The sequence below is a fragment of the Kryptolebias marmoratus genome, linkage group LG4, assembly GCF_001649575.2.
Source record: "Kryptolebias marmoratus isolate JLee-2015 linkage group LG4, ASM164957v2, whole genome shotgun sequence".
Lineage (NCBI taxonomy): Eukaryota > Metazoa > Chordata > Actinopteri > Cyprinodontiformes > Rivulidae > Kryptolebias > Kryptolebias marmoratus.
In genome coordinates, this window is record NC_051433.1 from 2371647 (window position 1) to 2443735 (window position 72089).

At 39.1% G+C, this 72089-nt stretch overlaps 3 protein-coding genes across 3 annotated transcripts in view; 2 read left to right on the forward strand and 1 right to left on the reverse strand.

Annotated features, from left to right (window-relative positions):
- Positions 1-1164: 1164 nt before the first annotated feature.
- Positions 1165-6471, forward strand: abraa (actin binding Rho activating protein a). The gene is made up of 2 exons (XM_017429211.3): positions 1165-2203; positions 4368-6471. The coding sequence occupies exons 1-2, from the start codon at positions 1571-1573 to the stop codon at positions 4803-4805; spliced, it is 1071 nt and encodes a 356-aa protein (XP_017284700.1). The 5' UTR covers positions 1165-1570; the 3' UTR covers positions 4806-6471.
- Positions 6472-8989: 2518 nt separating this feature from the next.
- rims4 (regulating synaptic membrane exocytosis 4) lies at positions 8990-50056 on the reverse strand. The gene is made up of 6 exons (XM_017429216.3): positions 48832-50056; positions 28420-28564; positions 22279-22391; positions 20494-20595; positions 18593-18732; positions 8990-15984 (listed from the first exon to the last, which is right to left on the reverse strand). Exons 1-6 carry the CDS (start codon positions 48926-48928, stop codon positions 15766-15768), a joined length of 816 nt encoding a protein of 271 aa, XP_017284705.1. The 5' UTR covers positions 48929-50056; the 3' UTR covers positions 8990-15765.
- Positions 50057-71480: 21424 nt separating this feature from the next.
- The window catches only part of ywhaba (tyrosine 3-monooxygenase/tryptophan 5-monooxygenase activation protein, beta polypeptide a), a 14131-nt gene continuing 13522 nt past the window's right edge, over positions 71481-72089 (forward strand). The window contains exon 1 of the mRNA XM_017429228.3: positions 71481-71621. The gene's annotated coding sequence lies outside the window, so the exon portion shown is untranslated. The remainder of the gene's footprint in view (positions 71622-72089) is intronic.

The following is a 72089-nucleotide window of genomic DNA, read 5'->3' on the forward strand; positions in this document are numbered from 1 at the left end:
TTACTGTTTTCATAAAGCAGAAAATGGTAAGTAAGTCAAATCTGAGAGTGCTGACACCTCTGAAACTAAAAACATGTTTGAAGGGGTCTTACAGTAAAATATCACGTCACCACGTCTGAATCTTTGTGAGAGCAAAGTTTCCCAAAACGTCCTTTAAAACAACCCAGACTCTGTAACATCCTCCCACTCCAGCTCTGAACTTAAACTTAAACAGTTTCCCCACTGAGATCATCAAACTCCATCTCCTCATTATTCAGCCGCTGACGCACGGTCAAACAGAAAAAGATTTTCCTCTGATTAAGTCAAGTATAAATTCTCAAACCGTTACGCTTTGTTCTCACACCTTTCTTATTGCTTCCCAGTGCCAACCGTTTCTATTTCCGTGCGAGCCCGCAGTGCACAGCAGGCAGCAGGAGCGTGCAAGTGAAACAGCAGGCTGGAAAGTTGAGGAATACTTGCACTTGTGTACACATGTACTCACGTACACTAATATCCATGCACATGTCAGAAACCTGAGCGGACACGGCTTGGCCCCTCTCAGGAGACACGTTCAGATTCATCTCGCTCTATTTCGAGTAAATACAGTTAAACAAGTTAGACTTTTAATTCTAAAAAAATCATTTTTTTAATTTGCTAACACATCCATACCAGACATGAAGAAAGCACCAAAGAAACATTTGCTGTATTCCTGGTAATCACACCGTTATGGCTGATTAGTAAACCTGTACGTTCGCTGAAATAGCTTCTGCCACACTTGTGCAGACATGTCGACAAACATTCATGTTGCTTTCTGTGTATGTGACCCTCACTTTAGGAATTCCCACTCATGCAGAACATCTGATCTAATGATGGAAAGGACCACTGTGTGTTTGTATGAAAACACATCCCTAAATATAAACAACAAACTCATCGCCACTTACATCACTCCCTGAGTTTAGCAGCCTAACTCAGAGCAGAAACCTGTTAGGGATTCGTCTCGTTTGTGTACAAGGACGAAAACTTTAGGAAACCTGTTCCCTGGACCCCACTCGGAGAGATTCCAGTCCTCAGTGTGTGTGTGTGTGTGTGTCGGTAACAGGAATGTTGAAACTGAGCTTTCCCGTCTCACGTGGACGTTGTGTGGCATCACTTCCTCTACAACCCATTCCCTATTTAAAGGCCGGTGTGGAGCCAGGGAGGCTTCAGGTTGGGATTAAAAGCAAAGCCGGCGCACTCGTCACACCAGCCGCTCACCCGCTGACCTGTCGGATGATCTGGAAGTCTCCGGATGTTTCTGTGATGATCTATCCAGGTTTTTAAAGCTGAGGTGCTTGGGCGATTGTTGGGAAAGATTCAGCTGGCACATGGAAAAATCTTCAGTGACATCTTTATCAAGAAAGAGAAACCAGGACTTTTTTTACTTTGGCTTTTTTTTTTTTTATATAAAAAAGACCATCAACAACTCAAGAAACAACCACATCATCTGCATATAGAGGACTTTCAAGAGTAGTTTAATTTTAATTAGTATTTGAAAGGAATTACGCACAGGAAAGAACTTTTTAGAAACCAACCCAGCTGGTAACCTGTCACCATGAGTAGTGTGGTTTCACAACAGGAGCCGCAGGCTTTCAAACGCGCCGTGCGTAAAATAAAATGCGCTGCCATGGTGGCTAATTTGGCCAAGAGTTGGCAGGGATGGGCCACGGAACATGCAGGCAAGCAAGATGCTATCCCTAGTGGCTGGATGCCTTCATCCGTTGAGGAGGAAGACAGGAAAGAGCGAGAGCACGTGGTCAAACTGAGCGTTACTCCACGAGTAATCGCAGCAGATCCCAGCGACACCAAAGAAAACAAAATCCGAACTTGCTCTGTGACCAAGACTGTGCAACTGAAACGCAGCGAGTGCAGCAGCGGCGATCTGATAAGCACCATCCGAGACAAGATGGAGTCCGGTCCGGAGGAGAGCAAGCCATTTTTAGGCAACGAGTCGCCAACAAGGCGCCGTCACATGAGGGTGCTGCAGAGCACAGGAGGAGGAGGAGGAGGAGGGGGGATTGTTCAGGACAAGAAGATGAAGCTCCAGGAGAAGAAGCTGGGTTCGAGGAGCAGCAGCCTGGATGCGGAGGACAGCGGGATTGGAGAGGATGGAGGACTCAGTGACAACAGTGATACAAAAACTGAACAAAGTGACACCGAGTCCAAAACTAAGACCAGCCGGCCCAAGGTAGAGTGGCGAATCCGAGCCAGGAACAATTAACCCTTTAGATCATTTCTCATGACTTTAATCTACAGATAACTCTCACTGAGGTTTACTTCCACTGACATTAATCCTAAATGTTCAACTTTTTTAACAATTTCATCCCAGTTTAAGTCAACGTTTCAGTTTTAGTTCTCTTAGTTGTGGAGATTGTAGCTATGAAAGAAAAACTAAAAGAAAACTGAATAATATAACTACTGTTACATGAGAAACACATTCTAAAAACCTAAAATGCCAATTTTGTTGTGTGACAGCTGGATATAAAACGATTAAAACAAACAAGTTTAAACTCTTGACCTTAATGAAGAAATCCGACTCCTTCGTGGACGCCAGCTGCGAAACTCGAACACTAACACGTCTGCCATAAAAACGAGGTTGCTGCGGCCGCATCGCCACGTCGGCGAGAAAGTCCCGCTCATAAAAACACACACTGGTCTTCTGCGCAATGGAATATATGTCAATAAATATAGTCACACTCTGCAACGTGGTCTCAAACCTGACCTTCAGGTGGAACAGCCAGCAAAACAGAAACAGGCTGAAGAGCGACAGAGCTCAGAGAAATAAACGGGAAATAAGACAGAAATTCACATTTCTGAAATTAATTTTATTGATATGCATTCAATTGACTTTGGCCAATATAAAATAACAAGACAATAATAATTGAAACTGAGCGATACTTTTACAGTCTCCAAGAACATTTTTCTCTCTACTGTTTGGTTCTGAGTCATTTTTTTAAACCTTTTCTTTTGTGAAATCAAATCCCTGCTGTGATGGGGAGTGTTGTGTATGACAGCAGCCTTAATCATATAATTAAAGGAGGTAACATCAGATTTAAAAGGCAGGAATGACTGAAGTTGCAGAAACCAAACAACTGAGCAAGTTAACCTGCTCCGAGTGAGAATTATTTCCAGGATAATTACCATTTTAATGTGCAAATGATCAAAGAAAGGATAGCTTTGGTGGTTGGAATGATAAAGCATGTGCACCTTTAAAAGAAGGGCTTTGCAGACAAATAAAACTAGAAGATTTTAGTTTATTTAAACAGGATTTTTTTTTTATGGGTAATAGAAATGTAAGGGACGAAGCAACAACATGTGCTTAGATCCAAGCAGCACAGAAAACACAGGCTCAGTCACATTATCACCTAAAACACTGGTAGAGTTTCAGGGAAAACACTTGGCAAGGAGCACGTCTTGACTTTTTCCAGAACAAATACCAAAGACATCTGATGACACTGATCTGAAGGCCTGGCGAGCCGACGGAAACTCTAATCCAGGAGGAAGGAAAGAGGGAGAACTCATGGAAAAATAAGTTTTTATTCATAGTATTACACTTCACATTATGGCATGTTTTAAAGTTGGCTGGTGAGTATTTTGTGCAAAAAAGAAGAAGATGGGAGCATCACAGCAGGCGCTGCAAACGTCAACAGCAACGATGGCTGAACTGCTCCATAAAACCTATTTCTGGAAGGTTGCAAAATGCACTTTTGAGCTGGTTTATTAAAAGAACATCTTTAAATCGTTATTCAGTAAGGCTCAGTGTGCAACACAAGGACCAAGCTGGAGATCTATTTTAACAAGTGGCATGGAGTTTATTTAAAGACTGAGGGTCATTAATCTGAAAATATATGCCGCTATAGGCAGAGAGCTGGGATACATGCTTCACGTCAAGGGATGGGAGAAAAACACAGCTGTGGAAAAAACAATTTAGATTAGAAACTGTTTGGAACTATTGTGAGCTTGTAAGAGATTAAAAACTCAAGAGATCCTCTACCTGCAACAGCAGAAATGAAATTTATACGACGGGAAATCATAGTTTTTAAAGAAAAAGGTGACATGATCAGATAATTCGTACCAACCACAAACAGTTCTCAGTGACTTGAAACTAAATTTCTTTACAAATCTTAACAAAAAGTCCCCCAACTTTCACCAAAGGGGCTTCTGCTGGATAAATACAGTTACAAATAAACCATTATGTTTAAAGTAAAAGTCCCATTCTTTGTAAGTTTGCAACTATTCCACTGCCATTCTTAAATGCAACCCGTTACTTCTGTCGGGTTTTTTTTTTTAAATTGCTGAAACTGTAATTGTTTGAGTAGATTTGTTTTGTAACAAATATTATTTTTCTGCAGATTAAAATTGCCAGCATGACTGACATCAAAACCCGCTGGCAGCAATGGTCTGAGCTGCACGTCGAAGGGCAGAAACTCAACCCCTTCAGCGAGGACTTCGACTACGAGTACGCCATGTCCCAGCGTCTCCGCAAAGGGGACTCCGGCTACGGTCGACCCAAAGACGGCTCCAAGACAGCTGAGAGGGGAGACAGGGCCCAGAAACACATCCACAGGGAGATGGAGGAGATGGTGTGGATTATCAAGGACATGGGCGCGAAAAATAGAGAGGGACAGATCTTTATTAGCTTTGGCCGGCTCTTTGATCGTTATGTAAAAATCTCAGACAAAGTGGTGGGCATTCTGCTGCGCTGCCGCAAACACAAGATGGTGGACTTTGAGGGGGAGATGCTGTGGAAAGGACGAGATGATGACGTTAATATTACCGTGAGGGACTGAGAACAGCTGTATCACATCGCACGACAAATCAAATATTTGGATTAATAGGCCGGCTTCTTTAACTGAAATCAGAATTAAAAGAACTGCGTTCAGACTTTTAAATATAACGACCTTTGCACCAGTGACATTTACAGTGCGTGCACACACAAACACCCTCTTCACGAGCGGCCTCATTAGTTCCTCTCATGTACCGGACAGATCGTGTGATGAGAGGTCACTATCTTTAGCATGCTAACCATGCTTGCCTTGCTCACTATGCCACAAGAAAATTCACTAAAATGCCAATCACGCTGCAAGGAGTCACTCTGCCTGCAGCCGAAGAGACGGCACTTTATTATTTTATTTTATAAATTTATTCATAAACTCAAGGTTTTTAACCTTTAGGCAAAGTTTGGCAGAAACAAGTTATTTGCTCTTATACTACAGTTATGTCCCAGAGAAAAACAGCAAATCCATCAGAAAAATCTGTTATTTAGCTGCTTTAATAAAGAAAACTGAGTTCCTGAAGTGAGCAGATCAAATGGAAACAAAGAGGCTAAATGAGCATTTTTAATTAAAGGATGTGTGTCTTAAAAACAGATTGTTTCCCTGATATAATGTCTATAATGACAAGCATTTTTACATTTTATAACTGCGAACATTCAAGTTGAAGTTTTTCTTTTGATTTACGAAACAAAAATGAAATGAAGCATAAAAACTGTTTTTTAAAGGAATGTTGCAAAATATAAAAGATGCTCAGGGACAGGAATAAAAATCTTAACAGTTTTGTGTGAATGTGTAATGTTATATAGTTTAGAATTAAATCTGACGTTTACTCTTAGAATGGTTTAAAACTAAAAAATGTTTGAATTTTTCTTTCTTTCAAAGTGAAAGTGTGCGTCTTCTTACAGAAGGACATTTTTATTATTGTATTACAAAAACTGTAACTGTAAAATGTATCTTTTAGTTTGTTTGTTTTAATATTTGTTTGGTGCTTTCTGTCTGCTGTATGATGTCCACACCTCTTCAATATACCTGTTTTTAATTATTTTTTTTTAATAATCTAACCTCTGTGTTTGGTTGCTTTGCACTTTCAACTGTTTTGAAGTTCCTGCCATGGCAGAAATGTTTGTTTTATTTGATTAAATCGTAATATTTTCCATCAGGTCTGCATTTGGAGCCATTAAATGTTCTCCAGAAACCACCCCCTCCTGACCACACTATAACTATTCTTTGTTAACTTACATAATTGTTTAGAAGGTAATATGGCAACCATAAAAAATTATTTATTTTAAAAATATGACTCCATTACATCTGAATCACTGTGAAACTGAACCATGAAATAATGAATGTGCTGCAGCAACTAATTATCAAGGTTTTGTGACATAAATTATCTAAGTAATAGGCTTTACCTATTAAATAGAAAAAGAAATGTTTTTTTTTTTAAACACAAAGCCAGTCTGCACACTGTTACTGAGTTTCCTTCAACATTTTCTGCCTCTGGAAACATTTTCCTTCCTTCTTTATCAAAAAAATACAGAAAAAAATCAAGGAAATAACGCTAAATGTCCCCTATGAAGGACGTTTATTAAATTCTGAGGTCAAATATTGTGATATCAACATCTAAAATGAAGCCCATCCTGTCTGAAAGGAGTTCTGACCCAGTAATAAATGCTGTTTTAACGTCTCGGCTTGATTTTTGGAGTCAGTCCGGCTTCTGATGCTTGCAGAAAGGAGACATATTTCCCTGGTTCTGGCTTACCTTCGCCGGCTTCCAGTCCACCTATGAACTCATTTTAAAATTTGTGTGTTTTTAAGTCTGTGAAGAGTTCTGGCTCCTGTTATCTGAAGTCTTGTAGCCATATGATCAGCAGATGCTTTTAATGATCCTAAGGAGGCGATTTAAGCTCATAGCTGATCGAGCTTTTTCTGCTGCAGGTCCAAGACTGGAAGGATTTACTTCTGTTTATTAGACAGATTCCCTCCCTTCCTGTTTGAAAATCCTCTTTAAAAATGTACTTTCACTCCCTGGCCTTGCTGACTTTGACCTTATTGTGCTTTCAGCTTTTATTTGTTTCTTACTTCTGCAGATTTATGTATTTTATTGTTTGATTGTAGAGTCAGTTCAAGACAGAAATTGCTTAATAAAACATTTTGCACTTAATTCTCCCGTTTCTGTAAAAGCTTCTTGTGATGATGGACATTGTTTTCTTTGAAGAAAAAGAGGAAGATCTTTTGAAAGTGCTTCATGGAGGACAGGAGGAGTTTACTCGTTGCAGGGGCTGGGAGATGTCACCACAGAGGACAAATATGAACTACGGGTAGTTAGGAGGATAAAAAAGTGACATGGAACATGAGTAATGTGTGACTTTGTTGTATGAGCTGAAAGTGAGAAAAGCTGAAGAGTCAGACAAGATGTTGTAGAAGAGTAATTGCTGGTATTTGGGCAGAGGAGCAAATATAAGAATAATGAAGAAGCTAATGAAAGCGAAAGGAGGAGGGAGGAAAGATGCAGCCGAAGATAGCTGAGAGAAATGGTGGAGGATGAAGCAATAAAAGGTCAAGATAAGAAAAAATGGTGAAGAAGCAGAGTCAGAAGAAAAGAAAAATGCTGCGTGTGGGCAAATTCCTTCAGTTAACGTGCAGCTGCTTCGTTTAAATTTATTGTAGTATCCACAGATCACAGAAGGCTGCATGAAAACGTGACATAAAAGCAGCGACGCATCAGAGGAAGACAGATTGAGGCAGAGGAGAATCTAAGTCATAGCGCCGCTCCTTCCTCTGTGCTGTCAGTACTATATAACCGAGTGGATGAGGTGTTGTTTAGAAATGTAATTTCTCCTGTGGAGGAAATGATTTATGTCCCAATTTGCCTTTGCTCCATTAGAGGGCCTCCTGCTGCTTCGTCCAATTTCACAGTGTGAATTTGCCTTTCTGTCTTTTGTGCATGCAAGTCACGCTCGCACTTGTTCGTTCTGTGTGTGTTCTCTGTCTGTCAGTCTGCGCATGTCCATTCAAGTCATGCCTTTTTGCCTCTGTGTGTGTGTGTGTCTGTGTGTGTGACCTGGCTTCCTGTCACGCTACTGCTTTGTGTGCGCGTGACAAGAGAGAAAGAGAGAGACCTTAATACAAGCTGATCGGTTTGGTCACCGGGGAGTCCAAACATCTGCCACAGAGACAGATTGAATCAGGGAAAAAGAGATATTTTGGCATGCAAAGATTTGGACACCCTTGAACTGTATTTCTCATGCAGCAAACGGTTACCTGGGCAGATCAGATCCACCTTTTTCATATTTATTTATAGCGTTAAAGCTTCAAATGGGCGGAGCTAAAGGATGGCAAAATCAAAACCAAAATAAAAATATTAAAAATGCTGCAGCTACTGGTGACTGTAAAAGGAGGCTACAAGGAGCCTGTTTCCTGATTGAATAATGTCATCACACAGTGAGATAACAGGAACACTGAAAATTGATTTAACCCAAATCCTCGATTTAAAAAAAATATCTAAAAGTCTGTTCTACTGTGTGGGCACATTTCTGCTCAGAATAAAAACCAACTTTTGTGGATTTTAAAGGTACTCTTTAGTGTTTGGGAACAAGAAGTCTGATCATTTTTATGTGTTTGGAGTAAAATATGTTGAAACAGTAAACCACCTCCCTGATTTTTACTCCTGACAGTCGTTTTACTCGATCTTTCTCGTTTCTTTCTTGTTTAGCTGCAGATCCGATCATATTTCCACCTAAACGTCTTCTCCAGAATTCACTGATTATCCGATTCTGCCACAGTTGTTCAGCCGAATGTAGGTCAGTTACACATCTCAGGCTTCTTCATGGTTTTCTGCTGATTCTGCTGTTTGCTTTATTGACACGGAGTGTGGACCCACAGTCCTCCTTTAGTCCTCCTATTGTCTGTCCTCATATCATTAACATCTTTCTGAATAACCAATCTGTGATGAGGTTAAATTTGTTTACTAGCTTCTTTTGGCATGCAAAGGGTAATGTTTGCCGTTTATTAGGAAGTCTGTATTTTATTCTGATGTGTGGAATAAAGTGACAATAACTCTTTTTTTACATTAAAGAACACTTCCCAAAAGTAAAATCAAGACAAATGATGCAGTTAATCTATTTTATTGACAGCTGGAATAGAATAACAACACACCAAATTGTGCATTTATTCAACAACAGAACAGTTTCCCAAAGATTTTGCAAATATAATCGTAATTTAAACGCAGTGAACAAAACTAAAGTCACATTGTTTACTCACTCGTCTGATAAGAATTATGTCTTCGAGGTGAGCAGCAAATAAAAGCAATGCAGACATGCTGTTGTTGCTTCGAGCTTTGCTAACATGGGTTTCTGTAAAAAGCAAGCGGACTCGACTAATAAAGGAGATTTGCAAATGGAAATCTTTTCTTTTTGCTCAAATGCAAAAAGTTACTTCCTTCCAGTGAAGCTACTCAACACTTAACATTAAAAAGCTCTACAGTGTGGTGTTTTAACTGAATAATGGTGTACTTTAAAACACTAATTCATACTTGGAAAAGTGGTTCTGGGTTTGTGAAATACTCACGTCAGGGGAAAACAATCAACATTGCTTCAAACGTTGCCCGTTACATATGTTCCTGGCAACACTCATATTCTCCCCAAACTAAAACATCACCTTCCTGTGGTAAATAAGAAGGGAATAAAAAAGATATCATGCTTCAGAAAATTCAAAAATGAGAATTTAAGGCTGTGAATGTTATAAATATTATGGCTTTTTTCTCATTAGGACAATAAAAAAGACGTGTCTGGGCTGAATGACAAATGTTTTTTTTGACACCAGTGGTAAAATGTGAAACACAAACTCAGAAATTAAAGTCTGAAAACACAATGGCACTTTAAACTCGACTGGGGTCACACAACTTGTGCTGACGAGGAACGTTTTGGGGATTAGATGAGGAGAATCTTAAAAAAATAAAAGTCTGATAACGGTTGTGTCTGGATCACAGAAGAGTCGAGGAAATGTTGTGTTTTTCTACTCCTTCATCCTCCCGCTCATCTTCTTCAGAGTAAAACGTGAAGAATGGGTTAAAAATGGACACACTGTCACTCTGAAGGTGCGACTTAGTTTCTGCTGTTTAGAGTCAAACTCGTCTGCTTGCAAGAAAACTAAATGGAAACTCACTTTTAGGTTGATTTTCTGCACAAACAAACTTAAAATGTTATATTTGTTGAGTTTCTGTGCACAAATTGGAAAAGTGATTGGACATTTCGTTTTATTTCTATTTGTTTTTGAATAAAAGGAGCAGTTTGTTTTAATTGCTCTGGCAAAGTGGTGGTTCTGTTTGATTGTTCTTTATTAAAAAAAATAACTAAAACTCAGTCCAAGAGAGCAATCCGGAGACAAAAAGTCAAAATAAAAAATGTCTTTTGACTTTGTTTCAATGAGCCAATGTGCAAAAAAAAAACAATTTTAATAAAAGAAAAAAAAGATTCCTAACAAGGCTATATTTTAGTGTTTTTATTAAATCATTTTATTGGCATTTATGAAGCTTTTCTTGATCATTTAAACCTGAAGTTTTACTTGAAGAACTCATCTTATTGTCCACAGAACAAATTGAGAACACTAATAAGATGGTTAATAGAAGTCATTTTAAACAGGAAATAGCTTTGTTTTGCAGAAATGCAACCTAAAAGGAGTAAAAGTACATTTAGTTTCTAGTAATTTTGCTACATTACAAAATGATTTGTTTGTTTTACTCTATTGATTTCAAACCACAAGGCGCCGTGATGAACATCTGAAAACAACAGAACTAGAAATATTATTCTCCTGAAACAGGCAGTGTTTGAAAATCCAGACTGCAAAAAATACTTTCTTTTATCAGTTTATAGTCGTAAAAGGTATGGGAGACAAAAATATACAGTTGAGAAATTCAAATATAATCCGTTTCTTAAATTATGTCAGTCATGGGTTGAAATGGTGACACTAAAACTTTTTTTTTTTTTTTTTGCATTGTTCTCATAAAATAACGAGACAATTCATTGTCCTTAGCCCTGACAAGATGTATGTTTTAAGGCCTCTACTTACATTACAATTGATAGAAATACACATTTAAACATTCAAGTGACAGACACAATCAAAAGGAATCCAAAAACGTACAATTTTTGGTGCTGAATATGTCAACTATAGCATTTACAGTTCAGTAGCTCATTCATTTGACTTTAAAAGATACAAAACATCACAAATAAAAGGGTGGACAGTCACTTCCTGCAAATAAATAATGACTTTTATTCCTGGTAACACTGGACATATAAATTCTGTTTCTTTAAGTTATTAGAGAAGGAAGATTTCTGCAGACTTTAGTGTTCCCACTGATGCTAAAGTCAACTTTAACGTGTGCATGCATGTCATACAGAAGAGGAACTGTTAGAGAAGCTGTTTAGGGTTAATTACCTCATATTCAAAACTTTTCATGTCCGTATTTAATGATCTCTGGTGCTCTGCTGCAAGATAAGATGTGATTAAAAAGAAAGCTTCTATTGTTGTAACCAATGGCACTTTAAATGTCTGCATCTCAATATGCTTTAACCGAACTAAAACCAGTTATTTATTACGTAATGTGACATTTATTTAGCTACAGACCAGCTAATCTTGAAGGTAAAAGTCCGACATCCTTATCTTGCCTCTTGCAAGAATTAAAATCTGAGTCGGGGTAAGTTTAGGGGTTTAGTTTTTAAAATTTGTGACCATTTTGGCACCAAAAAGAAGTAAACAAATATGAAAAAAGCACATTCTATGGATCACAATAAAAAGGTGTTTTATATAGATTTGCATATGAATATATTTGATCCCTACAGCTTTTCTAACATTACCTCAAACTGAAAAAGATATTATTTTTCTCACAACCTGACAGTTATAATCCCTCTCATTACTGGTATAATTACAGTTATGCTACTTAATGTAATTTCTGGTCATAAAATAAAATAAGAAATGCTCATGCTGTATGTGTTATTATCTCAGCTTGTGAGTTTTACAACAGACGACACGGTTTTTGGGAAATGTTACAGAAAAAGATGCGCGCTACCCACCACACCGGTGGCCCAGAAATATAAATCACTCACATTATCTGAAAATAATAAATGTTTCGACAAATGAAATATTTTTTTGTGAACTTCATGGCTTCCAATGCAACCTTAATATTATTATTTTTTAATCACAATGGCTGAAAGAGCTGACCAATCAGAGCTAACTATTCTTTTTTAGATCATGTGTAAATATACGAAGGGGAAATACTCCTTTCATGGCAAATTCCAACTTTTTTGATATTATTATTATTATAAATGAGATTACTTGAAGTTATTTTCTCAGTCCTGATGGATGCACAGTTTATGCCACAGGATGTCAAATTCAGGAACTGATAAAATCGACTTTTTCCAAAAATCACGTGTGTTAAGTGAAAAGAACTACGATGAGTGGATGTTTTATTGCTTTGAAGAAAAATGTAGGTAATTTGTTTGGAAACAAACAAATTAAAATCCCTGCAATACTTCTACTGGCAAAAATGAGGCCACTGTTGTAAAATAATAAAATAAAAAATCAATACTGTGTGGTTTTATCAGTAGAAGGGTAGAATTTGTTTTAAAATTTGACCTTAAAAATAGAAAAAATGACTATTTAACTTTTTTGTCATTGTGTCTTATTGAAAATAAAGTCTAAAGTCATTTTAATACAAAACTGAAATAATTTGCTACACAGATATGTTTCTCAACCCTAATCCTGAAAAAACTGGGATGTTGTGTAAACGGTAAATAAAAACAATGCCATGATTTGCAAATCTCAGATATCTATATTTTATTCACAGTGGAACATAGAAACTAACAAATTGTTGGGAATAAATAAGGTAACTTTTGAGTTTAATGGAAGCAACACATCTCATAAAAGTTGGTCTAGGAGCAACAAAGAGCTGGTAAGAAACTGATGGAGGATTTTGTAACTAATTAAGTTAATTGGCAGCAGGTCAGTCAGAGGACTGGGTGTAAATTGAGCATTTTGGAGCAAATTTGAAGTTTGTTTTAGAAACCACAGCCTCCGTACTAAAGAGGAGAGGAACCATCCAGGCTGTTGTCAGCGCTCAGTTCAAAAGCCTGCCTCTCTGATGGTATGGGGGTGCATTAATGCCTCTGCCATGGGCAGCTGAGACATCTGGAAAGGCAGTATGTACAGGTTTTAGAACAACATCTGCTCCCATCCAGGAAACATTTCACTGTTGGTGAACACAGACCTGGAACAAGTTCAAATTACTCTCTTTTTGTCTTAGTTTCGTCTTTCGATATGTTTAATTTGTTCCACTGGAAATAAAATATGGGTTTATGAGATTTGCAAATCGTTGCATTCAGTTTTTGTTTAAAGTTTTTCAGAATCGGGGTTGCATCTGAGCTCGTTCTCACCCTCCTATGTAGCTTTCAACTCGTGCTTAATCTTATCAAGATGTGCGCTAATTATTAAGTTTTAATCAGTCATGCAGATGCTACCAGCTAATGCTACAATCTTACAACAACTAGCAAGAATATCACTTCCTTCTCATTGAGTTTTAACAATAAACTAAGTCATTACAGATTTACTTTGGCTCACTCCAAAAGACACAAACAATGGTAATATTTACATGTAAAAAGACATTGTGGATTCTAAAGTGCCCAAATAAAAGATCTGTTCATCAATAAGATGTCTCTACAGTGTGCACATTGTGTTCCCTTTAAATTCATCCTATTTCTGTCCTTTTTTTTGAAGTCCTGACGTCAATAGACACATCCTTTGTTTGCTTGATCCAAAATGCATTTCATGCTCTTTTTCTCTCTTCTCTTCTCCTCCCTCCAATTTGAGTTGGAGCATGGTTAAACACCAGGTGGCTTTGCATTCACTGGATCAGGGCTTTAATTTTGAATAAAGGGGACGCTTTTCTGCACAGCCTGAATACTGCTGTTAGATGTTGTGAGTGGTGGTTTCTGCTCCTCCCTCACAATGACACATGCCACGAGATAATTGAGGAAGAGGAAGGAGAAGACACTTGCTGGTAGAAATTGGCAGAGTAGAAACTGTTATTAGACAACTGGTGGCCAAAGCATAAAAAAGGAGAACGGGGAATATTAGAAACCTGCCTTTTTAAAATATCAGCTAAAAGCATTCCCAACTAGGATTAAACCAGGATACACAGCAAGCTGTTGGTCCCATACAACAAGCAAAGCTTCAATCCTCATTTTCTTTGTTGCTGTTGGTGATATCACTCATTTGCAGCAAAGGTTGCTGCATTTCGTGTGACCTGCACAAGGACTGTGAGTGTGAAAAGACCAACACACAACAGAAGTGTTAAATGAAGACAAAACCAGACCTTCCTTTTTTACGCCTGGCTGTTTCATGCTGAGCACCTGTGATTTCTTGTCAGGGTTTAGCAAGATTTAAACATGCTAATCTCATGCATTTACCATTAGCTGCTTTAAATTCAAATTCAATAGAACATTTTGCATGCATAGAGTCTAATTTAGTTCAGCTGTGATGGAACCTTTATCTGCCATTGTCATAATATTATGCAAGAAGGATCCTTAACCCTCTCAGGCTCAAATTAAGTTTTAGTAACAGGAAAAATCAGATATTTGGGGGAATTATCATCTGAGTGAAATAAGGCTCATAAAATATGAATGTGGAGTAATTAGGTACCGGTATATGCAATTCGCTGTTGCAAATCTACAACATCTGCCTTGAGAGGGTTAAGGACAAGTTATTTAGAAGAACTTGTGCATTTTATACGCAGACCAAAAAATCTTTCAGGTAATTAATTGAATTTAAAACTTTTTTGGTTGCAACTGCACCTAGTTTACATAAGTGAGAAATTTGTAATTAGAACTAAAGTCCCATCAATTCAGAAGTAGCCATTTTTGGTTACTGTTTTAAAATCTGCAGAAAAGCACGTAATTCATCCCAACATTACCTGACCAAACTGAGAAGCACCCGACAGTAATAGTAGCAGTCAACTCACCTAACCTTGGGCCATGATGACACATGAGTTTTGGGGAATAAAGATTTAGTTCTGGTTCAAAGGTAAATCCAGTCATTTATATCCGACGCTGCTTGTAGATGCAATAACCTGCAGTCATAGCTTTGGTTCTGAGGTCTGGATCAAGATCTGGATCTGTCCAGAAGTGAAAGGGGGGGGCTTCAAATCATGTCTGCTGAACTTACATCGTTAACCCAACGAGTTGATTAATGTCAAACACACAGACAAAATGAAAACATAATCAGTTAGACTATTTAAAACCAAATTGTCTTAGTATGTTACAGCAAATAACATATTTTATTCTCTTTGAAAGTCATCTTAAGTCCTGCTGTGCACACATATCCATTTACAGCCTGGTTTCTCAGTTTAACTTTCTCTCCGATTGGGTGAATAAACAGATCGCACTCCGGAGCCGTCCAGCCGCTAACGAGGATGCAGAAAGACAACAAGCTGTCCCGGGAATGAAAATTGAATGAAGGCATGAAGCAGAAGCAAAGCTGAACCCGCTGTGTACTCTGGTCCCAATAGGATGTGATCGATGTTGGCAACCGAGCCCTGCTTTGAAGTATCCTCATTAAATAGTTTTATTTTTTTCCATCAAAGACATCTGAAGACAGCAAAAAATTTCCCTTTGAGTCCCAGGGATGGTCTGTTACAACAACAAAAGAGATGTGCTTCCTGTTAGACTCAGGAAACAATCTGATATCATTTCAAAAATTTTAATACAAGTTGGCCTGCAGGTCAGTTCAGTCATATTCCAATCAGAGATAATCCTCGATGTGGCTGAATCTGTCAAAGTCTTCTTGGGAGAATTATTTAACGACTACCTGCAACAAGAACGCTCGGCTGATCCGTCTGCAGAGCCGCAGAGTTTATAAAAAACATGTCCTCTGGGTTAGCTTAGCATTAGCATCTGAGCAACAGCATCAAAGCTACAGTTCTGTCCGAGTATTATGATCTGTCACAACATGGCCCGATGGTGCTCTCCAGAGACATCTGAGACGAGTGGCGAATGAGTGGCGCCATTGTTGGGTCCACCATCGAGGATGTAGGGAACAGCTTGTACCAACCAATCACCATCGTGCTGAGGTCGAGCTCCTCCAACAGGATTCGAGCTACGCCCATGAAACATTTGCGGTCCATTCGTCCATAGTTCCCCCAAACAATCACCTGGAAAAGAGGTAAAGCTTTTTAAAAAAAAATCACTTAAACCACAGCTGAGTCTGACAGATTCAGTATCCACCAATAAACAAGGAAAATCTGGCATATGTTGGTATTTTACCATAAATGAAACATTATTTTCTGTACTGTCACACATTGGCGTTGCGTTGAAGTTCTGGCAGTCACACATTTCACCACAACTTTCACTGTTTTACAATGTTTTTGTAGTTTTTACGGCAAAATTCAACAGCAGCTGTTGATATTTTACCATCGACTAAATCATTTTTACCACCTTGTCATACATTGTTACTATTTATTACAGTGAAGTCCTATGTTTTACAGTTGCATTGTGCTATTTTTAATGAAAGACTCTTTTTTTCATAATAATTTACTATTTCAAACAGCTTTAGTGCACTGTGTCAACCAATGTCATCATACCGTTTTAATTCTGGAAGCCACATTGATGCTGTTTTACCATATATTTGATTTTTATTTTCAGTGCAGACCTTTTTGTATTTAAATTTAGGAACACAGTAAGGACGCGGGGGACGTTTTCTCTCTCCGGTAGTGAGCACATTGATGTTTTAGACTAAATGAGGATGGTTCTGTGTGTGTGTGATTGTAAAAGTGAGAGATCTGCACGTTTATTTGTCCACGTAGTGTCTTCTGTCCCCCGACATCCTGATAAAATCAGGACTCAGCTCAGACAGCCCTCACATCTTGTCAGGCGGTGGACAAATTAATCAATATCCCTCAGCACACGTGTCCTCTCATGCAGAGGTCGTGTGTCTCTGTGCGTGCTAGAATATCAAGTGTTTCCATCGAGACTCGGCGTCCAAATCTGCTTCACTCAGTTCTTCGGTTCTTGAAGAATGCATCTGGGATTTTTCTTTTTTAAAGAATCCCAACAATCATTTCTGACTTCATCTACTGCAAATTAGAAAGAATGCACGGTGTAGCAAAGAGAAATGAGTGAAAGAACCTTTTTAAGCATCAAAACTTAACCCTTTGAGACAGAAAAAAGTGGTCTTTTCGGTTCTATCACACAGGTGTGTGCGGCCTGAAACGTCTCTGATCAAACCTTTTTAAAAGGTGCTCACATTTGGGGGACAAGGGGACATAAGCATCTTTTAAAATAATTCACAGAATATGCATAAAACTTCAAGGTAGCTTGTCAAAGCTGAACAATTGACTCGGTTATGGAAGCAATTAAAACAGGGTTTTGAATAGATTTTCAGTGTCAACTTAAGCAGCTTCATGATTTGCTAAATTGGGAAATGACAAATTGAAAAGTGCTGCTGATTTCAGCGGTTTTCATTATCCGGTGTGAATGAGTCTGATGAAACTCGGAGGACAGCGCCACAGACAGCAGTAATTAAGAGGGTGGCGTTTAGTGGCTAATTACACGGTGACAGGAGCAGGAAAGCAGCTGGAGGGAGAGCTGAAGGCCTTTAACACGTCACCGTTTCCATCAGCTTGTTACCAAAGAACCCCGACACTTTGACAAACAGGTCGTGTACTTAAGCACAACAGTCGGATTTCATGTCTTCATAATGGTTATGAAGACATGATGAAATGTGACAGTAATGGATTGTGGCTGGAAATATGAAACTGAAATCTGCATGAAAGAAAATGAAAAGAAACGTAAAAGTAAAAAGGTGAAAAGAATGTCAGTAAAGGAATACAATTTGGGTAAATGAACAAGCTCAGTTAATAACAATCCACCTCTGAAAGAGTCCTTTGTGACATTTTCGATTGTAGCAGCTGAAGCTCGAAGAAATGAAGGAATAAAGTTCACTCCCAGCCTGTGGTTCATTGGGTCAGACTCTTTTAGGAAACGTGAAGCTCCGGTTTTCAGTTTCCTCCACTGTGTGTTCTCTGAACCTTTTCTACAGGCAGCATACTTCCTGTTTTATGTCCACCGGTTTAAGAATGTGGTAGAACTCTTAATATTTTATGGAGACACTTTGAGGACGAAGAGACGCTGAGTCTGAGGGACTGAAGTCAGTTTTATGCATCCTGCTGGCAGCAATCTTAGTCTGTCTGGGTTGTTTTTTGTTTTTTCTTTCAGACCAAATCTTTGGTCCAGTTTATCTCAGCTTCATTGATATTATTACCAAAAGATTTAGTTGAAACTGGATGCTTCAAGATGAATAATTAAGTTGTTGTAATTGTTTCTTATCATTTTATATTGACAAGGAATATGCCAAGAATGTTGTTAGAGGGGTTCATTACTCAATATGTGTAAAAAAAGAAGAAGAAGACAATGTTTTATATGACATTATGTCCTGTTATTTAATTCTTTCAAAGGCGATGTTTGCTATTTGCTCCCCTTCACGCTGGATGATGATCCTGCTTGGACATAAAATGTCAACCAGAAGGTGGATGGTCTTTGCAGGTTCTTTCTGAAGCTCTCAGGTTTATATTTACTGAAGCAGAACTGGCCTCATGCCTAAACTACAGTTATATTTGTGACCTGGGTCATGAAAACAACCTAGCACAGAGAAGATACCATGAAGGTAACGTTCCAGGGAGGACATGAGGACACAGGAAGACATCTCAGAGACATGGAAAATAACCCAGTTTTTCGGTTTTATGCCACAGCATTGTGTCTTACCTGCACCACCTTCCCCTGTGGGCTTTCAGAGAAGACCAGGACCTGGTTGTAGAGAGGATCCAGAGACTTCCTGACTGCCTTGGTCTTTTTCTTGGACACACACACCCCGTTTTCCAGGAGGTAAACTTTGATGTACGCAGCTGGAATAATCAGAGACAGGAAAGTTAAAAGTAACTCTTTTTAATTAAACTTCTAACATTTAAACTAACACAAAGCAGTTATTTCGAACTGATAGGTTGAATGAAATACATAAATTATAGCAGAAGAATGAGAAGAAACAATGACTAATTTAATTCAGTTTGTTTATATAGCACCAATTCACAATAAAAGTAATCTCAAGGCAAAAACATTAAGATACATTTTAAAATGCAGATGAATAAAGTCATCTATCTGAGGACGCCAGCAGACTGCAGCATGTCTTTATTTGCTGCAGTTTATATCCTCAGCAGCAGATTGTCAGCTTTTTATTTTAATAAAGTTTAGTTTCTACTTCATGGCTGCAGTCTGGGTCCTCCTCACCCTCCTCACCCTCCTCACCCTGATACAATAAAATCACATGTAACCTGTTTTAAAACCACATATTATTTATTAGTTCTCTTTGCAGGGGTCTCCATCCTCCTCCATCTACCTCTGTCCTCTGTCCTCCTCTCTAACTGCATCCATATCTGTCCTCTTTGTCTCTAACATCCTTCTGTCCCTCCTCTGGACATGTCCAAACCGTCTCTAACTTTGTCTCCCAGTCCTGGACCTCTGATGACCTCATCCCTGATCCTGTCCATCCTCATCCCTCCCAAGGAGAAGCTCAACATCTTCAGCTCTGACACTTCCTGTTCTGTCTCCAAACCAGACAACATGGCTGCTCTCACCACTGTCTGCAAACCTTTCCTTTGACCTTTGACCTTTTGTCACACATCCCTCTTCTTTTAAGTGCACACCGAATGCTTACTAAGAATGCAAAAGACTTAAAACAGTAGAGAGAGCTAAATCCTCAACAGATTCGACTGACACTTATTCATCAATCCCCATATATACAGATTTCTTACGTTTGACCTTTAACTTTAAGTCTCTCAACGTAATTTCTAAAATCTTTTTGATGCTGTAAGCTGAGCTGTTTTACTTGTATCACTTCAGACAAATCAACTGTCAGCCTGAAATGTTTCTTCTCAGTTTTACACAACAGCTGGAACAAATAAACAGTCTGATTTAAAAACATCTGCCTGTTCATGGGTTTTATAACCTGGAGTCAAACACTAACTTTAGACATTTTTACACTCTGAATCTTAGCCCACATATTGTTTCATTTAGTATGTTGGATCAGAGATTGATGATTAGATTTCTGCACGTGGAAACACAAAACAGGAAGAGATTTTTCTTGTTCTTGCAGGATTTATGGAGTTTATTTTTTGTCATTCATGTTTGTTTTTCTTTCATCTACTCTAAATTGCACTTTACTTATTCTGGAGAAGGTAGAGAAGTAGGTAGTTAAAGAGAAACAATGAAACAATGCTCTGTTTCCTAAAATATAAACTGTAAGAAACTAAAACAGGGTATGAGAGAAAACACATTAATGCAGCAGGATCTAATGAGCCCACAGTGGACATGAGCTTTATTCTCCTGGGTGAAAAACCCATGTGAGTCACGCTGCTGTTAGGTTGTTTTTTTTTTTTTTTTGGTACATCACCTCCTTCTGTTCTTTGTGCCAACTCCCTATAAAGTGTGAAAAACTGGTTCCCCTTCTGGCTCACCCTGCAGGCTTGCTGTGTGTGCAGCTGGTCCTGTTACAGAACCGTCCTTGTCCCAAACAAAACGCTCAATTCTATTTAATGGGAAAATATTCAGCTCATAAGCTGACGTGCTTGATGCAAACCCAGAGGGATGATGGTACTGAGGTATGGACTTACCTGGAGGTCCTTTTGAACCCGGTTTCATGGTGAGTCCTCTGGCCTGGACAACCTCCACCTCCAGACTCCCATTCCTCTCCATCAGACCGATTTCTACATCACCTGGATGGATGTGTGAGAACACAATCAGTTTGAACCATCAAGATAAATGAAGTGCATTCATTCCTTTTCATGCCTGGTTATAATATGGCTCGTTTTATTCAGTTTAATTTAATTAGTTGTTAATTCTCTGTCTTCTTGCTGGTTTGGTTCAACCTGTCGGCTGCTTAAATCAAAGCAAATAGAAAAAAGATTCTGATAAACCCTACACATCAAATGGCCAAATATTATCTTAAAGATAATACAATTAATACAAGTTAAAAGCTGTTTGCAGACAGGATCTTCCGTTCTAGTTTTCTGTTGAACGCGGTTTTAGCTCAAACTAAATATTTCCTTGATTTCCCACATGAGAATTGATTATTAGATAATCACTGTAGCCACCAGTGTGACAAATATTGTTTTGTAAGTGGCTGAGCGCAGATGACAGCCAAGTTATTCTGGGTTGTCTGACATTATATAATGTTGGATTGGACAGAAGGTCTGGAGTGAAACTGGTCCAGCGACAGGAACTGTTGTCGGTCCAAGGACACGGTGAGGAAACTGACCCACTTACTGCTGCCGAAGACAGGCTGCATAAAATATTTCCGGTATATAACAATCTGAACATAAATAAATGGAGCGGATGATGAAAGTTATACTGCAGTAAGACCCAGCTCTGATTTATGAAGCAGCTTAGAGCCGAAACGGAAGTGGTTTTAGCTGCCGTTTCATTTCGTTTCATGGCTAAATAAGCTTTTGCCTTTTTAATTTTCAGATTTATTTTTTATGGAATTTTTTTTTTAATTACTGTGTGACAGTTTTGACCCTTAAATATTCCTTTTACACAAAGATATTTAAAAAATAAATGCTTTTTGCTTTATCTGCGTCCATCTCACCCTGTCCCAGCATCCTCCTCTGTCACACTAACCCTCTCCTTCACCGTGGTCTTCCTCTTTTTCTTCTCCAAAGCAGCTCTGTATTTAACACCCTTTGTCCAATTTATCTACTCTCCCTCCCCTGCACATGTTCAAACCATCTCATCCTCACCTCTTCACCTTCTTGTTAACCTTCTTTCACTCTTGGAGACATCCTTCTGTGACAAATCACCCGGACATTTGTCTCCACCCTCTGCTTGGATGGTCGACCCCAGGTGCTTCAACTCATCCTCCTTCAGTACTTCTACTTCTCGCAGCTTCACTGCTCCACCTGTCTCCTTCTCACCTCCACCTCGTCAGCTTCTCTTCCACCTGCTCCCTACCCTCACTACAATCCATGGGGACTGTCGCCAGATCTCATCTGTCATCCTGTCCATCACCACTGCTTAAAAGAATCTGACCACATCTCCATCTTGAATCCATCAGTCACTCCTACTGCACACCTCACCGCTGTCTTATCGTTTAAATCTGCCAACCAGAACATTACTTCTGGTTCATTAGTTCATTTTATTAGTTCATCCTGTAGATATGTTTAAAATCAGACCACTTCAAAGGTTAGAACAGTTAATTGTTGGTTCATCATGCTAATTTTCGTGCCTTAAAATAACAAAGATAAATAGATATCCCATCAAATATTGTCTCTAACTGGTTGAAATGGCAACCTAAGAACAGTTGGACTGAATTCTGCAAAGCTTGACTGGTTTACTTGTTTTATTCAACGGTTGGTGTGGAAAATGGTTTAGCTTAAAAGCTTAAATGTGTCTTCTCTCACCCATGGATGTCATCGCAAGCGTCTGGCGCCCAACAAACTGGGCCGGTCCCATTCCGTCCAGGAAGTCGCTGAACTGGGCGTCCGAAGCGAGACACATGCCGCTGTAGTTAAGGCTGAAAGGAGACGGAAGGAGGCAGACAAAGAGATGGTTAAACACGACTGGACGGCTCTGAATGTGGTTTAATTAGGAAAAGAATTGACTGAAAAGAAAAGACACGAAGCTTGAGATGAGAAACCAAAAAGGCACGAGAATAAAAAAGATAAAAAAGCAGGTTTCTACTTAGCTAAAAAGTTTTCTACTTTTAAAAAGTGAAAAGATGCTAAAACAGAATCAGACGGTTCATTCAAGAGTTGAGACCATGTTTTTTATTTTATGTGTGTATTCAAATCAGATCAGAGTGCTTTAGTGTCCGCCTGCCAGCTCCTATAACTGTGTGTGTGTGAGGGTGTGTGTGTGTGTGTGTGTGGGCTACAGGCAGAGCTTCTGCCCCAGGTATAAAGATAAATCTCTTTTTTATCTTTACACCTGAAACTGACTGGATGTGTTAATGAAACCAAGCAGCCTGGTCCCGTTTCAGCTTCCAGGTCCATCACAACGCAGCCTTTGGTCCCAGAGGCTTGCATGTGCTAACTTTAAGAAGCACTTTTAGGCCTTAATTTGCATTTAGCTAACTATCAGTCAGTCGAACTGGAATTAGCTGTAATGCAATTTTTCTTTTCGTTAATTGCAGCCTAGCTAGAGGACTTCCAGTCAGCCTGCTGCAGCAGGGAGACAATAAGATAATAATGATTTATTTATTTATTTTTCACCATTTATTACAAAAAATGTCAAGCAGAATACCCCAGGGATGAGACGGATCCGAGCAGCATAATCTGTCTGAACTAAAATTGCCAGAGAGAGCTCATTTGGACAAAACGTATCAGTAAGTTAAAGAGCAGCATGAGCTAAGATTAAACTGCAAACATTTCTGTTACTCCTAATGAAGACATCTCAGAGGGCCTATCGGTGAATCTTATTTTATTTACAATCAGAAACAAAGTGTGTTGTGGGCTCTGGACCTTTTAGACTGATTACTAGCTGTGTGGATGACTAACGTTTCCGTTTCCGGCTGCAGAAGAGAGGGCGACTTTCTGTGGACTCGTGTCGTGGACGTGGTAAACATGACCCCGTTTCCAGGCACCAGTCGCCACAGCCATGTTCAGAGCCGTGCATCGATTTTACTCTTGCGAGTTTGTCATCATGGCAGCCAAGTGGCTTCAGACCGCTGCTGATCTTGTTGACCATGTGCTTCAGAATAGAGCGAGACCAAACACGGACAGGCTTAATTAACCACAAGAGTTCACCTTTCTTTGGTATTTATCTTCCTTTCACCTCTTCTCTCCGGAGTTCTCATCAATTTCTTATTTCTGTCTGCTGCTGGTTTGGATCCCTGCAGCCACTTCAGTCCCCTCAACTCTAAATTCTCTTTTCTCTTTCTTTTTTTTAATTTTCCCTTTCCCATTTTTGCTTCTTCGTTATTAAATCTCATTTTACTTCCTTACCTGCACTTTCACAATTTCTTTTTTTATGCTCACTGCTTGAATTCTAGCTGCTCACTCCAAGAAAATAAAAAGATAAATTAATCTTTTTTCGGAAATGAAGGAGCAATTTTAGATTGTGCTAACAAATGAAAAACAGTACAAATTGTGCTTTTTTTATATTTAATATGTGAATGCAAACTGTAATTAAAGTAAAATATGTTATAAACCTGCTAAATAATCTCTTAGATTGTATATTTATGCAGACTTTGAATATAAAAAGACATTTTTTTAGCTTTAATTATTCTAAAGGGACATTTACATTTAAATTTTAGAGTCTTTATCCTAAATGTCCATGGGTTTTTGTGCAAATTAGTAATCATTGTAAATCTGTGTATAAATGAAATTAATACATTTGTGTACACAAGTTCTAATAAAGTAGAAACTTGTGCATTTTGTGTGTTTGTGCAGGAAAAGAGTCAAGCAACATTTGTCAACTAAACAGGTAACATGTTGAGAATACTTTATTTAAAACCTCATAATCCTCAGTTTTCACGTTTTTTTTTAAAACACGCTACAAATCAGAATGGCAGGAGTCACAGAGTCACAAGTTATAAGATTAACTTGCGTTGCTGGTAAATGAAAAAGATTAAAATTTCAAACCCTTTTAAAATGCATGAACATTTCTGCTCCTGAATCTGTCATTTCTGCCATTTTTATCAGGAATCACAGCTAATGAACCTTTAAATAAATCATGACTTCAGCATTAAAGAAGTAGAATAAGGTCAAAAAGTTGTATTTTGATCTAATATTTACTGCTTAGATTGAGCTGCATCCCAACCATCAGCACACACACACACACACACACACACACACACACGTCCGCTGGGTCCTGAAATGCCCCGATCATAAATCAATAAGCTCATAAGTGTGATTGGATGGTGTTAGCTAACAAAGTGCTTATTCATGGCAGCGTATGAGCATTCCTAAAGCTTTTCAATCAGCACACTGAGCCAAACAGCTGACGGAAATGCAGACGGAGAGAAGCAGTGGTTTGCAGCTGATGATTTAAATGATGCAACAGTGCAGCCAGATTAATGATTCAGCTGTGGTTCCTCTCCATGTCATAACGCTCGGAGCAGACACGGATAGAAACCACAGAATCATTTCCTCCTTAGCACAGCTGATGCCCTCCAAGTAAAACTAAAAAAAAACAGCTTTAGAAGATTTACAATTAAAAAGGAAGAAAACTGCATTAATTAAAGGGACAGCTTTTATTAAAGTAATGCTTATCGCCCGCTGCCGTCGAGACAAACTTTTAACCAAAGATCATTTCTCTGAATTATGGCTGTTTGGATCAAATCTCTCCTGTGCAATATTGGGAGATTACACTGAGCACAACCACGCCAAATGTTGGCTCAATATCTGTAAAAATCACTTCTTTATACCAATTTTTGCATTTTTAAGAGCTATTTGCTGCAGCAGCTGTTCTTCATATTCACACTGATAGGTTTGCTGTTAATATCCTAAAATTGGTTTTAAAGCTTCCTGTTTAAACACAAAATCTGACCTTATCAGATCTTACCTTCATATGTTAACTTCTTGTCTTTTAAATTATTGTATTTTATATCGTATTATATCTTATCTTGTCTAAGACAATTTGCATTTCTTGTGAACTCTCAGCTGCTTCACTGAGAACAGCCTTTCAAACTTCACACAATAATGGAAATCATCACATTGTTCCGTAGATACTGTAACTTATTTAAGTTATTTATTACTGTTCATCTGAGCGCCTGATTCAGCTGCCAGCCGCCGTGCGTCGGGACAAATGTGTTCATCACATTTCTTTTTATCTGTTGACTTTTAGCTGCCACGCCACGTCTACAAAGCTGGTCTCCAAAAACGTGTTTTGCAGAGAAATCCGTTGGTTTTCTTTACAAACACTGAACTGAATGTCACTATTTATTTTAAAGTGAAGCCAAACTACATCTTATACCTTATACCTAAAAAAAGAAAACATTTTAATCTCAAGCTATTAAAGTGAAATGACTCCATGGACAGAGGACACAGAACGTAGTTCAGTTTAAAGTAAACAAGCAAACTAAACAAAAGCCTTTCTGTCTACAGAACCAAAATGAGTTTTTAGGTTATGTCTGTAATAATTTAGATATAATTATTCAGAGATGTTGCTGAAGCCCCATTTGAGGATATCCTCGGCAACAAATGTTATATTGTTCAGTATTTGTTAAATACTTAACGCTTGTCTGTGTATAATTAAACAAGAAATGAATGAAAAGAGAAAATCTGTTGTTCTGATGGGGGCTGATCAGAGTGCATGATGGATGTTGAGCAAAAAGGGCAAAAAGTGTTAAATAACCCAAACCAAACAGGATTTTTAACTTAATGCTAATTTTGAATCTCAGCCTTTGATTTCTCCTCATTATTTCCCTCGAGTATTATTAAGCCGAAAACTGACCTCATTTCATTATTGCCTCAGTCAGATCAGGCATCTATAAAACAATCAGTAATAGTTTTGATTAATATTTAACACCTCTGCTCTTCGCACATTAAATCATATTTATTGTTGATACTCCAGGATCATCATCTTTGAGCCAGGATTTCTTTTTAATTAAAAAAAAAAAACTCAAACCCATCTGCATGGATCACCTCACAAACCCAACGTTCTGCATAATTGTAATATAAATGGAATATTAAAATTCAGCTCTCCTGCTTGGTGTTCTCCGCCCTGCCTGTGCTTTTAAAACCGTCCAATAGGGCGTCGGTCCGCGCGCTCGCCTCGTCCTCTTATGTAACTGTTGGAGTTGCAGCTGGTGGCCAGTTTGGCACAAACCTGCGTGTGTCCTTGTGTTGGGATGTGGAGCAGAGCTTCACTATTATTACTGATGTCAGAGGTGATTTTTGACTTGTTTTTCCACTTTCTGTCCGTCAGAACGAAAGAAACACACAAGTTTTAATGTCTTTCTGACTTATTTTAGTAATTCTTAGCGGGCCTTGGTACTGTTAGCCATGTTGTACCCTTAGCTTAGCATTGTCATGTTTCAGTTTATGTTAGCTTATTTAGCCTTCCTGTACATTTAGTTTAGTTTATCTCATATTTTGACTGTCTTAACCTGATTGTTGTTTAGTTCAGCTTTAACTTCATCATGATTTTATTTGGTTTATTTTAGCTACTATTTTGACTGTTTTAGCTCATGTTTAGTTTCATGATTTCATTTAGATTATACATGATTGATCTATATTTGATTGTGTTGTAAAGCACTTTGAATCACCTTGTTGCTGAAAAGTGCTTTATAAATAAATTTCACTTTTATATTTTTATCTAAATTCCTTGTACAACCCAGAAAACCAGATGTTTTGGTTTATTTAAAGGTTTGTAACTTGATGGGTGCAGCTGAAGTGAATATTGTCATCCATCGCAGATTAAAACATCTTTAAAAACCTGAGCTGTGTCATGAGATGAGATCAGTCATGTTTCACCTCCTGACATCTGAATAAAATCAAATCCAACCAGAATGTGCAACAGCTTCATTCTCCAGGCAACACAACTGCTAAATCCTCTGGACAAAAAAAAAAACATCATTTTTAGTATTTATTTAAATGACTATAAATTACACCTCACTCTAAGAAACTAAATTTGGATTTTGTTTGAATCACACAGTCCTTTTATCTTAAATATAAAGCTTTTAGTTGATTTCTATCAGTTAAACTAAGCAGGTTTTGTTGTATTTAAGCAATATTATGAGATATTAAAGCAACCAAATTCAGCTAATTAAATACAGCCTTACTACTTTGTTTAAATACTGTTTATTATTCCTTTACCTGAACATGTATAAAATGTCCCATGGGGCTTTCCTTACTTGCACATGTGTGGGTCAAAGAGCACTTTTTTTGTTTTTTTTAATAAACTTTGAGCTTCTTTGAGCTGCCTGGAATCAAGTGCTGAGGACAAGCTTCAAATAATTATTACTTTTTTATTGTAAACAGCTAAGTTTAGTGCAGCCACTTGACATAAATAAATTAGGTGAATTTAACATTTTATTTTTTAGTGTTGGTAAAATCATTTTGGATTGTTTGTATTTGCCTTTTGGTGTAAGTGAAGCGTATTTATGAATGAATGTTTTTGTTTTTCTGTCAGCTGCTCCCCTCTGCGAGCGAACTCTCACCAGAGATTCGGTGATTGTTTTTACGTCGGACACAGCCTGAGCTCGAACCTGCAGCCTCAGGATTACGAGACGGCGGCACTGACCTCCGATCCACCGGGCCCCTCATATTTACAAATGAGTTTATTCATACTGCATATTCAAGAAAAATAAGGATTACATTGATGATATAAAACAAAAAAGGAGGTTTCCATAATTTGGCCTTTGCCAAAATAGAAATGTAACTATAAAAGGTTGTAAGAGTAATAACCTGACACTAAATTGTTTGTTTTTTTAGCTCAACATGTGCATTTATATGTTGTTTTTCAGAAATGAAGGATCAAACTAAGCAGAATAAACTGAGAACGGTCATAGAAATGATCCCAAAGAGCGCTGAATACGTCGTTTTATTTCCAGTTTGGATTAAACTGTGAGTTCAGCAGGAGAGAGAAGAGTTACTCACTTCCCTTCGGAGCCGTAGCTGTTCATGCTGTCCTCGATGGACTCGTGGCTGGCCTGGCGGACGGTCCGACTGGGCATCTCCACAGCCAGGCCCGTCTCTGTGCTCCTCTGGATGGCTCCCTTCAGCTTCCTGCCATCAGTATCCACTGCAGGAAAACAGACACACATCAGCCCGAAATTCAGCTGCTGTGCACGTTGAAGGAGCGCAGAGTTAAGTGGCTGTGAAAGCAAGCATAAGGAATTTATTTTTCTGAAGAATGAGAAGATCTCATTCCCGCGTCTGCACCGTTCACTTGTAGCTGTTTGTGGTTTAGTGACCTGATCGGTGCAGGAGAAATGAGAAATCACTTAAACAAGGACAGCGGAGAAAGCATTCGATCCCTCCTTAGATCAGGGATATACATCTTGTTGCAAAATAGACCAAAAAATCAATGTGTGATGCACAATATCAGACCTCTCTCTGGCCACAGGGTGTTTAGTGGGTGATTGTTCAGTTTAAATGCTCAGGTAGACGATATTTACCTTTGTTTTTTGGAAAGAATGCAGATTTATGCTTTTATTTTAAAGGCAGAAACACAAAAAACAGAAAGAAGCTATAGTAACTCTAATAAGAGTTCAATCTGTTTGGTTGAAGAGTTTTTAATTGAAAAGTTAGTTAGTTAATTGAGATAGAGGCAGAAAAAAGTTCAATTTAATATCATACAAGTCTTGGAAAATGAAGGAAGAATGCACACACGCTGTTAGGAAGTTAGTTCTGCAATTATTAAAGAGTGACCCAGAATGGTGCTATTTCCATCACGTTCATGTGGGACGCTGGCAGATCTGGGTTACTTCTGCTTCCTCCCGACTGTAAACATATAATCAGGTACCGTCTGTGTTGGACCGCAAATGAACTCAGTCATATCAGATTAAGTCTTGATAACTGGGATCTGGTGAAGGAATAAACTGGTGTCAGAGGAACTGATTTTGTTGTGCATTTAGTGGTTTTGCTCTCTCTCTCTCTGCCTGCTTTAGATTTACTGTTCACAATTCAGACATAAAAGCAGCCGACAGTTGTAACTGACAGAAAATACAGCAGCAGGAGTTAATGAGGGACACCTAATTTATGTCATTAAATTTAGATCCTGAAATGAGTCACTGACGGCTGACCTGATTTCTGCTGCGTTTGAGTCCAAACAGGGAGAATCATGACTCACCGAGGCGGTTCTTCGATTCTAAACTTATTAAAAACATTTTTATTTTAGTAAACCCGTCTGAAGCTGCAGAAAACTTCTTTTTCTTGTCTTCAGTGCAGCCGCTTCAGGCTGATATTTACAGCAGAGGGTAGCATTGATTCTTAATGTCAGAGGGAATCATGCAGCCTAAGTGACTCGGGATGCCGGTGACCTGAACTGACTTGAAACAGCGAGTGTGTTTACAGCATGCTGTAAAAACAAACTGTGGAAATTTAATCAATTAAATCAGCATTATAGTATTTTATTTGGGTAGCTTATAACCAGTATATTTAAGGTAGAATTCCTTTAAAGTAAGAGCTGAATCACACCTAAATATTAGTTAAACTCAACCAACAGTTCAATATTTATACTTTTATGTTTTTTTCTTTTCAATCAGATAAATTCTTAGCATTAATAGTTGTCAAAAATTTAAAGTTTTAACCATTTTTGCATGAATTTAGTTGAACAGATGAGGTAAATTTTAGTTGTTTATGCTTGGCATCACTCAGCTTTGTTGGTTAAATTCAAACCAATTTTCAAAAAATAAATAAGTAAAATCATAACTAGTTTGCATAAAACATTTATTTAAACTTTAGGCATTAGTGACAATATGTATGCTAATAAATATTTATTCAAATGAAGTTACAAAGTACATTAAAATACAAATTTCATCCAAGATAGCATTGCATTTTTAACAGCTCAATAAAAGTTATTACATGCAAGAATTCTGCCCATATAACTGTGAAATTGGTGTGGTGTAGAAGTTTATACAAAGAAAAACAACTGCACGACGACTGCACCTCGTTATTAGATGTTAAAGATAAACACAACACTAATAAAGCCTTCCTAACAACAAGTTTATGGTCTTAACTCCAACCTAACATTTTCTGTTATCTGTATTCTTCACCCATAACTGAGGAGGATTATTCGTCTCTGTTGGACTCAGCAGATGATTAGTGAACCGTTGACCAGAAGGACGTAAATGTTGATGCTGCAGCACAGAACCAACTGCTCTGGTTGTATAATTATTAATATTATTATTGATAAATTTGAATCAAAAGGTTTTAGGTTGCAGTTGTGACTAAAATGAAATCATGTAGCTCAAGTTTGACCTTATTTGATCTTATGTTCTTGTTTTCAATGGCATGACAAAATCACATTTTACAACACTAACATTTTTAGGTCTAATATAAGAAGACAAACATATAATAATGAGCTCACGCTCTCTGTTTAATGTATGCCAAATATTCACCGGACCAGTTTAGTCCCAGTAAGATGCTCCATGAATACAAGAGGTTCCACTGAATAAACAGGTAATGTTTGTGTTGTTGCACCTTTTGTTTGGTCCCTAATTATCGCCATGAAAGGTGTGCAGTCACCTTGTGGTTCTTCCTGTGTGTGCACAGCTTCCCGACGTTAGAAAACACAAAGATGGTTATAATTCAGTCATTAATAGAGATTTTGAAGCAATGTTAGTAGCTGGGAGTCGTTTTAAACTTTTACTTTTAACACTAACAGATCAAACGAGATCTTTGTTTCAAACTCTGGCATGCAAACAGGTGGGTGATATGCATTTCTTCTTTTCTTTCATGTTTCCTGCAGACAGAGCTCATGGATCTTCTGAAGTCACAAAAAGAAATCATTAAACATATATTTTTTTTATGCCGAACCATTTACTGTAGCAAATAAAGAACAAAAAGCTTCAACAACACAAACAATAGTCCTCCTTCAGCACCACGGTTGTGCCAATTAGTCCAGCAATTTCACAGAAAACTGCCTCGAGCACAAACCTGACAAACACCTAAAATGTGCTCAGGAGTTTGATTGAGCTGTTTGACTACATGAATGGCAATAAAACTGTAGGAGTTGTAAAAAAATAAAAAATAAACTTCAGAATGTCACTCTGCACCTGGATGAGTTCGTGCCACGCATATTTCCTTCCAAACTGTAACATTCTGCTCCGGGTTGAAGAGAAAATTCAGAGCAAACATCAACCAGTGAATCAAAAAGCTGTAAATCCCGCTGAGAGTCGTTTGCATGGAGGCTGATAGCTGAGTGAATGAGGCTGTAATTTTGGTCACAGCTTGTGTCATCAACAGTGACATACGTGGTTGTCATGAACATAGATGCTGTAACCATGGAGACCATAAGCCAGTGGTGAGGATGCTCTGTGCGGCTTTTAAACACAAAGGAGTTTTATTTCCCACGTTGGTTTGTTGTGTTTTGAGTGGATAAACTGTTCTTCCAGAGGCCTAAAATCACCTGGTGACAGTTTTAAAGGGACTTGGGTAAACGTGGAGCTCAGTTTGGGTTGAGGTGAGGTTTACACACCGGACAGGACCATGTGTGTCCAGAGTTTTACTGAAGCAGGCTACGGTTACATAACTCTTATCACGATTTGGTAATAGCTGTTTCTGACCAACTGGTTCTGAGGTTCTGATGGGATATTATCTCTGTTCACCCCAATCCAAATCAGCATGCTTTATCAGTAGCAGAGTGAAAGGCAATCTTACCAGGCAATCAGGATAAATGATTAACACTTAGAGGCTTGACAGATTTCTTATTTGCAACATTTCTAGACTGATTCCGTTTGTCTCCGACAGAAAATTAGGCCTGCGAAGCTCTCACTACGCATCCATCTGCCTCTGCCTTCGCATGCTGTGCTGCAAACCAGACATGCTTAGATTTAGTTGCTTTCCAGCCATCGAGATCAACAAATGTCAAAAAAACTTTAGTGAGTCACTCTTGAAGATGGAAACAATAAGGCGGGTGTGTCTTTTGCTCGAACAACTCAAAGGTGAGCTGTTTGCATTTAAAAATGACTGACCTGACCCTGACATGAGTTCTTCAGTATCTACACTTTATTAATACTTTATTCATCCCAAAGGGAAATTAAATGTTGTTGTAGCTCATAATCCTGGTTTTGTTAAAGAGTTGTTATAGATGCTGATGGCTGTGGGCAGGAAGGGTCTCTTGTAGCGGTCTGTCCCGATGTGTCCTCGGTCCTGGTGTCCCCTCCGGGTGAGCCTCGCTGGCCTCCTGCAGAGCCATGATGGCCGAGTTCTGGAAGGGCAGGTCGGTCTTGAAGTCCTGGGCGATCTCTCAGACCAGGTGCTGGAAGGGCAGCTTCTGGATGAGCAGCTCGGTGGACTTCTGGTAGAGGTGAATCTCCCTGAGAGCCACGGTCCACCGGCTGCTTCCTGGGAGCTTCACCTCTGGTGGATTTACAGGCGGTCATGGTTATGCATCATAACAAAATGTCCAAAAGTAAAAAAAGGTTTCAGTAAAAATCCTTCCTGCTGCACAGCATTACCAGAAAAAGTGATTTACATCAAGAAAAACAAGATGAATAACATTTAAATGTTAAAGAGCTACTCCGACATGCAGCCACCTGGAGCGGCGCAGTTCTAGAAGTCATGGACCAATCAGAAGGCAGAGCACTGACCTCATACACAGGTAAATGACACATGGGTCAAGACCTCACCAAACCCATCAGCTCAGCGAACAAGAACATCAAGTTCATCTGGGAGGATGTGGACAACAACCAGTTCCTCTTTATGGATTGTGCTGTGCAAAACAAAGACGAGAGTGTCAACACTGAAGTCTATAAAAAATAAAAATAAAAAAACGTACACAGAGCAATATTTGCATTTTGACTCCCATCATCCAGTGGAGCACAAACTGTCTGTCATCAGAAGTTCCCACCATCAGGCTGAGAATATTCCCCCAAAGACAGAAAGAAAAGAAACTGCATCACACCAAGAAAGCGCTTCAAACTGCTGCTACAAAAACTTTGTTTTTGTTAAACCAACAAAGAAATCTGGTCTCCACAGCATAAAATCATAAAAGAATAGCAGGCACATAAACATTGTTGCTCCACATGTAGCAGGAGTGTCTGAAAACTCAACAAACACAACATCCTGATGAACTTTAAACCGAACAATAAAAACCATAATGACCCTCAGGAGGGAGGGGAGGTCAGCTTATAAAAAAGGGCGCAGCCATAACGGTTTAAAAGCTTGGAACTCCACACTTTTAGTTTAAAAAATAAAAATAAAGTCCAGTTATCTCCTAGGACCACTGAGGAAAAAAAGTTATGTATCAAACACACAACCACACACCACATAACAAGAACACAAAAGAAAAAGACATTTATGGAGCTTTTAATTGTTATAGTAATATTTAAAGTTATATAATTTCATTGATTTTTATTCTGTGTTTTGTTTGCCTCTTAAATAACTGTTTTTATAAACTGGTTCAGTTGATGTTTGATAGAGAACACCAGTGAGGAAACCAAAAGATGTTGGACGGTCAGCATGTGCTTGGAAAGCCAAGCCTCGCCACTTTCCCCCAGCTGTTGTTTACGTGTCTCCAGATGTTTAAGATTTTAAGACTAGTGCTGCCATTACCTCCACCAAGGAGATTGTTTTTGGTAGTGTTGGTTTGTCTGTTTCCTTAATTTCTTTAAAACAAATGAACAGATTTTAATGAAATTTTCAGGAAACGTTGGGGTTGTCACAAGAAACAAGTGATTCAGATCAGACTGATCTTTAATGACCCTCTGGCCTTGGGGGAGGTTTGCGCTCTCTGGATGCTTTAGTTCAAAGTGCTATAGCTGACTGCAACCGCTTTTTGTTTGTTTGTTTGACTCGTTGATTTCTCCAATCAGGTTGAAGCTGAGTCAGTCCAAACTTTAAGCAGGGCTTTACTTTTTAAGATCTACAATTACTAATTACTATTTTTGTTTTCATTGAAATGCTTTGAGATCTTTTTCGATTTTTCATTAATGCTGTGCTCCTTTTTTCTCCCTATGCATTAATTTTGTTTCCTTATGTGTCCTTCTTATCACTTTTTGTCTCGTTATGTGTTCCTTTCGGTTTGTTATACTTCGTTTTTGTCTTTTCATGTCTTCTTATGCTTCCTGTTTGTGTTTTTGTGTCCCTGTGTGTCTTTTTATGCCTCCTTTTTGTCTTTCTGTCTCCCTGTGCTCGTCTGTCCTCCTGCTCCATTAAGACTTCAGCTTATATTCAGCTCACTTTCACCCTTTTTTAGCAAATTTCAGCAGTCACACTGCATTTTTACAGAAAACGAGAATATCTTTAGTTAGGTTTCTAACTTCTATCAGATATTGTCTCATATTTCACATGTCCCATGCATGTACATGTCACTAAGTTGCATCTCTATGAGTCAGAAACTGTGTCTCTAAAAAAAGAACAATAAAACTGAACCCGTTCCACTCTGAAAAAGTCTCCTGCATTTCTGTGAGTGTAGTTCGCAGCGTGTGATGTAGAGCACCAACTGTGATGTAGCACACAGACTGTGTGAAGGTGACGCACAGAAGTTGTGATGTAGCAATCAGAGAGCCAGGACTCATTAGTTTGTCTCCCAGCAGAGACATATTAATGAAAGCAGAACGGATACCAAAATATCTGCCGACTTATCTGTCCAACACACTGACTGACAGACAGGAAGACTGAGACGAGGTAGGTCACACGTTGTGACCTAAATTACTTCAAAGACAGACACGTCTACAGGAGGCCTATTTTAGTTTTCACTAGGATGGTTTTTCTTTTTACTTCAACAGACTTCAGATTTAGGCAGAACCCCGTTAACCCTTAAATTACCGCAAAAATAACAACCAACAGACACAGTTATTCTCAGCTGTCATAGGTTGGGAAAAGAAGAAGCACATTATATTTCACTGTAGCTGTGAACTCGTTTTTAAACCCGGTGTTGATACTGTAAGTACTCGTGTTACTGTCGAGTCTCTGTACTTCTGCAGGTAAATCCTGTTTTGACGTACCTTTGGCCAATGGTAGGGGGATTGTATTCCTGTAAGACAGAAACCTTTTACTTGCCTGGTCCACATTTCTGGTGTCTGGACTTTCTAAGCAGCTGACATTTGTCTCAATCAATTCGTGACTCACATCTTAGTCACGTGAAATGATCCGAGATGGTCAGGCTCCATCCTGCCGCTGGGACCGACTGGTGGAGGAGATGAAAATGAGGGAAGACACGTGGAATTAAGCAGCTCACTGTCCTCTGTTTTATTGGAGAAAACCCCTTCCAACAGTTTAAAAACACCTGAGGCTGTGTTTGCCTCCCAAGCAGCACTGGTGATGAATTCTCCCGTACTTCAACACGTAATTTGGCAGCAAGGCTAATAATAATAGTCTGCGGGGTAAAGAAAAACTTCTTTTCTGGGTCACATTGAAGAAAAATGTAATAGATGAAGTTTAGCTTGGCCTAATTTCTCGCCCTGGGTCTTGAGAAGAAGCAGACGTCTAAAAAGAGCTTCTGGGAAAACTTTGTTCCTGAAAAAAAGAAAAACTAACAACTCCTCCTGTTACCTCACTGTCAAACATCTTTTAACAAGTAATAACTATTTTTTTGAAAAAGTACCTGTTTAGATATTTTGTGTAACTGTATGAAATTACAACAAGAAGAGCGCTGCATGATTTCTCCTTCTTTAGATGAATCCTGTAAATGGCGAGGACATAAAAGAAAATGGATGTGCTGCAATGTGCAGCGAGTGGAATTGCTCTGTCACCATCCGCCTATTCATTACGGAAAGAGGAAATCTGGCAGAAGGTGCTCGTCAGAGAGCGAGGATCCTGGGAGGCACTGAAAGAGTTGCAGTTTTAAAAAAAAAATGTAAAAATGACTTTCCCGACGGAGGCGCTGCCGCCGATGACGAGTGATGACTAAGGCCGGAGATGACTAAAGAGCTGCTTTCTGAAAGCCCTTGGCAGGATAAATGATGGACAAAGCAGAACATTATAAGACAGAGTCAGAGCTAATTACCTTATTGGGTAGATAAGCATTTTTTTAGCCTTTTCTCAAAATTTATGGCTTTGCTGAGTGCACTTTACTGTTTCTGAACACCTGGAAGCTGAATTTTAATGAGCACGGTCCTACACTGTTGGTGAAGTGAAGCAAAAGCACTTTAATGCCATACTCAAGAACAATTAATGGACATTGAAAGACATTATACCTTACATTAGCCATCAGGAACAGGTTTTGGTTGTAAAAGCATTGCTAATTGACTCGGAGGAAGTAACAACAACAAAACTGGATCCAAGGCTTCCAGTGAAAACAGGATTCAGCTGAATCTGAATCCAAAGGAAAACAATCCTACAAAAGATTTTAAAAAAAGGAGAAAATGATTAATCTTGTAGCTGTTTTCAGAATTAAAGTCGTGCACGAAAGGCATTTGGTTATTTTCAGCCTTGCATCCACATGGAAATGGAGCTTTAGGAGCCTCTGAAATGTGAGAAAATCTCATGTGGGCAGCCGAAATACAACCTTTTGAAAACAATGATGTCAGGCTCCATGCATCAAGCATGACAGACACAATAACAGCAACAACAATAACGACAGATTGTTTATCAGGAGTTAAACAGCTAAAGCCAGCATGTTTCTCCACATGGAGGATAATTTGTGTAAATCCTGGTCCTCAGGGCCTCCATCCTGCATGTTTTCCTTGTTCCTCTGCTCCAACACACCTGATTCAGAGGTTAAATCACCTCTTCATGTTCTGCAGAAGCCTGTTAATCACTCATTGATTCAGATCAGGTGTGTTGGAGCAGAGGAACAAGGAAAACCTGCAGGATGGAGGCCCTGAGGACCAGGATTGGACCCCCCTGGTGCAAAGGAACAACCATCCTGCCTGCAGACCTGACATCTCACATCTTTGTTGTATTCTGATTTTATATTTTTCATACTGTTATAACTTTAGTTTTATATAAACCAGATGTAAACTAGCAAAACAGAGGGTAGAAATCTAAATCTAATCTCAGGATGAGAGCTGTGACCGTCCCACAGGCTCTGCTTCGGTCCCTGCAGACTGTTAAAGTGCTGCGGCAGCAAAGAGTGACGTCAGGATATCTCTACATTATTTACCTTGGCATTAAAAAAATATATACAGCACCGGCAATTCCATAAAAACATAAATCTATAATTGCTTTGCATTCAAAATGCAATAATTCGAGAAGAAACGCGTTTAGATACAATTCATGAAAGTGGTTACGAGTTTATAAAGAGACAAAAAGACAAATAAACAAGAAGAAAAGGAGGGACTTTTCAAAGAAAATGAATAAATCTGTCTAAAAGCCAAAACACAAAAGCAATGAAGCCCAAATTATTACCAGAAGGAGTGTGAGTGACGGGAACAGGAGAGAAAAAGAGCGCAGAGATCAAATAATGAACTGACAGCATCAATGAAGGCAAAAAGAAAAAGAAAGACGACATATTTCTAAAGATTAACTGTGCATTTTCTGAGTCAGTTCAACAAACTGAGGAACTGTTCTCCAAAGAATATAAGTGCTTTTGATTTATATTGTGAGACAGAACCAATAAACTGTAAAGATTTCATCGAGGAAACAGATTTCAGAAACATTTAAGAAATAAATGTTTCTAAGCAGCAGCGATTGTGTAAAATGTTCCTTTTAGGCAGTAATATAAGACCATAACATATATGTCAGGTTATTGTCCAGTTTAGCATCATAGTTTGAGGTAAAACATGTTTTTACTCGGCCACAAATCTGATGAATTGTTTAAGAAAATGTTCTGTTGAGGCTGATCCAAAAACACTAACGTGAGAAATGTTTGAGAATTTTAAACCCTCCGATGTGCTGAAAGTTGAAAGCAATAACAAAATAATGTGTGTATCTTTAAGCGGCGTAATGATAGCAACATTTTCTGCTCCTGGATGCTTTCCAGAAGCTCCTATGCTCTGTGAGTAACAGACATCGTGCTGAATAACCACCGGCGGAGGTACTGTTCAGCCGTTAAATTCTGCTTTTCCAGCTCAGCCATCAGTTCAGCCACAGCAGCTTTAAGCTTCACCACTTCAGGGAGCGGCACACAGGAGTCATTAGGGAGTTTAGAACCATACAGGAAGGGCAAACGCACTTTTCCACATCCAACAACATGAAATTAGTAGAAATTTGCATCTTTACATTAAATATTTTAGTGTCGGTCCTCCAATCCAAGTTTGTCAGAAAGTGTGATGTCAGCTGATTATGATGCTATTAAATTTAATTAACTATATTCATTAGACTTGATTAGTGCATCTGATAATCATCAGTGCTTTCCAGACTTTCATCATGAATCTAATGAACATGAACAATAAAAAGAGGAACATGCTGTTCCCTCTTAAAGTGTAAATTTTAATCTCGACTGATCGTCAAAATGACTTCTGTCCAAGGACAACAGATGACATATAGCCATTTTGGTTAACTCTGGTGCATTTAAATGTATATAATGCTTATTATTGAGTCACTGTTTATGCTGAATAAACCAGTAAAATAATAAGACATGGAAAAAAGATGATGTTGGGAAGTTTTACATATGATGTCCCAGCTTAAAGCACAAATATTGCATCCAAGGAATTTGTGATAACCTGTTTGTGGATGAAAGTATTCTTCAGGCGGCTCTAAAACTGAGAGTTGAGCGAGTTAGATCCATTTCATAAATAATCCATGAATCCTGTCCCTCCAGGGCCAGCGGTGTCAGTAATTCACTGTTCATGTTGAATTAACCAGGAGTAAAGTCTAAAAGCTTTGTTTCCTTCCAGAAAAACCTCTGCATGTCGGTGGTGTGATGAATCTGAGACGAGCACCTGATGGCTGATAAAACACCATCTTTCCTAACAGCTTTGGTTTCAGTTTGAGGTGGATGATGTTTGACGGACCGACAGGCAGGTTATGGGAGCAAGGGTTGATTTTTCACAAAAGCAAAATAAGCTAAAACAAACAGAATGAGAGCTGGAAATAACAGGAGGGAGAGACAAACTGGAACAGTTTGGACGGAGAAGGAACGACACATTGCAGGCGGTGTGATCGTCACATAAATGTGCAAGAAAACAATCTTTGGTTTGGTTTTTTGATTCCTAACTTTGCAGCCCTCCAGCCCCCACCACACACACATTTGGCAGACCTTTGTCCCACTGCACCAAGCTTGCCAACGTGGCAGAGCGAACAGATTAACGGCCTGAGCCTGCAGCTGCTGGAAATTTTTGGCAAAAGAAAGAAAATAGTTAATTTTCTTACTGATAAATACGAAAAAAAACCAAGAGCTGTTGTTAATTCTGTCAGCAACACTTCTGTTTTTTTTACTATGACAGGTCCAAGTGTCTGCTGTAAAAAAGGGAACTAATTCAGATTTTTAAAAAAATTTTTCTCAATGAAGTCTTTTTTTTCTGAGCGAGGATACGAAACAGTAACAGCTTTATGAATGTGGTAAAATGACAGCATTCAGACCAAGGTCACCTCTGCACTGACGCTTCTCGCTGCTTCATTCAGAGACAAACCTGAACCAACACACATGTCTGATGCTCATCGTTTGCTCAGACCTGGATGCCACCATCAGGTGGAGCAACTATGTCTGTCTCCTGGGTCTACAATACGACACTCCAGTCCAATAGGTGGACATAATTACTGGTCCGAGCAATTATTTTTCACCATAAAATTCATTATTAGTTACTCAGTGATAAATGTGAATACCAGTCAGTCACAAGTCTTCCTCAAAACAAGCCTCTTCATTGTTTAGTTTGTTTTTCTTCATGGTCTTATGTATTGTAACATTAACACCAACCTATAATGGGAGTTTTATCAGCAGGCACACATAGTCTACATCAGTGGTTCCCAATCCTGGTTTTCATTGTTTCTTCTCTTCAGCAGGTCTTCAATGTCTGCAGAAACCTGTTAATCACTCACTCATTCAAATCAGGTGTGTCAAAGCAGGGAAACAACTAAGTATCGACCTTCTGCATGTATCTTTCCCTCCTCCCATCCTAAATACCTAGGTTTAGTTTGCTTTGAAGCCATCATTGTCTAGTGCTTACAAACCAACATGGCGAAAATATCGCATTGCGCTCCTCTGGCCAAGATTTGTGGGAACTGTGTGCACTTTAACCAGCCATGGTTGGGTCCCAAATCTCCACCATTATTTTGTCTGTCAGGAGTTGAAAAGTTTGGGAACCACTGGAGTGCATATGGCTCACTGCCTTGCATTTCAAAGCTTTAAACAAAAAACTTTGGCATGATCTGTTAGCACTCGGAGCATGTGTTTAGCTGAATATCTGTAAAACTGATTCATTTGTAGCCATTTTTGTGTTTGCCAAGGTTGATTAGATGTGGTATGTGTACTGGTGATCCTAAAATTAGGAGAGTTCACACAAAAAAAATTGCAGATATCAATGTTGCTATCTATGCAGTTTGAAAAGCAAACATTTTGGCAAATCAAGACCCATTGTTTCCTGTAATGCATTTCTAAATGTGCAAATCTGTGATACACAATCAGTGGGCCCACACTTGTAAGACTGCTGTTCCGAAACATAACGGGACGCTCGCTCGGATAAGAATTATGACGTTAAGCTGCGAGCAGAGCAGGTCTGAGGGCGACGGAGAGAGGTGTGGAAAGGAATGGAGCGTAAGGAGAGATAAACAGAGAGGAGGTGACAGAAAGGGCAGAAAATTAGAGGTGATGAGCTGTGAAAGACTGAAAAGGAGAGAAGACAAATGTAAAAGCATAAAAGTTGACAAGAGAGGGAAAAGACAAAGATCAGTGACAAGGGCTAATAAAAAGAACAGCAAGTTTTTTTAAATTCATATCATTCCCATTTCTCCCCCAAACAACATATCAACGTAATATTCAAGCTGTCTGAGCAGGAAAAGAGGATTTAACCTGTCATCAGAGAAAATACGATGTGGCTGTCAAAGCTTGTCAGATCAACACGTTCAAACCGCCTCCAGGAGATTTCCTGTCATTACCAACAAAACCCGCCGGGTAACCAACTGAGCCCTAAATATGAATTCAAACTCTCATTCATTTTGGACTTTTAAAGAGGCATCTTGGAGCTGCTTTGGTTGCGTCTCCATCTGAAGCTCCTGTCAGCCTCACTTCCTGCTCTCCGGCTGGAACAAAGCAGCGTGACAGGAGAGACGGGCCTGTTAGATGTGCATCATTCACACGTCCACTTTTATTTTGACCACTGGATGAATGGATGCACATTTCTCTTTGTACTCCTCGAAGGGGTATCTACTTACGCTGGAAAACTGAAGTAGACAAGCACATTTGCATAAATTAAATTACAAATCTAAGATTTTACAGTTCTAGGTACAATAAAAAATGAGCCACCATTGGTGTAGGTTGAGAGAGTTGCCATGACAAACCTTTTTTCTACATTTCCAAACTAGAAAATGTTTTCCTCGGTTGAATCTTGACCATCAGTGGCACTTTTCTAGTCACAGATGATGTGTGATGTGCTTTGAATGGATCAAAAACCATCTACAGTTACATTTAGGAATGAAATATAATTTGGCGTAACTAAGATTTACAGTTTATTTTAATCCAACTGTACTGTAACTTAATTATTCAGGATCAAATTCAGTGCATTAGAAAATATAAAAGGCAGTTTGTAGAACCACCCGCCGTGCAGACGCACAGTGAAGCAGAGACTCTGTAAAGTCCAGATGTTGTCACTGTTTGCTGCAGATAATCACAGACCTTTGCTTTGGGTTCACTTTAAGCACTTTGTACAAACTAATAAACAGCATGAAGGAAACCTCCCCAGCATCCCAGCCTTCGTCGTGCGTTTCCTCTCGTCCTCGTCGAACTCCTCGGCAGCATGTGGCGCCGCTGATGTGCAGCTTTTGACCTCATGGTGAGAAACATCCACAGCTGCTGTTCCTGCATTGAACCACGACGCCTTCCCTGCTGCCGTTATATGTTCAGTGTAACAAACGAACACCTGCAGCCACCATCATCCTCCTCTTCCTCCTCCCTGTAGAATAGACCTCCTTTCCCTGCAGTTCATTTTTTACTCCTGACTTTTCTGGGTCGTCTCTTCGGCTCAGAGGCACACCGCAGACGTCTCTCTTATTCTCACTCTCCCAATTTTTCTTCTCCGTACTGTAACTCATATCTTTGACATCTGCTCCATATACAGTATATCTGTGGCTCATTATATGTCTCTATGCATCATTAGCCACATTCACAGCAGTCCTGCGGACAGAAATCCTCCTGCTACATTATTTTCATTTAGATACTTTCTTGCAAATACACAACTTCAAGGCATTATACAGCTTCTTCTGTCTTGGAAATCAGTGATTGTGCTTTTCTTTCATCTTTCTTCTTCTTCTGTGTGACTCAACGGGAATAATAACAGAAGCACGTTGACAAACAGTGAAAGGAAGGAAAGAGGGATGAGACGATACGGGGAAGAAAGAGATGACTGATGAGCCATTTCCACATTTCTTCATGACATCACCGCCTCCAAAGACGAAAAGTTATATCCAAATATCCAAAGATGTTTGAGACATGCCAGCTTAATAAATCAGATGTATATTAAAGGCCAGGTTAACAAAGCCACACACAGTTTGCAGAGTTTTTTGAGCTAAAAGTGGAAACTGAAAGCAAATTTTATGCACATTGCAAATGCATTGTTTCTCTTTGGTTGAGAGGGAAACAACACAGTTTTTTCTGTGACATCACAATCCCAGAAATATTATTTCTGCTGAACTCGGACTTTATTTCTGGATCTTTCTGCAGCCATGTTTTACTTGTTTTTTGCTATTAACAGCATTAACAGAAAACCTTCCTTTATCAAATAGTTCAATAAGCAGTTTTGCAAAAATAATTAATAGCTATTTTAATTTTCAATAACTCTAAATGTCTACAGATTGATAAGTGATACAAATATTTATTCCCAAAGCTATTAAAAAACGCAGAGCTGCTGTTTTACACCAGGGTTTAGCTATCAGACAGTGCAGAAAAAAACAAGGGTGTTTTTAAATCAGGACTTGGGCTGAAGACGCGTGCCTCTCCGGGCTGAATGAGAGCATTTCTCGCTGCGTCGTCGCTCCATTTTCATGTAAAACTGCAGCTGCTGCAACAAGTGTACACTCGACAGGAAAGTGTGAAAAATCACAAACAGACGTGCAACAAAAAGCAGAATGGGTGCTCAGGCCTTTTTCTGTGATTGTTCTGTGGATGAGCAGCTGTTGAGTCGGGGGACGACTGAACGGATCGATGATGAGCCGAGTGATCGTTCAGTTTGTCATCTCTAACATCTACGATGTAACGCAGGTGATTCATCTCAGCAGTCAGTCTGTCACATACAAATCTGACACCTGAGCTGCTAGATAACACATACAGAAGGCAGAGTGTGACAGAAATGTACACAGCACTTTGGGCTATTTCAGTTTTATTTTTCTAATCAGGCATTCGTCTGAAATTCACTTTATGATTAGAGGTGACTTTTTCCTTAATGCTTGATATGAAGACTATTTATTATTATATATTTTTGCAACATATTTGTGAATTTGAACACTTTATAAAGCATGAACAGTTTTTATAAAGCAGTTAAAAACACTGTTCATACATTGCTATTTTGCAAGATTGAGTACTTTTATTCAGTAATGATGTAACTGACCGTTTATAACACTTTAAATGTATAAGTTAGCTGAATATGTGCCTAAATGGAGCAGAAATCATTTTTATTAAACTAAAAAGCTGCCAACTCTACCACATGTGTTTGTTCACCTACAGAAACAACTAAAGTGACAGAAAACAGGCCGACGATGGAGACGTCCGATGATTTAGACGTGTTTGAGTTAAGTAAAATATGCAGGTAAACCAGCTTTGTTTACATTGAGTGCATACCTGCCTTTCAGAATTGCATAACAATATATCTGAAAAACTACTGGAGTAAAGTCTTTCAAACTGCACCACTTAATAACCATTTTTTATGCAATACTGTCAGCCTCCAAAGCATCTCTGGCTCCAACTTCCATCCAAAAAGTGTTAACTTTTCCAATAAAACATTATTTTTCTCCCACAAGTCCTTCAATGATTATAAAGTGGTTTTAGTTCTTCTGATCAGCTGATGGTTCACCTGAAAATAACTAAAGATACAAACTCCTCAGCTTCTTATATTTCTGTTTCCAGAACACTTATGACAGTGATGACAGGATGATGGTTCAAAATGCTGCTCACAAACCATTTGGTGATATTTTATTTGTAGTCAAATACTCGTTTGTGCACCCAAAAGTTAAAATAATGTAACCATGAGCTGCTCAAACTACTCTGAGCTCATTCTGGGGTCCTGCATCTAAACGCATCTCTGATGAAATCAAAAACCCGCATTTCTAACTGGATCTTTTCAATCATTTCACCGGATGAACATTAACATCAGGTGTAAACAGAGTCCCAGAAAACAAGCGCTGAAGCAATTAAAAGACAATTTGAGGAGGAAAGACAGAATTAACCTGCAAACAGGATTTTCAAACTGCAGAGGCCAAATGAACGCCTGACAGAGAGACACGGAGGCAGAGAGGAGGAGAGAGAGAGAATTAACCTCCAATCAGGCCTCTATTTAGCTGCAGTCAGCCACAATCAGCAGCCATATTAGCATTTAATTAGTCTGAAAGCCACAAACCACAGCCTGCCGCTCTGCTCGGATTACCTCATACTCTGCCGTCACATCCGTGTGTTTGAATGACTTACAGTCACATATGCTGCTACTAATCTGTGAGATCTGTGTGTCCAGATACAGAAATATCTGCATTCAAATGTGGAAAAAACTCAAAAACCAAAAGTCTTGAACCTACCTTTGTCGTCCTCACATTCCAACAGAAGTTATAGATGTTTCTTAAACTTTACTGAATGTTTGTGAGCAAATAACACAGCTGGCAGATTGTAAAGGTCTTCAAAAAACACTTTCATCATTTATACGTTTGTGTTAACATTATAAACTGTAGTAAAGCACCATTTTAGCAGTTCCAGCTCAGTTTTAAGGCCAGCTGGGCGTCCCCGACTCCGTCTCCGACTTCCTGAGGTGAGCTGGGGACGCTCACAGGTTATGCATATTTTATTCCCTATTATCTGATATCAAAAGAAACGTTAATTGTTGTCGCCATGAGACAAATATGATCACCAGCAAAAATTTTTACCTGCTTTTTGTCGTAGTTTTGCTGCCTTCTACCTCATGAAAACTGAAGCTGGAGATGGTCTCGATGTGTGTGTGTGTGTGTGTGTGTGTGTGTGTGTGTGTTAACACAGGAGTTATAATGAAGGTCACAATATTCTCCAAAGGCAGAATATCACCAGTCACTCAGCTGATGTCTGTCGTCTGTCTGAGCTCAGAAGTGGTGCTTAAAAAGCAATAAGAGAAGCAGCAAATTCAGGTGATAATTACCTGAAGGTTTTTTTTATAGCACCAACTCCTTGTCACTTCAGAAACTAACAATGCTAATTATAGAAAGAGAACACTGGCAAACTGCCTGTAGCCTCTCTTTGTCAAAGGATTATTTTAGCACCTTGTGTCTAAAGGAGAAAATAAAAGCACATCCGTTCCTCTCAGTAGCTCTGCTTTCCGCTCTTTTCCTGAAGAAATCAGGCCACAGAATAGAAAGAAATTAAAACCTTATTTAGTAATATTCTCTGCAATTTGACGTACATCATGTAGTTCAGCTGGAGGTTTCTGTTCTGCCTTCACGGCTCTTCAGATTGTTTCAGTTCGCCGGCTGAGCAGGAAAAATAAGATTTGTTTTCTGATAAGTGTGGTAAGAGACCTCCTTCAAAGTCAAGCTATGACATGTTTTAAAACCGAAGGCCCACTACGTTCTCCACGGCCCGTTAGATTGTAGCTGGACTGAGTCAGAAAACCTCACGACGTCGCCACTGCTTGACAAATAAAGTTTTTCCTGATTTTTGCATCCCTGAGACGCTCTCCTCATTCACTCTGTACAGATTTGGAAATCTTAAGGCTTCCAAAATTAGACTTTAGTGTCTTTTAAGTATTTTAATAAAACCAACTTTATTGCATTAACTTGTCAGATGTCCAAACCTGTGACTGGGGTCAAAGTTCACAGGTGAAGAGCTGTTTTATTTACAGATATCTACATGATTTCTCTTACATGATACAGAACTGGATCAAATCAGGGGGGCTAACGGGTCATATGGGCTAAATTAAAACAGTTTTTAACATCTTTATTTTGAAAGTGGGCTAAATAAATTCAATCTTAGTCCAAACTCACTGAGCTCTGAAACATACATCCATGAACATCCAGTGTTTGTCTGAATTTGTGTTGATGCTTTTTACCATAAATAACATAAATTATCTATAATAAGGTTAGGAATTGTGTACTTAAGTGTCTCTGTGTAATGTGTTGAAAGCCTGGACAACATTTCTTAGAAGGCTTCTGGTTCATTTTAACCATGTTAGATTTTGACACATGGCCCAGCTACAAAATCTGCAAACACAAATGCTTCTGAACCTACTCCATGTGCCAGTGTACTCTGAAGCCATGCTTTTAAACCTTAAAATCTGTATTTTCCCCCCCAAAAAAGTCAGCGTGATTATTAGGTTCTGTCGTTCTCTTTAGTTAAGTGGTTTTAATCTCACTTTTCTTGTCAGAATGGATGTAGTGGTGAGGAGCCAAAGTGTGAACACAGAAGTATACACACACACACACCATGTGTGTGTATGCAAAGAGGGGTGATTACTAAATGAATGCAGCTGGGCTGATTAGCAAACGAGGGACAGGTGAGTGATGAGCTGACTTGGAATAATTGACAGAAACAATGATTGAAAACTGGAAAACTAAGTATATCTAAAATACAACAAAAGATAGTATCCAATTTTACAATCTAATTCAATGGTAACTGTTTTAGTGTATTAATTTATTGATTTCTTGTAAGGAAGCCAATAAATTGCATCAAATCTTCACACTGACTCAGCCCTCTGCTTGTTTTTATGTCTTATGGCTCCAAGTCAATTCGTACTTTCACCAAATCATACCTTTGCAGCTTTGGTCACAATGTACCCATGCTTTTTGGGTAAGAGCATCTCAACATGCATGATTTAAAATATATCCTAACTCCAGTGATGTTGACTTTGAAATAAAGCACAGCCTGATCCCGTGGAGGGATGCAGTTAGTTATAATGATACGTGCACATATAACCATTTGACCGTAGCTGTCCAATGGTACTTTTAATTTGGTGACTTTCCAGTTGGTCTCCTATCGTAAACATAACAATACTGACCTTGATTTTATGTGTTTTCTGATTATCTGTGATTTGCACGTGTGTCAACGCTTCAAGTTTCGCTCTAAAATGCACTGTACGCACACGAAGAATACTTTCATCCTTTACGTCAGTCTGCATTGGAAAATTAATCTGCTGTTGCAGTTTTCTTTTTTTTCCAGACAAGATTAGTGTGACAGGAAATCAGGAATAATATAATGTAGCAATAATACCAGTTGGGATCAAAATGCATTACATCATCAGATGCATCCAATCTGAGGACAAACTTGATTCTCTCAACAATCTCATCAGAGAATCAGACATAAAATTGTTGCTGTTTACAGGCCCTCTGCCCTGAACTCATGCACAATTTATCAGGAAACCATTTCACTTCATATTACTGAGGTACAATGACCCATTTTTATCTGTAAACGTTGTTTTTAATGTTTGAAATGAGATGCGCCAAGTAAATCAGAGTAATCATTAAAGGAGTGGGTAAAATTACGTTAAATATAAAATGATTTTGTTAGATTTGTTTTCACTTAACATTTTCTAACCCTGACCTTTTACATACTTTGTATTATTTATGAATCCATAAACATATCATTGTCTCTTAAAGCAAGGATTAATTTAATAAGGACACAAACCTGATTGGCGTTCATCAAAGCTTATCATTATTCTTGAAAATATGTTTTTTTTTTCTTAACTTATTACCTTTTTTTTTTTTAAAAAGTCCAAGATGGCGCCTCAAGTCATCAACTGATCAAATTGCACTCAAGAAAAAGCATGAGACAAAAACATGTTTTTCATTTTCTGTTGATAAAAGACCCATTTAGGATCAAAACCAATGAGTTTATTTGTTTGTGAAGTTCTAAACTATTAATGCACTAAATAATGTCAGCTCGCAGTAGATTAAATACAGAAAAGACTACTTTGGAAACAGAAAAACTATTAGGAGAAAGAATTACAAACCACACCACATACAGGTTGTTTTTTCCTTTGTTAGTTTGTTTTCCTAAAATGTAAATGTTGGAATAAAGTTATCAGTTGTGGACTTGTAGAAATACAGATTTTGTAGACAAGTGAAAACAGATGTGCCTTCAGGTCCACTCTCTGAATGGATCCATCAGTCATGTAATAGTTGTGTGTGGTGCTGATTCCTACTCACCACCATCATCCTCGTCGAAGGAGTTCATACAGGGAAAGTAGATGGCGAGGGCCTCGAAGGACGCCGACAGGCTGATGCGGCTCTGCGATCTCTCCATGTAGAGCCCCGCCGTCGGGCCCGGGTCGGCCGGCTTGGCCAGGCGCGGCTGGGCATTCTTCACGCGTAGTACGGCTCGCGGCGTCTTGGATATCTGTCAGCTGCCCCCCACGGCAGATCCACTTCACCCCGGAAAGAAGAGTCAAAACAGAAGTGCCACGACGCCAATACCAACTGCAATCGGTGCACCAACACAGTTGCGGCACTTTGCAGCACAAAGAAAGATTTTAATGTTTCTTTTTTTGTGGAATATCAGACAAGATGCAAGTTCCACTTTTGCAAAAACATCCTAGAAGAAAGAAAGATTAAGATAGAAGATATGCTTGTTCACTTTCTTTGGTGTAGTTTCTACCGTTGACCTTCTTTGGCAGGGTTATAGTTCTCTGATTCCTTCATCTCTTTTTTGTTCTTGGGTTGATCAGATCCGTGTGCACATCTTCCTTCTCAACCCCATGAGGTCCTCAGACGTCCGAGCTGTTATTGATAACTGTTGGTGGATCTTACCTGCGTCATTACACTAATTGAACTTGAGCTCGCTCTTTTTATTCACAGCAAAACTCTGTGAACTCTGCATGTCAATGTAGCATCCTCCCTCTGTGCATCCAAAAGCTTCAAGATCCGGGAGAGGAGGGTGATGGTGCCGAAGGTGATGTTCACACCCAACATGAATCGTGTGATCTTCCTGTCTGAATCAAAGACTTTGTTTTCCTGTCGCTTGGCATCATTAGTACCTCCTGCTTTGGACACAGCAAAAGCTTCTCTTTAATGCAGAAAAAAATGTCTTTCAAAACCTGCAGATACCAGCTTCGTATCGGATCAGGTGGAGTAACATCAGTCCCAGCAACAGTTGCAAGCAAAGGGCAATCTGTTGCTTCTCTTCCCGCCTTGAACTGTTTCACCTCAGATTTGCCTGCTGTTGTTGGAAATGTTCAAAAGCTTGTGCCGCTCTCGGGAAGGTTTGTCGACTTCCTCTCCCCTCCGCCGCTCCTGTGCTGCCCTTGTTGCCGTGCCGATGCTCCTCTGTCTGCTCCAAAGGCAGGAAAGGACAGAATGAGGCAGAGATGGTGGGAGAGAGAGAGAACGAGAGAGAGAGAAAGAGGAAGCGCTGTTGCACAGCTCAAGCCTCAGCACGCTCATTCACTGGTGAGTGGCATAGACAGAGAATGGGGGGGGGGGATGGAGAAGAGAGAAAGGGAGGAGGGTGAGTAGAGGGTAGAGGCAGCAGACTGTTGGTGGCAGCTGGACCAATCAAAATGTGGATGAGAGAATATGGGTGTGGCTAGGAGACAGTCAAGGCGATGAAGGGCAGTGCAAGTTTATGGTGTCTCTCCTTCTGTCTGTGTCCTTATAACACCAACCAGTGATCTCTTTTAAGGAAAGATGATCATAAATGCACAATACAACATAGAGGATGTTATTCCAGTGACCTCAAATCCATCTCAAGGTTTCAAACAAAGAAAAATCACAAAATAAACACTGAAATTGTCTCTGTTTTCCCTCTGACATGTTACAAAGCAGACACTTTGGGCTTGGTGTTGAGAAAATCATCCAACCAGCAGACATATGAAGACCCACAGATGGGGTCAAGAACATAAAACAGGGCTGGGATCCAAAAGCACAAAGGGGACCGCCGAGCTGAGCCACAATAAGTGCTGTTTTATGGCTAAAAGGATCTTTTTCAAACCAGCAAAGAGTCAGCCCGTTTCACAGATCTTCAAACTAGATGTGTTTATGAAGACATAAAGGTTGTCTTATTCACAGCATAAAAAATAATCCATATGATGTCTTTATGTTAGATCTGTAGCCTTACAAACCAGCTGTGTCCTGTTTGTGTGGAGTTTACATGTTCGCCCCTGAGGTTTACTCCCACAGATTAAAAACATGCATGTTAGGTTCACTGGTAACTCTAAATTGTTACTAGATGTGTGTGTGAGTGTGTGACTGGTCTCTACGGGACCCTACGATGGACTGGCGACCTGTCCAGGGTGTCCCCCGCCTTTCGACCAATGACCGCCGGAGACAGGCACCAGTGGGTGAAGGAGATGGCTACATGTTGGTTTGTTTTCCTGATTTAGGTTCAGTCACTAGATTTAAAATGTTTTCAGTTATTTAGTAAAACTCTCCTCTCACACTGAATAAATGATAAAACAACCGTCAGGCTTATCCGTTGTGAACGAGCTGCACGTTCTGCCTGGTTCCTACTTCTCTTTTTCATCAATATATGACACACAGTTAAGTTTCTCCACATGCAAGTTGCTGTCAGTTTGGGGTTCATAAAGAAACTTCAGGATGGAGAAGATGTAAAAACAAAGGTGAAGACATTCAGTCCTGGATGGCGTCAAAGTCTCCCTGATGGACACTTTATCCACGGGGCTGTAGAAGTTGTATAAGCTGGCTACAATCGCAATCAGTCAAATTATACATAATGTGCCTGAAAGGACTTGACTTTTAAGAGTAGCTCGTTTCTGTAAATACTCTGATTTTCATCTTATGAGAACTAGAAAAAGAAAATAGTCTGGAGGTGGTTTTATTATCCTATTTCTGTCCTTTTGCTATAAGTCTCGACTCATCCGGAGCTCTTCTTTCCTCCCTTTTGTTCTGTCTTTTACTTCATACAGTGCACTCCTTGCATCTGTTGGTTTTTGTTTTTTGCATTCTGTGCAGAAGAGAGACAAAGGAGGGAGGAAAGAGGCTGTGTAATCAACATTGCTGCACGGCGCTCCATTCATCTTTGTGCTTCCATAGATAGCAGCCATAGGGGACATGTGCACACACACAAACACGGACACAAATAAACACATACCGCTCTGACGGAGACTAATGTGCAGCTTCACACAAGCACACAGGGGAAATGTGGTGACTCATGCTTTTTTCACATGTAATCACACACACAGAAACAGATACAATGCGCACACACACACACACACACACACAGAGGAAATATATTAAACATAAATATATACACACAGGCAAAAGTTGGCAGAAATGATCAAGTTGTTTATGCGTGAGCCATCAGAGTTCATTCCACAACGTCAGTCAGACAAATGACTGGTCAGAGAACAGCGAGTTACTAATATATCACAGCGCATTTATGAAAATGTCACGAGTGGCAACTCTGATGTCAGCAGCTCCAGCAAACACTGAAGAACTAAAATAAAACAGCCTCTGAAGAGTTAGATCTTTATTGAAAGTCAATTCTCCTCAGAAGCTTGCAGGTAGACTTTATAATCAGCTGCTTCTCAGGTTGCTCGGTGGTTAGAGGCGGCTCCTCACGGCAACAAAGTTCCTGATGTGAATGTCTGCTGGGGTCTCTCTTCATAAAGTATACAGAAGTTTTCACTGGTAGCTTTCCCACTGGCCAAAAACTCGAGATGTTAGAGTAATTGTTGATGCTACAATGACGCCTGATAACCTGATACCACCTATTATAGTCCTCAGCTCCCCTCTGGGTCTGAAGTTGATGCAACAATGGATTATTAGATGATTCTTCTGCCCAGGAATGGTTCATTTCTTGGTCTTCATTACTTGTAATCAGCTGTTTTTTTAAGTATTTTGCCTTTCAGCCATTCATTGAGCATCCATGATTGATAGAAGTATTAAATTCAGAAAGATTCCAGAGCTGAGAGTCAGCACAACGATTCAGCCCAAGGTTTTAGTTACTAAATAACTCTAATCCATTTTAGTTTGATTTGACACAAACAGGAAACAACTTTAAACCACATTACCAATGTATTTTTGTCTCAGCCTATATGATCTGTTTCCTTAAACTTGAAAATGATTTTTGCAGGTAGCACCTGCTTTATTACCACCTGTTCAGTTGCCTGTTAACATGAACAGCTAATCAGCCAATCACATGACAGCATCTCATTGCTTTTAGGTGAAAACGACTTGCTGCAGTTCAAACCAAGCATCAAAACAAGGAAGAAATGGGATTTAAGTGATTTTGAGCCAGACAGGCTGGTCTGAGGGGACTTTTCACATAAAACCATCCCTAAGGTTTACAGAGAATGGTTTGGAAAGGAGAAAATATCCTGCGAGAGACAGTTGTGTGGATGGAAATGTCTTTTTGATGCCAGGGGTCAGACTGTGGACTCACCAAAACTGGACAAGAAGAGATTGGAATAAAACTTTCCCTGTTCTGATTAATCTGGATTTACTAGACTCTAATGACCTTTACGGTCAACAGATTTCAATCCATAAATACATACATACATATATTTTCTTTACCCACTTCCTGTTCAGGGTTTTATTAAAATTGGACCCTCTTAGCAGCGGTCATTTGGTGAAAGTCAGGGTACACCCTGGACACTGGTCCATCTCACTGTTCTGCAAAGACATTTAAAGTCGATGGATACTAATTTAGAAGACAAATGGCTTTTTGTGTCTTCCTATTGTGACAGAATCTGCTATAACTTCCTTTTAAAACCTGTATCCTTATTTGTCCTGTTTTATAACCATCATTTACCTCCATGTCTCATTTCATCTTCTTGTTTTCCCATCTTTGTTTGACATGGAAGCTATTTTTTACCAGCCATTTCACCAATCTATCTATAGCTACTGTCTTATGACAGGTTTTATTTTAGCTCTATTGGTTTTTTTCTTGCTTTTTTTATCTTTAACAAAAATAAATTGAGCTGATTGACAACAAAGAAGCACTGCAGAAATTTTCCACTTGCAGGATGATGACCCCGATAAAAGCTCAGTCAGAACGTGAACGGTTGTGGAGCGTAGAGGGTTTTCAGCATGCATGAAACTTCCATAACAATGTCATGATGGTTTATCATCTTTGTGTCAGTCCCTGGTGGAGTGTGGGGAAGCATCACAGTGTATCCATGGTTGTTGAGAAGTTATAGCAGAACTGACCATGCTGGCGTCATGCTACGACCGAGATTGGGACAAAATCATGCAAACAATCCGGCTCAGGTGTGATTCCCTCGGCGTTAGCATCATGCTACAGTAGCATGAATATCTAGCAGCATCTTGATGAGGTCGGAGACAGTTCTGCAAGGACCGGCAGACAGAGCGTGGCGAGGGTGCAAAACAGAACCTTGGAGATGCAGAAAATTAGCTTATTTCTGATAAATATGTGCAGGAGGTTGATTATCAGTTATTATATTTGCATTAAATCTGCATATCTTGAAGAGGTTAACTCAATTGGATGAATTTTGTGTATTCTTCCTCTGACCAAAGGTTTGTCCGTTTTTATTGGTGGAAACAATTCACAACAATAACAGGAATAAAAACAGAAAGCCTTTTTAAATAGATAAATGATGTTTATAAAAATATGTAATAATGTAGGCAGAGCAGCAAACCTTCTTTAAATTTAGTGACCCTTCAGTCAGATTAATTAATAAAAGCTTTTATGCCATGGAGTATTTACACAAAATAACAGAAAATACAAGATAAACACATCATGCACCTATTTTTAAATCAGATGTTCTTTAACAAATATGCATAAAAAAGTTTTTATTAAATCAGCATTTCTAAAAACGGCCCATGAACATATTTCAGAGGGAATGAAGCAGCTGGATTCATCCTGTCTGAACCTTGACCCGAACCGTCTGATCAGCATGTGATATAAAGGTCCCGTCCAGCCCCGGTGCCTGGGTGCGAGCCAGAACCGAACCGGTGCGTTGCCAAGGCAACAGCGAGTCCCATCAGACACGTCAGGATCAGCTGACACTAATGTGAGACGACACAATCGCTCAGGGAGGTAAAGAGGGCGGAAGAAATTAATGAACTGCGTCTGTCAGGTGGTTTAAATAAAAGATGGAACGAAAACAGAACAGGGAGGATGTTGTGTTTTTGACATTCCTCCAACTCCGCTCTCATACATACAGCCATGTAGAGCAGAGATTATGCAATAGAATGTGTGTTATCCCATCATAATCCCTCACTCTGTATTAAAACTGAAACTTTCAGAGGAGGATAAAGTACTCAGATACTCGCTCTGATTTTCCTCTTTCCTGTCTTTCTTTCTTTTTGATTTTGTATTGTATAAAATCAGACGTTTTACCAAATCTTTGTTAAAAACCAAAACAGGGAGGTTTGGATGTAAATAATCTGCAGTTTCAGTTACTATAAAGCAATTTACGTTAATGTTAGGACTCCAAAGTACATTTAATCATAAAAAATGACACCCTGGATGAAAACGTTTTTATAGATCTTGGCACTGGGCTTTTTGTTTGAGAGACACGGATCGTAATGCAGCATTAGTCTTCTGTTCATTCGCTTGGTTTTATTTCATTTTAAGTAACGCTGCAGTTTATTGTGAGCAAACAGCTGCTTGTAGAAATACTGGACCAACCCGGAAGCATCTCCAAAGGTTGGTCCAGAACAAGTTTTATTTCCTGTCCCCTCCATGTAAACAAACAGGACTTCCCCCATATTAAATATAAACCTAAACATAATCCTAATTTGCTAAAAAGTGTGGAGTTTGCATGTTCTCAGACCGATAAGCACCGGCACCCTGAAGACGAACAAGCAAGGTACAGAAAATGGAACCACTTTCATCCTCAAGTTCAAATATTTTCTGTAAATTTGCACCAAATTTGCACTGCATTGCACAAAAGAAAAACCAAAATATGTGTAAAAAACAAAAAGTATCAAACAAACAACTAATTTAGGAACACAAAATGAGGAAAAAAAACTGATTTGTGTGAACAAAAAGAGCATAAATTTACATATTTAGGACTTTAATCTAGAATAAAATAGAATTACATAGAGAAACCAGCTAATCTAAGAAGAAATTGTTTTAATAATTCGCTGGTTCTCATTGATAGTTTTTGTTTTAATGAGTTCTCAGGAAACGCTGACGCTTCACGACACACCGGAGACATGAGGTAATATTTGATCAGATCGTTGTTCTCTTCTTGTTGCTTCAGTGGATTCAGTTCTTTGTTTCTCTGCTTTTCTTCTGAACTTAACATCTCATCATGATTCACCTGATCGAGAAGAGGACCGACTGTGGGTTTCCAAATAAAATGAAACCTTTTACAAATATGAAACGAGAGCGTGTTATTGGTGAAGCTTCTCCGGACACAAACAAACGCTGCCGTCGGTCTGTGAGTCACGCTGTGTTTCTGGTGTCCATCCAGCAGGAGACAGAAGGACAGAGAGACCTCTGAGAGCGAGGCTGTGTGGACATTTGTGTGTTTTATGTGCAGACGTGTCAACGAAGAACAGACAGAAATGTTGTATTTAAATCATATTAAACTCAGTCAGAGTAAACAGATCTGTGCACACAATAAAGAATTTTATTATCAGGACTAAATGTCTCCAGATTCTTTAAATAAAGAATAATTTAAGTAATAAATAAAATCAGTGGTTTTGTAAATGACTCAGCTGTTTGGTAATCTGAAAAGTAATCAGCATGTTTAAGGTCTTTTTTGCTTTTTTATTTATAAGTTGAAGCAATTTTTTTAGAATACTGAATAATATAAATTTAAATTATTAGTGTCCACTGGAAGTGTTTAAAATGGTCTTTTATCAAAAGCAGTGAAGAGTAAAAACAGTTAACAGTGGTCTTTCATACATTTACATTTATTATTTACATTTATCAGTAATTTCATGATTACCAGTCAACATTTGAAAGTTAAAGTGACAGAAGTGTGAAGCTGCAGGACTGAATCACTGAAGAAATGACTGTTGATTTAAATATGCAGAATAAAATAAAAGTTAGAGGATTAAAATGTCACAAAAGACAAACTTTAGAAACAAACTGAATAAAGAACTGAATTAAATCGAGTGATAAAACATTCTTAAAATCTTATAGAAACACACATGATGAGGGTAGATACATCACCGTTATATACGGACATTTATGTAACAATGAACCACACACACACACACACACACACTGAGAAATGGAAACAAAGCAGAAAGAAAACAGAGATAATGACTGAGACGTGCAGAAATAACTAACTGTGTTATTGTTGCTTCCGATGGAGAGTTGAACCATGAGACAGTGGCTTTGCAGCAGCATGTGTGTGTGCATGTGTGTGTGTGCATGTGTGTGTGCACAGATGTAAAGGTGACATTGATTTGTCTTTGAGGATTTTCTCACATGGCTCTCTGTCTGTGCTTCTCACTTCTTCATATCTTCCTTTTAACTCCGTTTAACAAACCTTTTTACGTTTGCTTTTATCTTTATTTTTTATTTCGGTCATTTCTTATCCGAGTCACCTTAATCCCACCTTCATCCCTCACCTCTTCTTCTCGTCTTCATCATCATCTCTTCTCATCACACCAAAGTGGATTTCTTCAATCTCTCTTTAAAATGCAACGAAATAACCCGTTAGGGTTGAGGTTCTGCTTCCATGAGAAAAATGAGACAGATGCAGGACAGGGCAGCAGGAGAGGAGTAAAATGTTCGTTTATCACTCAGTTACAGTTTAAAATGTCACATTTTGTAGATCAATTATTGCTTTGAAGGCCTTTTTTATTATTGTTGCATCTGTTGGTGATTTATGTTTTATTTCTCGTTCATTCGAAGAGCTTGTCTTCCCAGCTTCACCTGCAGCGTTTTTCCCTGTCTGATTGTCCTTCATTAAACTCTGACAGTGATTATGTTTTGTAATAAATCTCTCGTCGTGTTCATGCAGAAACAAGGTTACGTCTTAGCATGACTGAAAAACTTTACAGAAACTCTCCTTTAAGAAGACAACTCGGATATTTCTATTCTTCCAGCATTTCCTTTCTTTGTGTTTGACCCAAAAGCTGAAGGAGTGGAACGCCGTTTTTGCCGTGCATGATGTCTTATCAGCCTGTCTCTGCGTGCACGTGAGTTAATGTAGTCTGCTTATCTTCCACAGTCTGAATACCAATTACAGAACATGCTGAGAAATTCTCAGGAGATTCCAGGTCATTTCCTATTTGCTTCTTTATTTTCCACTCACTGAGTGTGTTTGTGTGCGTAAAAAATGTAGAAAAATCAGATTTTTTTTTTTTCAGACTGTGAACATCTAGTGATCGATGTCTTCATTAATTGCAATTTTGAAGCTAGAACTTTATTTTAATTTAAATAAATTAAGTTATATCCACTTTGTTTCGCTGCAAAGGAGGATTTTCTGCTGTTGTCAGCTGCTGTGTAAGTTTTCCTGCTCAGCGTTTCTGTTCTGTGCAGAACATAAAGCACATTTCCGACCACATGCAGAACTAATACGCCTGGGAGCATGTGTGTATTTTTATTAAATGTCAAAGAACGGCTTCGGAGCAGCTGCTTCCCTCTCTGCCAATGAGTAATGGCATCGCCACTCGAACCACAGGTGCTGCTCAGCTGGGCTTCCTCACAAGAAAACTCCTGTTTGCACACTAAGACCTACAAGAGCAAACAAACACATTTATTTATTTATCGTCAGACAGGAAAACGACCTGTAACAATGCTCCTATCGATCCTTGATCAATACGTTTTCTGCAGCAAGTTAAAAAATACAGCATCTAGTTGAAGCATATGCACCTAATCTGAGTTGTGATAACAGTAAAAACATGTTTCTTGATAAGATTTTGCAATATTTTGTTTTCTAAATGATGGTTTCATTCACAAAACATGCAGTATTTGTCTAAATGTTGGTTTTGACGGAACAAAACGGAATGAAAAGAAGATAATACACACTTTAATTAAAACTTTAAACATAAATCAAACTTTATATTCCAATTCTGCAGCATCAACAAGCTCAAAAAACAAACAAACCACAGCATGAAGTGGAGAAGAAAAGCTCAAGAGTCATTTTAGATTTATCACCTAAAAAGAGCCAAATACTACTTCCTGATGCACTCCAGAATCACACCTTCAGATAAAAACTGTTTTTTATCTGACAGGGTTTTAAGTTGTAGATTAATTAAATGATACCACCTATGTGTGGGGACTAAAGGAAAGTAGCTATATGCCATCCTTTATTGTTTACCTCACTCCAGGGTAATCCTGCGCCCTTAAAGGAGGTAAAACGTAACTTTGCATTTTTAAAATGACAGATTATTTGTCAGATTTCTCTGCTGTCATCTGAGCAGCTTGTCGCTGCCCACACATCAGAAAGCTCCGAGTGACATAACCGGGCTGCAGTGATGATGTGTGAAAGAAATATTTAATCAGACAAAAACTGAGTGTGAGGCCACTTTTCAGGCAGGAGGGAGAAGGAAGAAGTGCAGGCGCAGATGACAACAACAGCCTGTTTGTTTGCTTTATTGAGCTGGCATTTAAGGAGCAGGCTTTTATTTTTGGAATGCACTAAATGAAAGCAAACTTTATCAGAGCGACAAATTTAAACAGCTAAGTCAGGTAATTATGAAATGATTTTACAGCTTTTTTGTGGACTCTTTTCTTCACCTTCGCTGACAGACTTAGGTTAGTATAAATTTAATATATATATATTAAATAAACCAAAATAAATGGAAATTTTCTGCAGTTTTAAACCTGTGAAGGTGTGAAGAAATTGCAGACGCTTGTTGTTTTATGGAGTTTTTTTTTTTGTCATAAAACTTTAAATTAGAGAGCAACTGACAGCCATATAATGAGTCAGTGGCGTTAATGGGGTTGAACTTGCTCTAAAAACTAATTTCTTTCATTAAAAGTATGGAAGAGCGAACGCTGCATCCATCTTACAGCTTTTAATTAAGAGCAGACAGGAAATGGGCCATGCTTGGTAACTTTCAAAACATTTTACTTTGCTTTTTATTCAAGTAACAAAAGCATCCAGGTCCATTAAAGGAGGGAGAGTTTCTGTAGGTTACTGAATTACACAATGGTTTTTTTTGTTTTTCATTTATAAATAATCCTAAATGAATAGAGACTCCGGATGTACGGCTACAGGAGATCAGAGTGTCACCCACGCTGGTGTTACTGGCTTCGTCTGCTGATCTAATTCTGCTGCTGGCAACAGAAACAAACAGATTTCCAGTCCTGAGAAATGCAACCAGACGGGATCAACAACAGAATCAGAAAGCTAATAGTTGTTTATTTTATTTACTGTGTGAAAGACAAACCAACCATGATGAGATTTTATCTCAAATTACTGCAACATATGCAGACAATTTAATGTTTAAAAGCTTAACACACCTTGAAGGAATGCATGGCAGAGTTTTACACTGAGATCATGTTGTGTTTCAATCAAACCTTGAAAATGTTGTTATGCAGAACTGCGAGATGTCCTGTTCAGAATATGTTTTGTGTGTGATTATCAGCTACAGCCACACCAAATCTTAGCAGAATATTTGTAAAATTAACTAAATTAGAGCCATTTTTGTGTTTTTAGGCTCCAAGAGTTAATCAGTGTCTGGGTGTACATCACATCTGCAGTTTATAATAAAATTCTTTCAGAGGTTAATGACATGATTTTCAAACACACACACACGCACCTACACACGCACACAGACAGAAGCAAAAACATTATTGCTTGCTTTTCGGGCCTTTTGGGAGATAATAAAACAGTGTAACAACGTACCAGCATGTGTTTCTGGATTTGATCCACGCGTTTATCCTTTTTATCTCTTATAGATCTCCTTAGAGCCTGTGCACGTGTGTGTAGGTGTGTGTGTGTGTGTGTGTGTGTGTGAGAGACAGAGAGGTGAACTTTAGTGATTAAGTGTAATTGTAACAGTTGGCCAACATCTGTGTCCTTGACAAGCTGGCGCGTTCCCCTCGGCCCCTGAAGGAACCGCTGTCCCTTTGTACCTGCACTACATTACACACACTCATTACCTGAACACACACACACACACACACACACCGGCAAATTATTATGGGAGGGGGGTTAAAGGGGGCCCTTACTCTTCCTGGGAATTTCAGCCAGTTATTAGGGTTTTAATTGTTGATGGGCCTCCTGCCTCCACAGTCGGCGTCGCTGCTCTGTCTGCTGTGACCTGATGGAACAAACTAAATCCATCAGTTATTATTACTCTACATGTTGTATTTAAATGAGTGGTTGTATGTCAGAAAGATGTAAATGTTTCTAATAGTTAAGCTGTCAGAGAGATGAGCCTGCTGACATGATCTCAGACCGATAACCAAACACAGGATGGAACTCTGCAACTAAAGAAATCAGGTTCAAACACTCATTTGGTAACATATTGCTTTGCAAAAACAACCCTGCATATTAAAAACTGAGCTGCAGCAGACACACTTTCAATATAATCAAGTCACAACTGCAGCAAACAAACAAAAAACAATCCAACAAAGACGACAGCAGGAATGTTTCTAAAGACACAAATAACTAAAAACGCCTGAAAGTATGAAAGCTGAACGTGGAATCGAGTTGGTGACTCAAACTGCAGGAGAATTGTGGGAAACCGGATAAATTTTCAGCTGCAGACTGAGTGAATGCTAAACATTTGCGACGAATCGACCTGTGAGCCGTTCTGAGTGCACCTGGCTCGCTGAAGTTCAGCGTTTAGCAGATATTTTTCAGCTGACAGGTCTGTGTTGTTGCTACAAAGGAGTTTAATTTACAAAAAATGTTGCCAAATAATAATTTACACCCAAACTGATCAATCTGATTTGATCATTTTTGAGTTATTAGTTGATTAATGTGTATATATTTTTCATTATTGCTTGTTTTGACTTTATTAGCTGTTGACAGGGACAAGCAGTGAAAACTAAGATGTGTTTCCATCAGAGATTTGTCATGAATAATGAGGAGTACAGATGGAGTCTTCAAACAAAAAACAGCAAAGACAGGCGAGAACAATGCAATGTGTGTGTGTGATTTAGTGTTTCTAACACTACATAAATCTGCAGCGCTGGTTTTGGCCTAATGCATTCCCACACACACACACACACGGATGTTTGAGAGCTGCAGGAGGAATGTGTGTGACGCATGAAGTTTGCAGGTTGGGCAGCAGCTGACTGATGATCTCTGGGAGCTCCAGGAGTCTCAGGCTCTCTCCGTGTCGTTGTGTGATTCAGGCACTGACTGACGAGAGCTGAGGACGCTGTTAGCACCTCGTTTTTAACCGTTCTTCGATCTGTTTCCCTCATCTGACGGCTTCAAACCCTTTTTTGAGTTTTCAGCCAATCTCCTGCTCCTCGTCTCATCAGGTGGAGCACTTACACAGTGAAACCTGGCCTCTGACACGTTCACTTCAGCTCAGGTTGTTTTTATAGCACCGGTGCACAACAATGGTCATGTCAGGGCGCCGTTTAACCCTCCTGAAGCCCTCGTAACTGAAGAGAGGAGGAGAGGTCCATGTAACATCATATATCTGATTCAGATCCAGATTCAAATCTAATTACTGTCAATTCAATTCATATTATAATACAAAACATTCATATAGAGCAGGGGTGTCCAATCCTGGTCCTCAGGGCCTCCATCCTGCAGGTTTTACTTGTTCCTCTGCTCCAACACATCTGATTTAAATCAATGGGTGACTAACAGGCTTCTGCAGAACATGAAGAGGTGATTTAACCTCTGAATCAGGTGTGTTGGAGCAGAGAAACAAGGAAAGCAGCCATTTGAGAGGACAGGGAAGAGACGCAAACAAACACAGGAGGACTGGTCCAGGTGGAGTTTCTATGGGAAGCAGCAAAGTGGGGACATGTGGACAGTTTGTCCTCCAGCAGTCTACAGCAATGATTCCCAAAGTTGGGGTCGGGACCCCAATGTGGGTCACCCAACACCAAATAGGGGTCCTTATAATCTCCAGATATCAACCTACAATTAAAAACCTAGTTTTTATGATATATTTGCACCATAATTGTGACAGAGAACTGCAATACAAATCATAAATTGAATTTAAAAATAAGCATAATGGATGTTAGGACTGATTGTGTCGTCATTATGCTCTTATTTAATTGGGTCATTACCATTTTTGGATATTTAAACAGCCAACAGATTGGGTCACGCACCTTTGTCACTATTAATTAACTAATAATTAACTATTATGAGTCGAAAGCTGTAAAGTTTTGGAAGCACTGGTCTATAGTAGCTTATAACAGCAGAACTAAGGGAGAGCTCAGGAAACCCAACCCTAACTGCCTCCTGTTCTACTTTTAGAACCTCTAGGAACCACAGGTAAACCTGCAGTCTGAGAGCTGAGTGCTCTGTTAGGAAAATATGGAGCAATAAGATCTTTAATATCAGATGGAGCTGGTTGTTAGGAGTTTTGGATGTTAGGAGGAAGATTTTAAATTCTCTTCTGAATTTGACAGGAAGCCGATGGAGAGAATCTGATCTCCTCCAAACTCTGGCAGCAGCAGTTTTGGATCAACTGAAGACTTTTTAAAGAGTTGTTTAAGGACACCCAGATAATAAAGAGTTAACAGTAATCAAGCCTTAAAGTGATAAATGCACGGAGCAGTTTTTCGGCATTATTTTGGAACAAGGTGTCCAAGCAGTCCTGGTATTTTTAATGAGGGGCGTTAAACAACACATGCTGGTCATTATCGTCCAGCTTTTGTTTATTTTATCACTAAACGGCTTCCCGCCTGCAGCCACGCAGCAGAAGACGCTATAGATCGTAGCATCCAGCATTTAAGGATGAGCATCAGCGATCCCCTGACGTTTCCTTTATCCCCAGCAGCAGATCAAAGTCTTACCAAACTCCAGAAAACAGTTTATCATCCGGCAGCATGAATTTAAAGTCACTCACTCTTTGGGGATCAATAAGCTTTTCCCTGAACGCCACCTTTGGATTTCCATCGGTGATTTATAATTCAGCTTAATTTCCAAACATCTCCGGGCAAAGAAAGTGAGCAGCCCAAACCTAATCCAGGTTAATCTAGTTTTAATTCACTTTAATCTGAATCTGATTCAGTAAAATTCACCCGACAGCTCTCACTTTTCCACCAATGTTGGTGCAGTTGGACATTTTTAACACTTTCAGTTTTTCTCAATGATTCTTTTAAACTCTTTATCTGGAAAAAAAACAACAAATGCTAATGTTGTGTTTTAGCTCAGTTGGTCAGTTTTGAGGATATTTGTTGTTTGTCTTTTTTCTTTAATTTGTAGGAAGAACACATTCTGCACACCACAACATTTACACCTCAAAGATCTTCCCCAAACTAACCAACCTGCATTAAAATAAATGATTTTTTTTTTTAACTGGGTCATCTTCAGCCTGTTTCTCACTTGGCTGCAGCTTCCACCACCGATGAGTTAGAAGCTCCAAGCTGCAGATATGTTCCCAGCAGGAGGTGTAACATTCCTCCACCTGCCTTGACCAGGATCTGCTTCAGGTTGTTGTTTTTACTTGTGCTTTTCATCACACATTAACAACAACAGCTGGCTCAAATGATATTTGTGGTTCGGGGAATAATTTGTAGCTTTTTGAAGCCCTGAGCTCATTTTCTGTTCTTTTCAGCCTCTGTCTCTGCAGACTCCACAGCTCTGTTGTGTCAGATGAGGTCGATCCCCCGGCGAGTAAAACAATGCAGGTGTGCAGCTCCGCACCAGAAACAGCTCGCAGGCTGTTTTTTTATTTATTTATTGTTTCTCAGTGTGACATTTTCAGTGTAAAGGTTAGACGCTGCAGATGTTGCAGGATGCTCGCTGCTGCAGTGGGGCTTGTTGTCAGTGTGATTTGAAAGATCTTACTGCAGAAATCAAACTGAACTCAGGCCTCATGGCTTTAAAATGGATCCTCTATTTGCTGTGAAGACATGATGGTGACAGCAAACTGTGTTCTCCCGCAGTTATTCTGACTTAGTCCTTGTCGCGTGACACGTCAGACGGTAACTTCATGCTTCTCATGCTGAACAGGTATATTTATGTATATATTTTATATAAAATGTTTTCTGTCCATGTTTATTGATTTATATTGAGGTGTCTGTTACATCTGTGCTGTGTGGCGATGGGGCCTGAGTTCCACGTTGAGACATCGTCTTCGGGTACAATCCCTTCTCGGGAAGTGGATTGTGTTCTCCGAAGCTCACGTTGTCGAAAAGCAACCTCACGAATCCAGATCCCAGCTTATTACCATAAAGGGAATAAAGGTATTTAAATCCATACTGGTAAAGTCCGTCCCAGTGGGATGTGTGTGTGTGTGTGTGTGTATGTGTGTTATTCTACAGCTGGGTGTGGTAAATGTTTATAAAATGAAGAAACGGGGAATTCACTGATTGGGCCAGAAGTCTCGATTCGGCACAGCCTCTGTTATTTTGAATAAACTCTCACTGTTCAAGAATAACTGATGTCTGTAAAGTCATTTCTTTGATCATTATATCTCTGCTGCAGAAGGAGACACTTCAATATGAAGATATTTATGTCAAAGTTGGTTAAATTAATTTGCTTTTGATTGTCAGAATTATTCCTGACCTGAAAAATAAAATGTTCTGTGATGTAACATTCAATGTTTTTCTCCAAGACAAACAGAAAAAGAAAATATTGAGTCAGATCTGACTGCAGCATCTGTTCAGGAACTATTTCAACCTATAAAAACTGCTGGAATAAATTTAGTGCTAAATATAAATTCCATAGAAGAATAAGAGTGCGAAGCTGTATGAGTGCATTTTAATCATGAAATACTCGACTTTTCTGCTTTAAATTGCACCAGAAAGTCCTTTCAGGACATTTCAGCCTAGTTTGGAAAGAAAGTGGGCCGCGGCCTCAGACTGTCAGCTTTTATAGGTGCCAGAAACTAGAACTCCGACTTAAAACCAGCACCTCTTCTTTTATTTGCTCCTACGGGATTATATAATACTGAATGTACAACTCTCAGGAGACTAAAATAATCCTCACTGCAGCAGAAATAAAAGAAGGCAGTTATAAATATAAATGTACTTTTTACCTTTTTGGGCAAAAAGTTTGAAATCCCATCTGTGCTCTGAGAGAATATTACGATATCTGACAAAGACTTAAATCTAATTAATGCCATTACAAATCATTTAAATGTCGGAATTATGTGAAATATATGTAAATGTAATAAAGGTCAGTTTCTCAGTTTTATTTTAATGACAAGCATTTTATGATGATGACCTAGGAAGGAAAAAGAGTCATTGTGTTTTAAGTTTATTTATTAACGCACCTGTCAACTAAAGCAGCATAAATATTGTTCCCTATAGTTATTATTTAAATTAGAAGTGTGTCTAATTGAGTGTATCTGTAAAGATAGTAAGAAGGAAGTACCCTAAACAACATAAATGAATACAGAAGGATGAGATAATCCACATTTATCCCATAGACAGTAAAGCAATTATGATATTTTATTAAATATCTTAATGATCTCAGATTATTTAGCACATAAAGTCAGCAGTAAGAGATGATGGGACAATGTTTTAGGAAAGCATTGTGTTTAGAAAATAGAATAAACTGAATTTATTGATGAAAAAGGTCCTGAAAGATTGGATCAGATGTATGAAAGTGATGGACTGTTCATCTCCTCAGGATTTATTTACATAAATTCAGCTGCAGTTTGCAGCGTCTGTTTTCCTGCATGTTTCTGCTGGTCGTTACTGATCCGATGGTGGAGGTAACGCTCACGCTTCAGCTCCATCTGCTCCTCCTCTCCAGGAGCTCGTTGTGTTTTCTGCTGAGTCAACAGGAAGTTGAGGGTTTTGGCCCTGAACTCAGATTTCCCAGAAGGCCCGGAGACGACGCGGCAAGATTAAAACGCTCTCCCACGAGACCCAGCGGGCCCGAGGGACCGGCGGGAACACAATCAGGAGCCGCCGCTGCCTTCTCCTTTCAGAGACACTGATGAGAGACCAGAAAACACAAGGATCACAAAAAAAAAAAGATTTTCAGGTTTTTAAAGTTTCCAACTAGGCCAGAGGTGAAAAAAAGTTTATTGCAGCTACATCAGTCTTCAGTTATTAAACATCTGTTTAATTTGTTTTAACTGACCTTTTGTTGCTTTTAGCTTTTACAGCTCAGTCTTTTCACAGGAAACCATGTCCTCACTTCACCCGGTGTATAAAGACAAACACAGCAGGGTCACATGTTATTCTGCACAGGAGAACACACTTCCACAATATCCTAATCTTCTGCTCTGCTCTAAAAATAATGTTTCTGTTCATGTTAATTTGGAGGCATAAAACGAGGGTCTCGACTCTTTTCTTCTGACTTCCTGCTCGTGTTTCTCATCGATTCAATGCTCTAAAAACTGATGAAGTAAAAAGGAAGATTCCTTGAAGGAACCGATCTTGAACGCCAAAAGTTTTAAACAAAAAATGACAATCTGTTACCTCGAGTTTTGTCTTTAAAACTTTACTGTTTTACAAGGTCGATCAGCTGTGGCGGCCATCTTGAAATATAATCCGGTTATTACTTCCTGAGAGCTGTGAGAAAATCTGTCCGGTGGTTCAGGAGATAATTGGCTAACAGACAGGCGAACAAACACAGTTACATGATCACCCAACAGATTATTCTATCTGAGCCTCCTGAGCCCTGTGGTTGAAGGTTTCAGACACCGAGCTGAGAGTCGGGGTGGTAGTAGCTGAGCCTCGTCTCCAACTCATACTTTGAGCACGACGCATTGGAAGACATCTTTGCTCGAAACTGTTGGAGGGAACCCTTCGTGTGTGTTTGTAAAATATCTCTAGAAGCAGAGGGCAGAGTTCAAAAACCTCTCAGAAAGTAAATATTTGCTGCACATGTGAAGAAGCCAGTCAACACCTCGGTGAATTTCACAGACACGGAGCTGAGATTCGGGGTGGTAGTAGCTGAGAGTCATCCACAACCGCTAACACATCATGTTAGAGCTCGTGCACAAATCTCCCTTCAAGGAACGCTCGGCCGTTCATGTTTATATAGTTTTATGTTTTGTTTTTTTATAATAAACTGCCTGAACAGAAGCATGGGGATGGATTTTACCTTTACTCTGATAATAACTCCTCTTTTATCCTTGACTGGTAAAACATTCATATTTCTTGTCTTTGACTTTAAGAAAGTAAATATCTGTATCACGGGTGACGGACAGCTCTTTGTGTGAATGCTTCTTTCTACAGGCAGGTCGGAAACAACGTCTTTTCCTAAATTGATGACATTGATCATTTCTGCCCCTGTGGGTTTCATCAATGTTGAGCTAATGAGTGAAGACTTTCAGGATTAATTAGGCATTTATGTTACTTTGTTCCCCTTTTACCATCCCGTTTCACTCCGTCATTCCCTCCTACTGTATATCACCACCACCAATCTTATTGCTGTTATTTTTAAAAGCTGTCACCCTCAGAGCAAACAGTTGGGAGTGCAAATGGTGGCTCCATTGATTTTTTTTTTTTTTTTTTTTGGGGGGGGGGGGGGGATCTCTCGTCTGCTAGAAGCCCCACAGCAGGTTGTGAGTTATAGGGCTTCATAACATGTTGATTAAAACTCTGTCAGCTTGATTGAAGACTGGAGAGGCTGGAGTCCTGCGTCAGAGCGAGGCACCTCTCAGTCACCCTCAGGTTCCTGGCTTGTAACAAAACACATCACCAACCAGTAAAACAAACAAAAATCAGGAAATTTGACATCATGCCATTAAAAACCGAGAATTCCTTGAATGAATGCACGTTGCCTGAGTTTAAATTAAAGTCGTCTTTTGCTTCAGTCGACGTTCGGCTCAATCTTGTGTGATATTACAGTGAGACGTGTTAGCGCACATCAAACTTTAATTTAATATTCGTAAATCTGACTAAGTTATAGACTTTTTTTGTTCACTAAGATTGATTAGCTGTGGCGGGCGTTTTGAACTGGATTGACTCCAAAATAAATCAGCTGTCGATCTACATCCGATGATGACTTTCTGACAGTTTAATTAAAATCTGTCCAATCGTTCCGAGATTTTTTGCTAACAGACTGAAACAGTTAATGCTAAAAGTTGTAGCTTTCAATCAGTGTTGGGGATGAACCTCAGCTACAACCACGTCTGATTTCAGCTCAGTATCTGTAAAGTTGTAGCCATTTTTGTGTTTACAGTTAGCTGCGGCAGCCATCTTGAATTAATCAGCTGTTTACCACTAACTTTTACAGCCGTTTTGTCTCTGTGCCGACGTTTTTACGATGTGTTGCTGCCATCAAATTCAAAATTACCTCTTTTTTTCTTCTAAAAACTGTAAAACTCTTTAGTTTAAATACTTTATATGTTTACTGTTTTATTGTAAATAAAATATGTGTTTATGAGACGTGAAAATTATGTTTTTATTTTTCATTATGCACAGTCCCAACTTTTTTGGAAATGAGGTTGTATTTTCAGCCCAGGTTTTAGACTTATAGAAACTCCAGATGAATGTTTATAGGTCAGTTTCAAAGGATTACACGTGTTTCATAATGTTTCACCGTTTGCATAAATAAACCTCTCTTTGTTCAGTTTGTGAGTCATTCTGCAACTTTCACTATAAATAAAAAGCTGCGTCTTCAAGAACAGATTAAGCATGTAAAGAATAATGAGGAATTTTATTCAGACCGTAATTTCTAAAATAGATGCAGAACACACTGAGCTGAAATGCTTCCTGCGGAGGATGACGATGTTCTAAAATTAATACACTTCTAGGTCACAGTGAATTGGTTTAGCTGCTCAAGAAATGACGACCAGAAAGTAAATCTGTAGGTTTAGAACAAAAAAAAAGCTTTATTACTGGAACATAATGCTGTATGCAAAATGATGTTGCAGGAAAAATGTAATTTGTGCAGAAAAACTAAGTGTTTGATGTATTTTTAATCCATTTACAAAGATGTGTGGGATCTCTTTATGCTAGCACAAGGAGATAAAATGAAAGCAATACTGTGAGTAACAAGCATGCAGATTAGTTGTAATAAGTTTTGTTCAACTTCCTTAATTTCATATTTCATAATAGTTTCATAAACAGTCAAGCTGAACCAAAATAAAAACTATAGCAGCTCTTTATTACCATCTAGTGGCCAACACTGCAAACTGCAGGCCTGGGAGGAAAGGATTCACCAAACAACCTTCTTGATTTAACTTATTTTTGTCTTTTTCAGACTTAGAGGACAACTGAGGTATTCCAGGTGGATCATAAGAACACATATTACTTTTTAGGCAATTTAAATAGAAAATAAAAGCCAAGTTTTCCACAGTTTTAGACTCCGATTATTTTATGTTGTGGAATTAATCAGTTGTAGATGACTGGGTTAAAACAGAATCTCATGCTGTATTTCAAATGATCTGTTAGTGTTTTAAGTTACATATTCCTGTTCCTGTTTTTTCTCTTTTTGAGGGAAAACGGTTTGTATGAATTAATGAAAGCAGCAGATATAAAAAGATGAGGGGCAGAACTCCAAATAAAACAAACTAAACTGATCTGTTTAATACGTTATTGATCAGATGATTGATTATCCAGAGGGTGTCACGTTCCTCTGCTGCTGTGCTTTTATTCTTGTTACAGCAGTACCATGAAAGAAAAGAAAAAGTTTTACTCTCTTTTAATTAACATCCTACAACAAAGTGAACCACGTTAATTTGATTCATAATAAAATCACTTATAATGAAATGTTATGACAAGATAATTTGAGCCTGATTATCAAGCTGAATTAATCAAATCTCGCTTTGTGCTGAATGCTAGTAAATAAAATTGACTCTAATCCTTCTGCCTAATTAGTTGTGACTTCTGGTTCTGATCCGTCTCTGCAGAACGGCTCAGTAATCTGCTGCAGAAACATCCAAACTTTCTCCGATCACAACAAGAACACAAGAAACGTTTTGATTCAGCAGCTCATATTTACCACATTTTTCTGTTTTTATGTGTTTTTCTGGTGAGATAATGGTTTAAAGATGGCAAAAATTATTACCTTTGAACGTTGTTAAAATCTCTAATTTAAAACAAAAGATTAATTGATTATTTTCCTGAGAAAATATGCTCTTATTTTGAAAGTCTGTGAAGGTTCAGGAAATGAGGAGACAATTTTAAAAGTGAAACGGTTTCATTATATGTAAGATTTCTCATAATCAGCAGTTTAAGACTAATTTTATATATTTGTACATGTTTTCCCGTATTTAAAGACGATGTATTTAATCAGTGCAGCTTTAGTGTTTATGGTCATTTAAGCGATGCAGCGTTTTTACAATTTAATCATTCATTTTAGGCAGCTCTGCTTCTCCAACATTTATGATTATTAATTTCGGGTGGCCCAGCTTTTCTAGGATTTAAGGTAATTCAGACTGTAAATGCTAAGTGACTCTAAATTTGTGTGTGATGAATAAATAAATAAAAATCACCAGAAATAAAAAACAAAAACACAAGGACATATTAAAATATTGGTTTTGTAAGACCCACAAAATAAACATACAGTTGAAACATACAGGCAGGAGTGTTTGTATATTACGGACCCAACCGCCGTATTACTATTTTATCCATTTTTGGATAAGAATTGTAGCCTCGCAGGCCCCCAGTGAGGTTTAGAAGCTAGTATTTGGTTCCGCAGGTGCAGATGGCGTAACAGATTTGCATGTTATTAAGTAAAAACTCTTGTAAAGAGCAGCATTGTCTCTGTATAACCCACACAGAACCGTATCAGCTGACACGATGGTGAACTTAAGATACGGCAGCGGCGGCCTCTTGGAGACAGTTGCCACGGAGACTGGCGAACGTCATCCTGTAACGGTTGCCATGGTCCTCCTGACGTCAAAGCCCCTCGCAAGATGCTTAGGAAACCCCCTGGCGCCGTTGCCATGGATATTGGCGGGGGGAGGGGTGGGGTCTAGAGGAAGCGGAAGTGTCAGAGCAGGCGGAAGTGGTACTGCCCTGAATACCCTGAGCAGCGAGCGGAGGACGGCTTGAGAGACTCCCATCGTTGAGCGAATAAAATCAGGATCTTAAGCACGCTCTAAATGTGAGTTCGCTTATATATCAGTCGATTGTTGTCTTATATATCGGTTAAAGGGAGCGTTTCGAGGGGAGCGGCCGTTGTAGCGGTGATACCGCTGACTGGGTCTGCGGCGGAAGGTGCCTATTGTGGGTTTGGGGCTGGGTGCGAAGGATTTAGGCCCGGAGAATGTGGCCACATAACGATAAATAACTCGCGAAACAGCCGCGACGAGGTTTCGTGGGTCGATTAACTGCTCGATGTGCCAAAAAATATAGAATAAAACCTTTCCACCGCGGGGGCACGTGTCGGTGCGAGCGCGGAGCCCCGTGCGGGGAGGGAGAAGCTTTCTGCTCCGGTTTGGCCATTTTGACAGCTTAGCAGCGGCCGAGCCGTCGTGAGCGCAGCCCGGACATTTTAGCATCCAGTGCTAACTGCAAGGCACGGCGCCTTAGCGTCAAAATTAGCGCTCGGCTGCTCGTCGCGTCACCTTGA

Excerpts from the sequence above, each read along its gene's own strand:
- abraa (XM_017429211.3), top strand. The coding sequence starts at position 1,571 with ATGAGTAGTGTGGTTTCACAACAGGAGCCGCAGGCTTTCAAACGCGCC. Across the intron at positions 2,204-4,367 it reads CTAAGACCAGCCGGCCCAAG|ATTAAAATTGCCAGCATGAC; the intron begins GTAGAGTGGCGA and ends ATTTTTCTGCAG.
- rims4 (XM_017429216.3), bottom strand. The coding sequence starts at position 48,928 with ATGGAGAGATCGCAGAGCCGCATCAGCCTGTCGGCGTCCTTCGAGGCC. Across the intron at positions 28,565-48,831 it reads CTTCGACGAGGATGATGGTG|TGGATACTGATGGCAGGAAG; the intron begins GTGAGTAGGAAT and ends GTTTTCCTGCAG. Across the intron at positions 18,733-20,493 it reads GGGTTCAAAAGGACCTCCAG|CTGCGTACATCAAAGTTTAC; the intron begins GTAAGTCCATAC and ends TGATTATTCCAG.